A 59644-nucleotide genomic window follows, 5' to 3' on the forward strand; every position below is an offset into this window, starting at 1 on the left:
GTTGTTGAACACCTTGAAATATGGGAGCAGATTGGCCATATGGTGGGTGGATTCCCGGAGGACCAAAAGGATTGAAGTTTTGTAGAAAGTTGGATGTTCCAAAGGGAAAATGAGATTAGGGTGTAGGAGGTGAGATCTGACCACTACCCTCTGATAAGTACTAGGATGGAGAGTCCTGATTCAAGAGGTTTGAAAAAAATCTAGGGGGGGTTCCATTGGAAAGTTGTGTTCTAGAGTGGATCTCAGGTGTTGAGAATTAAGCAACAAGCTTCAAGTTTGAGTTCGTAGAGGCAGCAAGCAGGCAAGTGAAGATGAGGCCAACGCCCTTCAGTTTTGTAGAGGAGCAAGCAGGCACGTGAAGAGGAGGCCAACGGCTAGCTTCCTGAGCCAACGGCTCCTTGTATGTTTAATGTGTTGTGTCAGATGAACAGTTAAAATAACATTTTTTATTCTCTGGTGGGCTGGGCATATCGCAATGGGTAACTTTTGTTATTTCTTTGCTATAGACTGCTGCTATAATGTATCAGCTACCTGGTACCTATTTTTTTATTCTTTATGGACTACTTTCTCTGAACATCGTGGTTGCTCTTACCACGGCGTTGTGGATAGGTATGGATTTTATAAAAAGAATGCTAAACTAATATGGTGAGGAGAAGCAATTGACTTTTGGGTAAGGTATGATATTTCTTTTTGAGTAGGATGTTCAGGAATAAGCGGCCGGACCAAATGGAGAATAACCGACATATTCCAAACTCTTATTTTAGCGCAAAGCAGTCTGAACATGCGAAAGAATTAACGGTAGTCAGTGCTTAACGTCCCCATCAAAGATCGTGATGCCGTTCCCGTGCTAACGTCCCCATGAAAAATCGAGAATCGACATATGCCGAACCAACTCGTCCTTTCAAATTTCAGCTACCCCCTAACTACATTTCGTTGACTTCAATTCATAGCTACTCCTACTACGTATCACACTATCACTACACCTATAAACTCGTACGTACGTATTCGATTTGATTGCACGTTATCAAACACGGGGAGCTCAAGTTAAATAATAAGTAGTACTTCACAATCACCGATCAAGTCTCGTAGGAGTAGATGAGAAGAGACGCAGACAACTAGAGCCGCCTTGACAGGTTGACTAGGGCCGCCAATTTCGTCTGTATCATCATACATATTTTATTAGGACGTATAATATATTTTATTTGCAATAAAAAAAGCATATAAGCAATCAATAGCAGCTCGGAAACGCACCAAAGTCTCAGTTTTCACAATATAATACCTCTTGAAACATACTAGGAGTATTGAATATAACAAAAATGGTAATTTTTTTTATAAAAAACAATTGGAATATAAATGGTTTTATTTAATCAAAGGAGGGGGAGATTTTTTTTTCTAATAAAAGGAAGAAAAAAGTCTACGTTACCTCACTCAATTTTCGCGAAAGTCCGTTTTTTCTCCCTGAACTCCAAAATCGGGCAAAACACATTTGTCAACTTTTAAAACCGTTCATCTTACCTCCCTGACCCTGTTATAAGCAGTTTTGAAGGCGATTTTGTCTTTTTCTTTTTTATTTATTTCGGCCGAATCTTTGAAAAATCATAGTAAATCACAGAAAAATCATAAAATATAAAATCTAATTTTATTGGACTCCACGTGAGTAGATCTACACAGTGAACATATAATATGATATGCTTTAGTATAAAGTTTTTGCTGTCGCTTTAGATCTATGCTTTTCTATAATTAATTGGAATAATTCTTAGCTGCAGTTTCTATGGTACAATTGTGATGAAAATTTTATGGTGGACTACTTATTGTATGATTGAACTATAGTAAAAAATCATACTCATTGAATCACGTATAGGTTAGTTATAGATTTATTTATATTTAATAAGCATAAACCTAAATGAAATCTATAACTAAGTTATACATGATCCAATGAGTATAAAAATTTTACTATAGTTTAAGCATACAATAATTAGCCCACCATAAAAGTTTCACCATAATTGGACCATAGAAACTGTAGCTATGAATTATTCATTTTAATTACGGAAAAGCATAGATCTAAAGCTACAACATAAGCTTTGTATTAAAGCATACTATATTATATGTTCAATGTGTATATCTACTCATGTAGAGTCCAACAAAATTGGATTTTCCATTTTATGATTTTTTATGATTTACTATGATTTTTTAAAGATTCAACCAAAATAAATAAAAAGAAAAAGACAAAACTGCCTTCAAAACCGCTTATAACTAGGCCAGGGAGTTAAGATGAACGGTTTTAAAAGTTGAGGGAGGTGTTTTGCCTAATTTTAGAGTTCAGGAGGAAAAGCGGACTTTCGCGAAAATTGAGTAGGTAATGTGGATTTTTTCCAAAGGAACGAAAACCAACTTCTTCACAGGCTATTAGAAGGTCCACGGTCCAGCCCAACTTATAGCAGGCCACGAAATACTCTCTCCGGCCTTAAGATTACTCGGCCCAGCCCAGACAGCCCCCGCTCCGCTCCGAACATTGGATCCCTCTGTCTGCTCGCAACGCAGGCGGAACCAGGGACTCCACAAGCGTCCAGGCTCGAGACGCCAGCACGCCCTCGCAGTAGCAGCGAGCGTGCCGTGGGAGTGAGAGGCGCGGGGCAGTCGCCGGCGTCGACCAGCGGTGTCGGAGATGAAGGAGAGAAGCGGCTCCAGGGCGGCGGTGGACGAGCGCTACGCGCAGTGGAAGTCGGTCATCCCCGTTCTCTACGACTGGTTTGCCAACCACAACCTCGTCTGGCCATCCCTCTCCTGCCGGTAACTTCCTCTGCCCACCGCACCTCCTCTTCCTTCCGGCTCGCCCTTTCGGTTGTTTCGTGCCCGTAGCCACCGTTTCCCTGAAGATTCCTGCAGGATTAGGGTTTTGATGCTGGTGAAATGGAGTAGGGCGTGGTTCGTGTCTAGGGTTTTGATCCGGGGTTGTACTTGCGGTGACTCTAGATCTGTCCCATGGATCGTGCGTTGGTGGGAATAGCGTGGGAAGGGGCGGGAATGATGGGTCTGGATGGTGGATTAGCGTTTTGTGATGCTAGGGTTTATGGGTGGGTGGGTTTTGGCGGGTGTCACTGTTTGACAGTTTGAGGGGGTAGAAGCTTTGTCTACATGTTATTAACTTATTACTAAGCAAAAAAATGTTATTAACTTATTATTGCTGCGGCTACTTGTTCAATTTGAACAAATCTCTGAAAATTCCTAATGCACCAGTTGATTAGAGTGGGAACATGATTTTGGTCATGCACCTTATGTGCATGAGTGCATCAGAGTTGTGCTTGTGCATCATCCTGTTATCTCACCAGATAATTTGAAACTAATGATAAATATTTGCACATTAACTGCTTTCTGTAAGATGCTTGTCCCCTCCTCCATGTGACTCTGCAACTTACGATACTCATATCTGGTTGTTCGGTAACAGGTGGGGGCCACAGTTTGAGAAAGCTACCTACAAGAATCGTCAACGCCTTTACTTATCTGAGCAGGCAAGTGCATCTGCAAGCATATACGTATTATTTTATATCAGTTTGAAGAAGCAAATGCTGTCAATGCTTAGGTTTTTGTTGGCTGATGAGTATGCATGCTATCGTTATTGGAGCTAGCTAACTGTGGGGTTGCTTTTGTGCTATGGTTTCAGACGGATGGGAGTGTGCCTAATACTCTGGTTATCGCAAACTGTGAAGTTGTGAAACCAAGGGTTGCAGCAGCTGAACATATCTCGCAGGTTAGTTATTGATTGTTGCATTGATTACAGTTGTGTTTGGAGAAAGCAGAAATGCGTTAGTTTTAGCTGTGTCTCTTGTGGTGTTTCTTTGATCTTTGATTCCAGTTCTCATCTCAACATAATCAGAAACTTAAGACTTTTTCCAGTCAGAGTTATGTCTAAACTGCATTAGAATGGTTCCAGACAATAGTGCTCACCAGATATCTACATTCCTTTTGCAGTTTAACGAGGAAGCACGATCACCTTTTGTTAAGAAGTACAAGACCATAGTTCATCCTGGTGAAGTAAGGGTTATTTTATATCGAAGTTGGCCTTTTTGTATTTTATTAGTCTACTTTTTACATGTTGCTCATGCAGATCCTAAAATGTGGCCACTATGTATTGGCTTTTCAACCTTGTTCCTCAGCTTGCTTTCGTATTTGAATTGTAGTTATACGATGCTTTGTCTGATTTATGAAACCAGATGGTTGATGCATTGTTTGTGTCTTTACCTTGCAAACAGGTTAACAGAATCAGGGAGCTTCCACAGAACAGTAAGATCATAGCCACTCACACTGACAGTCCAGATGTATGTACAGACCTTTATACTGCTGTTTAATTCTTGTGAGGCATAATGGGTTGCGGTTTTATGGGTGTCAACCTTTTTTCCATTGTCATTCAGGTACTTATTTGGGATGTTGAAGCACAGCCAAATAGACATGCCGTCCTGGGAGCTTCCGAATCTCGCCCTGATCTGGTATGATTCATTGTTTAGTTCAGTGTGTCAGATGTACTCTTTTTTGGCACAGGCTTACTAGCATCTACTGTTTGTTAGATATTAACGGGACATAAGGAAAATGCGGAATTTGCGCTTGCCATGTGTCCAGCCGAACCATATGTCCTATCAGGAGGTTAGCCTATTTTCATCTTGTACGTTTGTGTTTTCCTACTCCCTTAGGGGTCAACTATTTATCTAGTTTGTTTGGATGTCTCATGCGCAAGCTTTAGCTCCAAGTAAGTCTCGTGGAATGACGATATGTTCCCTTATTGCATTGGCAAGTGTCCTTCCCCTTAGGATGTGTATCTTTCTTCACAAAAAATGTATATGTTCTACTACCTGTTGCATTTAATTACTTAGTCATTAGTCAATCTTGTGCCCTAGGATTTATGTCTCAACCCATTTGACGCCTAAATCTGTGCAGCAGCGTCTTTTTAACTCCAATTGACTATGTTCTCTTTTGGAAAATTTACTATCGAGAGTTGGATACTGTCCATGCCCATTATGGCACTTTGTTGGGACTGAAGGTAGCTGTTATTTAAAATTAAAATCTTGTGCCATGAGCTCGCTCTCTGTGATGCTTACAAGTGTTAGTTATCTTATTATACTAGACTAGATTTGTCATAACAGTTAATGATTGAATTATTTGTCTTCTAACAAGTAATAAATGTTCCTGGCTCACGTTCGATTTATTTATTGAGAATATGCAATTGTCGCTTGGGCCCCTCCCAGACTTGTGAACTCAACTTTTGATTTCATGGAAACCAGTGCATGCAAGTGTGAGCAGGTTCAATCCTGATTTAGCTGTCTGATAGAATGAGAGATACCATGTCAACTTTAAGATACATGGAAATAAATTAGAATGGAACCTTAGTCGTCACCACACCATATCAGCCTATGTAATAACCACATGGTTAAGTTCAGTTTGGACCTAAGATGATTTACATGAAAATTTTTTGGGACTGCAAAGTTCTGTTTTCCAGCTATACAGACCCTATGAAAAGGGCAGTCCTTTTTCAAAGTCTATTGCTTATTGCGCTTTGATAAATGATAACCTGTGTTTTGTTCAAATACATAACTTAAATAGGAAAGGACAAATCTGTTGTCTTGTGGAGCATCCAAGACCACATATCTGCCCTTGGGGATTCCTCGTCTTCTCCTGGAGCATCTGGCAGCAAGCAGTCTGGTAAAACTGCAACTGAAAAAGAGAGTCCTAAAGTTGATCCTAGAGGTATATTCCACGGACATGACAGCACTGTTGAAGATGTTCAGTTCTGCCCTTCCAGGTAAATAGTGTTATCTATTTTCTGGTTGCCTTCGAAACAATGGATGGACTCCAAACATTAGCATATATATCAACATCATCATCATCCAATTTTTCAAATGTTCATTGTTAAAACAATTCTTTTTGTTTAATGCTGTTAGGATCAGTGGTCTTGTTTGTGAATATGCCTTATTTTCATTTATATTAATACCCTTTTCTTTTCTTTTCTTTTTGGGGATGTAGTGCGCAGGAGTTTTGTAGTGTGGGTGATGATGCTTGTCTTATTCTGTGGGATGCTCGAACTGGCACTGGCCCAGCTGTTAAGGTGACGTTCTTCTGTTCCGCATCTAATAGGATCAAGTATGTTTTTGGCCGAAGTTGAGTACATGAATGCAATATGCCTTCTTTTGTAATAACATAGCTTCAAGCAAAGAGGTGATAGGCTTTTAGCTTTTAACGAGACCATTGTGACTCACATGGAATTATTTACCTGTTGCATGATTCTTCTGCTTCTAATTCTGTTTTCTCGAATAGTTATTCATTTCATTAACCCAATTGATATAATGTGTTGAAAAATTCAGAGATTTATTGGTTCTGGTGAACAATATTTTGTTCAGTTTTTTTCTTTAAAAAACTTCTTCCAAACAGGGTGTGTTTTTTTGGTAATATGGTGTACCTGTCGATCTTCTTTCTCAGGAAATGGAAATTTTACATTCAGTATGAACTATGACGTTAAAAGTTATTTATTCTTTATTTCCAGGTTGAGAAAGCTCACAGTGGAGATGTTCACTGTGTTGATTGGAATCCCCTTGACGTTAACTATATCTTAACTGGGTATGATGGCATTAAGGCTTAATTCAGCATAATTTGTGATTTTTTTCCATTTCCATGAGTTCCTTACATATTTAAGTAATGAATGTTTCAATTGATATTTCAGTTCTGCCGATAACTCTGTCCGAATGTGGGATCGTCGCAATCTGGGTTCGGGAGGAGCTGGTGCTCCAATTCACAAATTTGAGGGCCATAAAGCTGCTGTTCTTTGTGTTCAGGCATGTCAAGATAATAATTTTTCTATTATGTTCTCTTTATACAGATATGGTTGCCACCTATGATGTTTTTGGATACCTTTTTGCCATAATTCTAGTCTTTTGGATTGCAGTGGTCACCTGACAGAGCATCTGTTTTTGGAAGTTCTGCGGAAGATGGTTTCTTAAACGTGTGGGACCATGAGAAGGTAACCACTCATATAAACTGAACTATTCTTTTCTGAAGGAAACATGCACAACTATTGGTGAAGGTGATTGGATTCAGTTGCCTGTGATTTCTCTTGTACTTCTCTGGCCTGACTAATATAAGTTTTTGTACTGGCAGGTTGGGAAGAAGAAAAATTCTAATGTCCCATCCGGGCTTTTCTTTCAGCATGCTGGTCATAGGTTTGTTGTGTTTGTCTCAGATGCAAAACTAACCCTTTGCATACATGCTTCTATTTTTTCCATGCATTTCATAATTCATGCTGTACATCTTGGCAGGGATAAGATCGTAGACTTCCACTGGAATTCGTCAGATCCTTGGACAATTGTCAGTGTCTCTGATGATGGTGAGAGCACTGGTGGAGGTGGAACACTGCAGGTACATCTCTTTCTTGCAATATTGCAAACAAGTGATTTTATAAGAGAAATATCAATCTGCATTTTCATAGTTAATTGGAGTTACTAAATCTACTAATGATTGCCTTCTATTCTTACTGTTTTGTTTGTGCAGATATGGCGCATGAGTGATTTGATCTACCGCCCTGAGGATGAAGTTCTTACAGAACTGGAGAATTTCAAGGCTCACTTGGCCAGCTGTGCTCCTAGAAATTGAGTCATGTGGTTATCGTGGAATTCAATCCTGTGAAAACTGAGTAGGTGATGTAGTTTCTTGGCCATAAGTATGGCCCCAATTGACATTGGATCTGTCCTCCGATGCTCCTAGAGCTGTACCCTTGAGGGGCTTGTGCCTTTGTGAGCTTGTGTTAAACCTGTTGTATGACTAAATTAGTATGTCCGCAAACGCGTGAGAGCTGGATGTCTAGTCTGTAGGCCAACTATTGGGATATTTGCCGGATATTGTCAACAATTGTTCCAGATTTGTGTATTGGATCTAATGTGATTGTCTGCAATTGCTTATTTTTATGGCTCGTGTGAGGGTGGGTCTGAGCGTGTTTGGTTCGGGCGTTTTACCCTGTTGCATATTAACAGCGGCACCTGATCACTTTATTTATTGTTTGTTTCGGCTTCTGCCTAATCGATCGACGCGGTATCAGATACCTGGCCTTCGTAACGACGATGCTGCCCACTTTCTGGCGTTGTCCATTGCGTGCTTCAGCCTCGAAACCAAACAGAAGACGTACTTCCTCCCTCCCTTATTATTTGTCGTTTTAGGTTTTCGTGTCATATGACTAAATTTATAGAAAATACGTGCAACATTTGTATTTCTAAATAAATTTATTAAAAAACTAGATTCAAAAATCTATCTAATGATATCAATTATGCATTGTAAATATTAATATTATTTTTATATAAAATTAATTAAAGTTATTTATGAGGAAGCGAGAAATACATATATTTAGGGACCGAGGGAGTAAAGTATTGCATTGTAACATATTGCGGTAAATGATTACATTAACATTACTGTCCCAAAATTTGAACCAAACAGCACACGAAGGTTTCAGTCTGGATATATTCGTACTCCCTCCGTCCAGAAAAACATGCAATTCTAGCACAGTATTACGTTTTAGTATCTTAAGTTTGACCAATTATAGATAAAAAAGTATCAATATTTGTGATATCAAGTAAATATTATTAGATTAATTAAGAAATATATTTTCATAATAAATTGATTTGGAGGCATAAATATGAATACTATTCACAGAAATTTGGTTAAACGTGAGCTGCCTTTTCTAGCACGCAACCCATAGTTGCATGTTTTCATCAGCATGTTCGCTGGTTGGTTTCAGTCAGGACTTATCAGCCAGCCAACAGTATTTTTCTCTCACGACAAACCAGCATCAGTCAATTTATCATCCCAGAAACCAATCAGCACATAGACTCAATGGACAGAGCGAGTAGAGTACATCGGAACAAGATAAACCGACATGCATGTGCCATTGTGCCAAAAAAGCGTATGTTGATAGGAGTTCATGTGTTGCCGGGATTTTATCCTTAGACCAGAAAGCGTTATTCCCGTTAACGAAGTACTCTACTGACCTGCCCTGGTTCCGATCTCAGCACGACGGCAGCGGAACAGAGGACAGCAAGAACAGGTGAAAGAACCGTGCTAGCACGTGACGTGAATCTAGACCACACGCGAAACGCCAACTGGACGAACTGTGGAGCAAATATGTCCAAGTGTCCACCTTCAGAAGATGGTAAGATGGACGTGCATATGCTGATGGGAGCGCACGTATCTTGCCGGTGCTGAGGGCGTCCCCAACAATGTACAAATTGCTAGTCAAGCTGAAACCTCGGCCTTGTTTAGATTACCCCAAAATTCCAAGTTTTTTCACTCTCTCTCCATCACATCAATTTTTAGCCACTTGCATGGAGCATTAAATGTAGGTAAAAAAAAAAACTAATTGCACAGTTTAGTTGGAAATCACGAGATGAATCTTTTGAACTTAGTTGGTCCACGATTGGACAATATTTACCAAATAAGACGAAAGTGCTACTATTCATCGGGTTGAAATTTTTCTCAATCTAAACAAGGCCCTCATTGGTCAGAGCAAAGACATGGCAGCGCGCTAGCGAGTCACTCCTAGGCTCGCACGTTCTTCGAGAAGACCTCTCACAGTTTACGTGCTCTCTCCGTCCCAAAAACATGTAATTCAGCAGAGTATCAGGGTTTAGTATCCCAAATTCAATTAATTATAGATAAAAAATATTAATATTTATAACATCAAATAAATATCATTAGATTCATTACAAAATGTATTTTCTTAATAAATTAATTTGAAATTATAAATGTAAATAGTATTCACTGTAAATTTGGTCCAACTTTGCTGGCACATGACCCGTAATTACGTGTTTTGTTGACAGAGGGAGTAGTTGTGTAGTCTGACATCTGTTTTTTATTTTTTTATTGTTTATTGGCTAGCGAAGCGGTGGCCGGTGGTGCGGTGTTCTCTCAGAAATCAGAATTGATGCGAGACACAGCCGCGGCCAACGTTCTCCTCGTCTCATGTCTGTTCCTGCGTCTAACATCTGATCAGGCTGTGCAGTTAACTTTTTTTTTTTTTGGCTAACACACGCATATGTTTTCTAAAGAAAGAATAATATCGTACTAAGTCAACGACTTGAAAAAGCGTTGATAAATTCTAAACTAAATTCGTAGGCTCCACCACAAAAAAAAAACCACTAAGATACGTGCAATTAACTACTTGGTCGTATGTACCTCTCCAATTCAACGTCGCAGAAGGTGGGGAGAAAAATATCCAAGAGCGCATGGAGAAAAGAAATATTTTTACATCGCACGGTTTAAAACTGTCATGCTGAATGAATGATGATCGAGGAGAAATTAAAGCGCAGATTGTTTGCTTCTTGAAGACCTCTGATGATGGATTTCTTTGATACTTCTGCCAGCGAAAACGATGCGAAAGCTCGGTTCTTCTCTTTGCTGCAAGAAAGGAGATTCATATACGAGTATACGACCATGCTTTGCAACCGCAAATGGAAGCAACCGCAGATGCTTGTTTGCAGCCAAAAGATTTCGATGAACTGGACACCTTTTCACATTTTGAAAAATTAAATTAAGCAGGTTTTACAAAAGTGGCCCTGACGACTGAGACCAAGGTCGCAATTAGGCCGAGAAAGGGAAAATGGCCCACTAAGGTTGGGACTGGACGCTGGTATATGCTTTGTTTCAGGGGATGTTATGTTCACAACGCCGAAAAGAAGTCATGTTATCGCTCATCCCGGATATTTCCCATATAAAAATATTTTTTTCTTCACTACTGGAAGTGCCTTTTTCTTCATTCTTCGTGGAAAATTAATTTTCTTTTTGGTGGGACATTAGAAGGAAAATTCTCTCAGTTGTTTTGCAAAAAGAAAGGAGAATAGTCTCGGTTGGGAAAAAAAGGGTCGTTCCCTCGAAGAGAAATTGTTCGAAGATACATAAACAAATGACTTCTACTAATCACGTACTCCTATGCAGGAACAGTATGTTGCTACTGCTACAGCAGCGCTCAACAAGCCAACAACGCAAGGAGTACTTCTTGACTTGTTGCTATCACCCGTTTGGATCATGGGAATTAAATTTATTTGAATAATCATAATTTAGATATATATTAATTAAGTTAATATAATTGTATATAAATTATATTTGTATATTATTGTTTACTATACGAGAGAAATAATTATGTGTTGCATTTCTACCAGAAGAGGGCGAGTTGAAGAGCGTGTTATAAGTTGCAAAGTAGAAACACACTACTACAGGAATGTTTTCTAGGGGCGGTTGATGAGGCTTTGTAGAGGCGGCTCGGCTAGCCGTCCCTACCATACCGTTTCTACAAATCATGTATTTGTAGGGGCGGTTCCCAAACCGCCCTTACAAATCGATTTGTAGAGGCGGCTGGTGTTATCAGCCGCTCCTACAAAATCATGTATTTGTAGGGGCGGCTGTAGTACCAGCCGCCCCTATAATACCTGTTTGTAGGGGCGGTTCAGTCTAGAACCGTCCCTACAGTACATTTTTTCACAAAAATTCAAATTTACAATTCAAATTCGACCAGAAAAACACACACACACACACACACACACACACACACACATATATATATATATATATATATATATATATATATATATATATATATATATAATTCAAATCTGACCAGAACATATATAATTCAAATCTGACCACAAGCACAAGAGCATTATATAAACTACCATTACACGTCCAATTCACAAGAATATATACAATCCATCATTAAATAGACATAATTCACAGGTCTAATTCGTTCCATAAGTCCAAACCGTCCCACAAGGTAAGACCAATATCAAATTCCATACACATTGTTATCAACGGCCTAGAGCTAGCCTTTCAGTCTCACGAAGGTGATGGTACTGAGGATTTCTACCTAAGTCAGAATCTTAGTCATGGTAGGTGCCTCTGACGTGTACAATCTAGTCCAATATGAAGTTGTAAAGGTTGCCGACGAGCTTTAAGAGTTGGTCATCCTTGTATGGGTCTCTTTTCATTTCTTTCTCTTTTTTTCACTACAAGAGAACAAGTTTCGATTTAGTATTTCATATCATGTGCGAAGTTTTTATACTACGGGTGAAGAGGTTCAAACCTACCATTAAGGGGTGTCTCTTGTAGGCACTGGTGTTACTCATCATAGAACATTTATAGTATCCATAATGTACACTCTCAGGCTTCTGCTTAGAGCACTGTGTGTTTTGTATATAGAAATGTTAAGTAATGCTTTTGACAGCCATGTAATGGAGTACTAAAGTAAGTTACACTTACCACATATAGTATTTTTATAGCCAGTCTTTTCTTCCTTACTGGATCATGCCTTCCGTGATGTTCATTGACATAGAACATGAATGCCCTGTTTAAATTATTTTAGCAAATGCAACTTGTTAGTATTCAAAAGTGAATGTTACAAGTATGTATACAAATATATAAGCTAATGAGGATTATCGATATGTATACGTCTTGAGAATTGATATGAAGTCTTTGTATGTTACTGGGTGTCGGGTTCATAAACCCGAGGTCCCTCATGGACCGGCTTCCCAACAAAGGCTCGGCTCAACAGACAACATTGTGAACGACGCATAACTCCTGGGCCGGCCCAAATACCTAAATGACAGTCCAGAAGGGCGATCTAATCTCCGACCGAAAAGCCTGGCCGAGGAGGAACGACGCCGCTTCCGACTCCGACCAGCCTCTCCGATCGGAAGGCCTCACCAAGGAAGAACAACGCTCGCTTCTGACTCCGGCCCACCTCCGGACGACCTCTCCGACTCGAAGGCCTAGCCAAACACCACTTTCCGACTTCGACCCGCGTCTTCGACCGGGGATACGCCGAACCCCTGCTTACAGCTCTTCTCCGACTGCGCAATCAGAGTCGACTGGGACCAACCGACCGGGGACGCCCGCTCGGTAAGGATCAGGAAACAGACAGAGAAAGTAAGGTAGGGCACTCAAGTCAAACTGTAATACCGAGGACCGTACCTATACACCTGCAGGACAATACCAACAAGGCATGTCAGAAGGGTACCCTGCAACCTTCCTGGCATGTCAGAACCCAAGCAGTGTTGTGGACACCGATATTTGCCCTACAGTGTTGTAGGCGCCATCAACTCCCCATACCAGACAAACACGGTAAGGCTCCCCCACATGCCTCTGGGCATCAACAGTGTCGTGGGCGCCGGCATTTACCATACCAGGCAAACATGGTAAAACCCCCTACATGCCTCTATGCATCAACAGTATGACAGTCACCGACATCTGCTATACCAGAAGAAGACGATGCAACCTCCCACATGCATCTAACATTAACAGTGTTATGGGCGCCTATAATCATCTTGTACCCGACGACGTGGGCAACAAGACTTAGCATACATGCACTCTCCCTCTCTCACTTGTAAGGCCATTCCCTTCATCTATAAAAGGGGATGCGCTCTCTCCCAACAAAAAGAGGATCAGTTCACTCACACACTACAATAGAACTACTAGGTTCAAACCTTGAGCACACGCTCAAACACTTAGCACATAGTGGAGCTCCCATCGCTCTCGGCCCTTCAGACCAGAGTCCGACCAGGCCTCTTGCAACCTCCATCTTTCTCCCTTCCGTTTGTAACCCCACAGCAAACTTTGAGCATCTAGGCTCAGGAATAAAGTCACCGACCAACTCAAACTAGACGTAGGCCACGTTGCCTAAACCAGTATAAACCCTGTGTCATTGAGTGCTGGGCCACATCCGATCACAACGTACGACAAAACTATAAATATTTACGTATTGGTCACTTTCTGCACCGACACCGGGTCCCTATCTATTGAATCAAAGACCCATGTCATGCTCCTCCCGACATCGACGCCTATACAAATCCAGTGGTTGCTGCATGAATTTAATCATAGAACTAGATAAGCTCTTTTGCATCGAATAAAATATATCAAACAAAGCTTTAAGTATAGAGTTGAACTTACTCAAAGTTGTATGGTAGCCATATAGTAGAGTACTGTTGGAGATTTTTAAAAGCCAGGGCAATATATGCCGAAACCTTAAGGGACTCTTGCCTTAGTTTCTTTGCACGGATGTCCTCTTTCTCCCGGAAGGTCTTTCCAGCAACTAGCTCTTTGGCATCCAGTTTCCACTGTCTAGGGTAATTAAAATTTGTTTATGCTATAACTTGAGGGTCTATATACCCGACTTTCACACTTGGCATTTGTTTTACAGTGTGCACTTGCATTCTATAAATCACGGCATGGGTTAGTTACAACAAAATCCAAAGATTACATTCATATCATATCGGGAGGGCAAGGACTTACAGGCACCACGTGCGAATTAGATATATTTCCATTGCTCCGAGGTGAAAGCATGTCTGCATGTCATTGAAGTCAAAGATATTTTTTTCGACTGGGCTTCCAAATGTGCCGACGAAGAAGCATGCTTGTATGAGGTCTATGCTCGTTAGGAAAACACGCAAGTACCAATCATGAAACCTTCTCATTCCAAGTGGTAGGCGCTGGATGTCCTAGTTTGGTAGGAAGGGCTTGCCTCTTTCATATGTTTTCAGGCAATCCTTTGACCATTTGATGGCATCAACATTTGGATACTTCTTTGCTGTTTGGTGGACTTTGCTAGTGACGGCCTCCTCAGAAGCCCGTGTTGGGACTTTTTTAACTTGGTTCTCAGGCTTTAACTGGTCATGGGCATACCACTTATGCACCGATGAGACGTGTTTCATCGGAACATAAATTAGCCTTATGGTGATTGGATGCTTCTTTTAAAGTTTCCATTCAGGCACATCCTCATCTTCTTGTGCATCACCTTCTTTAGGAGGCACTCGTTGTTCATGTATCGGTTGTGCTTGTTGAGAAGACTGTGGCATCTCATCATGCACTTGCTCAGTACGAGCTGGAGAAGGTTGTGGCTTATCAGGCACGTGCTCGCTAGGAGGTGGGAAAGAATGTGGTATCTCAGGAATGTGGTGGTCATGAGACGGTGAAAATATCTCTCCATCCTCAACAACTCGCTCCAAATTTGAGAGAGGGGGAGGCGGCGAAGAAGCAGTCAATATAATGTCCCGTTTGTGCCAGAGGATGAACTACCCCATTATGTCTCTGAGTAACACCAGCCCCTCGGGAGTTGCGTAGTCTATCCTCCACTGCATGAACTCGGGCTTCACGGTATGCACCTCGACTCTAGTGTAGTCCGACGGTATCTTATTATTGTGGTGTAAGCCACCGGGAGGATGTGCCACACCCGTTGCCACCTCCATCACAATGTTCTGTCGGCCGCTGAGAAACACCAAGGTGCAACTAGTTGGTTCCCGTATGCGATCGACGGGGGTTATGGTTGTAGTGGAACCTTGGCTGCTAGGAACTTTCTGATGGCTGCCAACTAATGCTAGTTCTCCCGACAGCGCCATTAATGTTCATAGCTCCATAGACATTCCTTGCTCCTCCAACGCCTTCGCAACTAGAGCCTTCACTTGGAGCTCAAGATTAGCCTCCTGGTCTCTGCCATATTTCTTGTATATGTGTATGTCCTCTTCAAATCCGTGCTTCCATTGAAGGGATTCATTCCATCGATGCTCAAGCCAAATCGTACATTCCTTGGGTCATCGCTGAATTCATTGTGTTTCTCATCGATCCTTTGCCACTGAGTACAATCAGCCGGGTGTGCAATCTTATCATCATCCACCTTGCGCTCATCACCCACTATGTCATGAGTGTGGCTTCTTTAGGGTTTAGGAAGATACGTCTCAAACGGTCGGTCACTGGCAGGTACCACATTACCAAGGCAGGAATTCTTCTCTGCTTTGTATTGTTGCCTAGTGGAGTGTTCTCTTAGGACTGAGATTCTTGTACCACCTTTTTCGTACCCTTCTTGTTCCTTTTTTTTCCCGTGGAGGCTTCATCCCCATCGTAAAGGTCATTGTTCTTGTATCGACTGGCCCCACATCGAGGACATCTATACAGTGACTTGAATATTTCGCCATGAAAAAGAATACAGTGGTTGGGGCATGCATGGATTTTTTCAACCCCTATTGTCAATGGACTTATGACCTTCTTCGCTTGGTATGTGTTGGCAGGAACTGAGTTTGGTTGTGGCAGCACCAATGACAGGAGATGCAATAGATCATTAAAACTACAGTCTGACCAGCCGTACTTAGCCTTCAGGATGAATAGCTCAAGCACAAAACGTAGCAATGTCTAGTGTGTCGGACAACCCTTTTTAACACCATACACAGCATCCTTCGATGTTTTTTCACCCTTTCAAAATTTTCTAGACCTTTCGGGCTCTTTAGTAAAATCTCTGGTCCAAGGACTCGAATCATGTCCTTCAAATCATCTTCATCCCCGATACGGGCTCCGCCATCATTATTGGCACCACCTTCGTCGTTACCATCCAAACCACCAGCATCACCACCTTGTTCATTGCCAAACTTGGGATCCATTCGTGCATCAAGCTCTGCTGAATATTGGGACAGAGATTCTAGGGTTTCATCGTCGTATTCCTCCTCATCCTCGTCGTTAACAATAACCGTTTTACCATAATAAATCCACACTGTGTAGTCCTCAACCAATCCTCGTATAATCAAATGTGATCCAATGATAGTCACATCTGTACATGTCATACGGTTCTTGCAATCTTTACATGGATAAATAATTGTATCCTTATTCTTTGTCAACGTCGTTGCATGCTTCTCTGCGGCTTCAATAAATTTATCCACCTCTTCACGGAAACCTGCCTTGAACCTTAACGAACCATACATCCAAGAGTTCATGTACTCCATCTTTTACAACAACAACAAAACAAACATTAAAGGACAATTTATTCAGATATATATAAAAAGAATCAAATTAATAATTACTTGAGAATAATTGTATATACTTCAGATATATATATATGAATATAAATCAAATATAATTACATAAAGCATACGAACACACCATGGTAGAGGAAAATTAATTAATGACCTATTTATCCATAAATAATTAAAATACATATTTGTTGATTACAATAAATAATTTCAAAGACAATAATTAGCAATAATTATATTTTACCCAATATCTTTCATGCAAACCCTAGTCGAATTTCATCAAACATAAATTTACAAAAATAAAATTAATAAAAAAAGCAAACCCTAGATCTAGATCTAGATCTATATGCACATGAAACATCCATAAAACTAACTAATTGTTCACTAAAATCAAGAAACATGGACCAAATAAGGGTATGATCTTATTCCCCTAGCTAATTTACCCTAGTACATTCAAAACTTAGATCTAATTTATTTCATAAGTAGCTCAAGCACCATAGAAGAGAGAGAATAGCAAAACTCTAATTACCCACTAACCAACCATTAAAACTTTAAAAAAATACGGAATAATATTTTCTTACCTTCTACAACCTCTTCATCAAAGGATTTGAGACCAAAACTTTCTCCCTTAGTAGAGTAATTTTTGGGAGGTGCCCAAGGCCTCCCAAGCCTTTTTTCTCGAATAAGAGTGAGTGACCCGAGACGGAAGAAGGGGCTGCAGCCTTTTGTACGTGCATCATTTGTTGGGGCAGCTGGTGATTAAGCCGCCCCTACAAATCGCAACACCGGGGGCAGCTGGTGAGTGAGCCGTCTCTACAAATCGACCCATTTGTAGGGGCGGCTTGTATCACCAGCCGCCCCTATCGTGCCATTTGTAGAGGCGGCTAGTCTCGTGGGTCCCGAGCACGTCCACTATAGTGGTGCCTCTATCCCCAACCGCCCCTACAAAAAAAATTGAGCCGTTGCTATAAACATTTTCTGTAGTAGTGACATAAAATGATGATTTATAGAATTAATTTTTATCTTCTGCCATATAAATTTGAGATATACTTATATGTAAATTTTGGAGGACAATACTGTGTAATTTTTTAAAAAAAGATTTGGGTTGGATATCCAAACACTCAACGCAAGGCACACACGTCTTCGTACTGTCCGATCTCATCGTATCTTCTTTCTTTCTCTTCCATCTGACGAGACCAATAGCTGACTCACCGTGTTGGAGGACCCGAATCAACGACTGTTTCATGCACGCGTTGCTCTGATTGATGGGGTCACAACTCACAACAGTCATACAGGCTCTCATGTGCACTGACTGTTGTCGGCGCCAACATGCCGTGCCATTTTTGGACATAACAGTTGGAATGATTAGACACCATGTAGGGCGACAAGTACAGTACAGAGGCACTGCTCTTTGCTCGCCTGTTCAAAGGGATGATTCCTAGCCATGCATGCTAGCGCCATTCAGCCTTATCGGCTGGAGCTGAAACGATCGTATATGATCGTGGATTATTACTGTTGATTAGTTTAGTGTGAGAGAAAAATATTGTTCTAGCTGAAAATTTACGATCGTTTACGACCAAGCGAACAGGCTGAATATCCAGGCAATCTGCTCCGTCGGTGCATGCCATTACTTTCCTGAGAGAAAAAAAAACATCTTGCTAGCTCGTGCATGTGTTTTCGGCTCCAAAAGAGAGTGAAGTGCTCCTTGCACATGCATATATATATTTTGGTTATATATGGTACGACTTCGTTGTTTGTTCACGAATGAGTCTAGTCCACTTCAGTTGGTCGGCTCGATTTGTTCCCGCGGTCTGTCTATCTAATTAACGATTGAGATTATAAGGAATTGCTCAAGAGAGAAGAGAAACTCCGTGCTCAATTGTTGGCTGGAGCTATTCTGGTGGTACTCTGTCTGTTCCAGATTATGATTTATTTTAGCGTCGTTCTAAGTTAAATTTATTTAACTTTAACAAGGTTTATATATAGAATATAATTTTTTCTGGGAAACATGTTTTGATATAGTATATATTTAAACTTGTAGATGTTATATAATTTTCTAAAACCATGATTAAAGCTAGAAAATATAACTTAGCACAAAGCAAACTAGATTATAAGTTGAAACGGAGAGAGTAGACGATATCTATATCCTGCATTCACTGTTTCCAAAAGGTTGGTGTTTTTGTCCATTGCCCATATCTTTTCAGTTATCTGTGGAGTGAGAGTCAAGCAAAGTACTAAAGTCCTGGCTTCAAAGCATTTTTTTTGAAAGTCACCGGGGTGAGAGGATCCCCACCTGAATTTTATTGATCATGACTCACCGATTGGCGTTTTAGTACAAGTTACCCCATTGGATTTTAAAAGAAGGAGAAGGAGAGATTGAATGAATGAATGAAACGACTATTACATTGCCATACTGAAAACACCAAGCCTAACTTTGTGCAATTGCAGCATCTTTCTTTGGCAGCCTCGCCTTCCATAGGTCGACATCCCTTGAACAAGCAGCTAATCTTTTAATAGACCAATGACTCCAGCCTATTATTTTGCCACGTGTCTCTCCGCCGTTAGATTTTGATCCATCGAGCCAATTAAAAGCTGAACACGGCAAGCAGCCGAGCTCGAAGATTGGAGAGTCCCAGGCGGAGTTCAACCCAACCATGACCGCGCAGCCGAGCTCGAAGAGTGCGGGCAAGCTCCTCGCGAAGGTCGCGCCTGCGCCGATGCGGACAGAGCCGACGGGGGCCTAGAAGCCGAGGCGAGAGCATCTGCAGCCTCCATGCCCCTCTTGTTCCCGTGTCCTCGATGTTGCCACTGTTAGACTATTCGGACCGTCTAGGAGTAGATCTAGCCGGGGTGCTTGATGAATCAAAGACCTAGGATACCTTCTAGTGCAGCAATAGAGAGACAGAGAGGGAACGGGAAAGGTACCGAACCTGACACGGCAGAGGGGGAGGGTTCGGAGGCCGCCATCGGGTTCGTTGATGCAGTCTGCTCACGGGCAGCGACGGTTGGGGAAGACGTGTCGGAGATGCGGTGCCGGCGGTGAAGATGACGACAGCGCAGTGCTGTGGCGGAGGTACTTCCCGTCACTGGCTGCGCCCCTCGCTTAGATCGGGTTTAGGGTTTGTCGGTGGGGAGGTCGGCTCAGGTCAACCTCGTGATTAGAGCCGCCGGCCCCCACCTCTTTTTATAGCGCAGGGTGACAGGGGCCCTCCAGCCATGGTGGGCTGGGCGCCCCCGATCAGGGCACAAATCAAAGGCCCAACTGGGCCGTTGGGTCCAGTTAGGTTAGAGATTAATCTAACAATCTCCCCCTTGATCTCTTTCCATCTTTTACTTTCAAATTCTTTACTTTTGTTCATTCCATTACAGATTAGCGCATAGAGCATGTCTCATCGTCACGGTCTATTGCCAATAGATTTAACAGCTACAACACACTACTCTGTTCTAAAATAGATACTTATCTTTAGGCCTTCTTTTGTCCAGGAATTATAGGCTTTCCCTTAAACCCATGCCGGCTACATGTTCTCTGAACACATTGGGTGGTAAGCCTTTTGTAAACGGATCCGCGAGCATCTTTACTGTACTTATATGCTCAAGACTTATGACTTGATCTTGGACTTTATCTTTCACAACATAATACTTTATGTCAATGTGTTTGGCAGCACCACTTGACTTATTGTTGTGAGCATACTGTACTGCCGGATTATTATCGCAGTACAACTTTAGTGGTCTATAGATGTCGTCAACCACCTTCAAACTGGGTTTGAACTTCTTTAGCCAATTCACCTGCCCCGTTGCCTCATAACACGCTATAAACTCGGCATATATTGTGGATGATGTAGTGATGGTTTGTTTTGAGATTTTTCATGAAATAGCTCCCCCTGCGAGAGTGAATACATATCCAGACGTGGATTTTCTATCATCTCCCGCATAATCAGAATCTGAATACCCCACTATATGGAGTGAATCAGATCTTCTATACGTCATCACGAGGCCTTTTGTTCCTTGTAAATAATGCAAGACTTTCTTTACCAATTTCCAGTGTTCTATTCCAGGATTGATCTAGAATCTACCAAGTAACTCGGTAACAAATGCCAAGTCAGGGCGTGTACATACTTGAGCATATTGCAAGCTTCCGACAGCTGAAGCATATGGAACCACTTTCATTTGATCGATCTCATGTTGGTTCCTAGGGCATTGAAAATCCCTATATCTGTCGCCCTTGACTATAGGAGCAGCTGAGGGACTACATTTGTGCATACTGAATTTCTTTAAGATCTTTTCTATGTATGCCTTTTGTGATAGTCCTAATACCCCTTTACTTCTATCTCGGTGAATCTCGATCCCTAGAATGAACGAAGCTTCACCAAGATCTTTCATATCAAATTTTGAGGACAAAAACTTCTTTGTCTCCAGTAGTAGACTGACATCACTACTAGCAAGTAAGATATCATCCACATACAGGACAAGAAAGATGAACTTCTCATTCTTAAACTTTGTATAGACACAATTGTCATCAACATTCTCTTTAAACCCAAAATTCTTTATTGTTTGATCAAATTTCAAGTACCACTGTCTTGAAGCTTGTTCTAATCCATAAATGAATTTGTTTAGGCGGCATCCCATTCATTCTTTTCCTTCCATGACAAAACCTTTCGGTTGTGCCATGTAAACATTTTCCTCCAAGTCTCTGTTGAGAAATGCCGTCTTTATATCCATCTGATGTAATTCTAGATCATAATGTGCCACTAATGCCATTATGATTCTGAAGGAATTCTTACATGAGACTGGAGAAAAGGTCTCATTGTAATCAATCCCTTCTCTTTGCGTAAAGCCTTTTGCCACAAGTCAGGCTTTATATGTCTTTATATTCCCTTGAGAGTCAAGCTTTGTCTTATAGACCCATTTACAACCTACTGTTTTAGCTCCTTCAGGAATTATCTCTAAATTCCAAACTTTATTGGCATTCATTGATTTTATTTCATCTTCCATGGCCTCAAGCCACTTTGATGAATGATCACTTCTCATGGCTTCTTCAAATAAGGTGGGATCATTCTCCATTTGAAATTCATCAGTGTTGTACACTTCATAATCAACAGGAATAGCTAATTTTCTAACTCTTTGAGACCTTCTAGGGGCCTCCACATTTGGCACATCTTCTGGTTGAGGCTGTTGTTGCTTCCCCTCATTTGTGGCAATAGGTTCTATAGGATCCTGAAGAACAGGTTCCTCATCATTATTCATTGTTGCCACAGGCGGGATAACAACAGGTGCTGGCACCATAGTGTCTTGCACTGTCGGTGCAGCGACAACAGGTAGTGAGAAAAATAGCTCATGAATCATCAGAGTGGGTGCATACACCCACTTCTCTTTAAGGTCAATTTCTCGAGCTACCATGCCCCCCCCTCATTATTTCATCCTCTAGGAAGACAGCATGTCTCATTTCTATAAACTTTGTATGTCTATCTGGACAGTAGAAACGAAAACCTTCTGACTTTTCTGGGTAGCCAATGAAATGGCAACTCACTGTTTTAGGATCTAGCTTCCCAATGTTCAGGTTAAATACTTTAGCCTCAGCAGGGCTCCCCCACACACGCAAGTGGTTTAGTGAGGGTACTCTTCCTGTCCATAACTCATATGGTGTTTTGGGCACCGACTTACTTGATACTCTATTGAAAATATGAATGGCGATTTTTAACGCCTCCATCCACAGGCTCAATGGTAAGGTGGAGTAACTTATCATACTACGCACCATATCTATCAGTGTACGATTGCGTCTTTCAGCTACTCTATTCTGCTGAGGTTCACCCGGTGTAGAATACTAGGCTACTATGCCATTCTCCTGTAAGAACCTTGCAAAAGGTCCAGGAACTTGGCCATATGGGGTATGCCGACCGTAGTACTTCCCCCCACGGTCGGACCTAACTATCTTAATCTTTAAATTGTGTTGGTTTTCAACTTCTGCCTTAAATATCTCAAATTTATCCAATGCTTCTGTTCTTTCTTTGATTGGATAAATATAGCCATAACGGAAGTAATCATCTGTGAATATTATGAATGAATCAAAACCATCCACACTCTTTACAGGAAAGGGACCACAGATGTCTGTGTGAATAATTTGTAGAATTCCTGCGCTTCGTTTGGTATCTTTCTTAATTTTCTTTACATACTTTCCTTTTATGCAATCTCTACATTGTTCTAAGTCTATGAGCTCTAATGGAGGAAGAATATCATTCTTAACTAGTCTTTCTATTCTCCCCCTCGAAATATGGCCTAAACGACAGTGCCATAATTTCGACAACGCATCGTGAGCTCTCTTTCGTTTTCTGTTTACATCCGCAGACGAGGATACATTCACATTGTCACACACAACGTTCCCATCATCGCATACAACATTCACATCATCACGTAGTGATAACAAATAAAGCTCATTTTGTAAGATAGCAAGACCAACACATGCATCATTAAATGTTATCTTACATTTGCCATTTCCAAAATGGCAATCATAACCATCATTGTCCAAACATGACACACTAATCAAGTTCCTCTGTAACGAGGGAACATAAAGAACATCTCTAAGTATGAGTTTGAAACCATCAGCTAGCTCTAGAGAAAGATCGCCAATGGCTTTAACTTCTGCTTGGACTCCATTTGTGACTTTAACGTGTCTTTCGCTTCTTTACGTAGTCCTCATCGAACGGAATCCCTGTAAAGAATTAGCAACATGAACATTTGCACCTGAGTCAATCCACCAAGTAGATTTCGAATAATGTACATACATGGATTCATTTATGAATGTAATAATGTTCTCACCTTTCTTTGCTATGATCATCTTTAGATAATCGGGACAATCTTTCTTATAATGTCCCATCTTCTTGCAGTGGAGACATTGATCTTTCTCTACTGTGAACTTGTTTTGCTGATGCTGATGCAGCATGGGACCCTTTCCCTTTGACTTTGAGGAGAAGTTAGCATTAGTATTCTTTTTCTTGTTATCTTTCAGATAATTGATAGTGCCACCATTGGTAGCTTTCATTCTCTCCTCCTCTTGCACACACATAGCCATGAGCCTCTCCATGTCCCATTTTTCGGGCTGTATGTTATAGTTGACAACAAAAGTGTCAAACTCTTTTGGCAAGGAAGCAAAAACCAGATAGATAAGGAACTCATCCTTGAGAGCCAGATCCATTGGTTTTAGCTTGGATGCCAAATGGCTCATCCTTAGTATGTGCTCTCTTATGCCATCATTGCCTGAGTATCTCTCTATCACCAGCTGCTTTATCAGCTGGGTAGCATATGTCTTTGAAGAGCCAGTGAACTGACTCTTTATTCTTTCGAGATACTCAATGACGGTGTCACACTCTAGGATTGAGCCCACAATTGCAGGCTCAATCGTGTTCTTTATCATAGCCAAACACTTCTTGTTGGCAGTGACCCATTTCCTATGCTCAAGGTCATAGGATATTCTTTGGGATGCAAAATCTTTCTCTCTGGTTGCCCAGGTTGCATCAGCCTCGTTTGTCTCCTGCACCGATGCCACAGGCTCTGTGGGACACGGTGTGGTGACTACCCAGTCCACCTCAGCGAGGATGAAAGCCAGGTCGATCTTTTTCTTCCACTTAATGTAGTTATCACCTTTTAGAGTGGGATTTCTTTGATACAACTCATCAAGTTGTATCCTCCTAAAAACACAATTCATATATATATAGTGAGAACATAAATAATAACAATAACAATTGCATGCCTTAGTTCAACATTGGTCAAAATTAAAACATACAATTGTTCTCTACATTAATTCTATATCACCGTTGGGCAGAAAATAGAATTGATGCAAGACAAAACATCATAATATTGCCATTAATCAACGTTGGTCAGAATAATAACAATATTATGAATGAATCAAAACATATCCATTTTTCAAAATTAAATTCTCCCGTTGGTTCGAATTTAATAATGAAAATAACATCTTTACATACGCAGCGGAAAATAATTCAATTTGATGAATTTTACCCACAGGAAAATCCTCTTTTCTATTTTCTTTTGAGCCAATTTCCATTTTTCAATTTTCTGGAAAAAAAACAAAAAACGGGCTCATTCTTTACTGTTTCGGCCCAAAACCGGCAAAAGCCGGCTCGGCCCACCGCTCCGCGCGCGCATAGGCCGCAGCCAGGCCGTAACGTGGGCCTAGGCCAGCAAAGCTCCGCGCACCCGCGCGCCCGCCTAGGCTGGGACGCTGGCCCGTTCAATCTCGATCGTCCGTCCAGACCCGACGGTGACCCACGTGTTTCGCTCGGAATAAAACCTCGATGCCGTGCGCTCCCGAGGAAACCCTAACCTCATTCTTGACTGCCCTCTTTCTCTCTTCGCCTCACTCCGCTCTCTCTTCTCTCCTCAATACCACAGCACCGAGCGACGAGCAGGTGTGAAGCAGTGGAGCAACGGCGCCGTCGCTGGCCCCCTCGTCGGCGTGCGCGCTCCCTAGTGGGTGAGCGTGCCGCCGTCGAGTGGCCTGGTCGCGAAGCCTCTTTGGCCAGAGCCCGGCGAGCAGTGCCCCCCCGGCTCAGCCCTCTTTTCCCCGCGCGCCGTTCTGCACGACGGCAAGGTAGTCCCTCTAGGTTTCCCTCTTCCCCTTTTCCCCTTCTTTGGTTCTTGTTGCTCTTCTCGGTTTTGACCGATTTGGATGAGATTTAGGGTTAACTGTGTTAGGGTTAGGGTTTCGGGATGGCACTGTTTATCTTCCCTAGAGGGACTCTACGGTTTTAGGGTTCGGCATCTTACATTCTTGAAACCGAGCCCTCATTATTTCTTTAACCCAGTTAGGGTTAGGGTTCATCTGAACCCTCTTCTTTTCTCAGATCCAAAGGGATCGAAGTTAGGGTTCAACCGAACCCTTTGTCGGCCGAAACCCTCTTCTTCTTCTTAGACCCGCACTGGATCTAATCTTCTTTTTCCTTTTGTAATCGGTTTACCCGTTCTAGATCTAAAAACCTAGAAACTGATGGCTCTGGTACCATTGTTAGACTATTCGGATCGTCTAGGAGTTGATCTAGCCGGGGTGCTTGATGAATCAAAGACCTAGGATACCTTCTAGTGCAGCAATAGAGAGACAGAGAGGGAAGGGGAAAGGTACCGAACCTAACACGGTAGAGGGGGAGGGTTCGGAGGCCGCCATCGGGTTCGTTGATGCAGTCTGCTCACGGGCAGCGACGGTTGGGGAAGACGTGTCAGAGATGCAGTGCCGATGGTGAAGATGACGACGGCGCAGTGCTGTGGTGGAGGTACTTCCCATCACTGGCTGCACCCTCGCTTAGATCGGGTTTAGGGTTTGTCGGTGGGGAGGTCGGCTCAGGTCAACGTCGTGATTAGAGCCACCGGCCCCCACCTCATTTTATAGCGCAGGGTGATAGGGGCCCTCCAGCCATGGTGGGCTGGGCGCCCCCGATCAGGGTGCAAATCAAAGGCCCAACTGGGTCGTTGGGTCCAGTTAGGTTAGAGATCAATCTAACAGCCACTTGCCAGCGGCTATCAAGATTCGAGCTCAGTACCAGCGTCGACGCTTCCATTGATAATGCAGCTAATTTGTTCGATAAAATGGCCAAGTTTTTTTCCTTTTTCCTTTCAAATTTTGCTTGCTGATTTGTATAGAGTACAAACCCCGTCTCTACGGTAGAGAGACGTACGTCATCACTACCGCGTGGATCCGCGCACTACTCGCCGCACTCCAGGCATAGCTCAACCAGCGGGTGGCGGCCACTACCACGCGTGAGCTGCTGCTCGACAGCTGCTTGCACGTCTTCTCCATGGTACGCGCTCTAGGTCTCCTTATTCTTTCTGCTTATATTCTTACCTAATAATGCATATCATCCTGGTAATACTTACTTGCATGGTCGACATTAGGAGACTAAGTAGATACAAAGTCTCATTTAAGTTCATTTTCTAAGTTTTAGCAATACTCCAAACTATGTTTGGGATTAAAGGTGCTGCATTTACTGCTACTAATTCATTATCCGTATTAGAAACCACATGAATATTCTGGCTGCTTAATTGCTAGGATGGAAGCTCTAAGGCTAGTCTCAATGGGGATGTCATGGGAGTGTCATGCACATTAATTAGGGTGACACATCAGCATGGGAACACTTTTTGCATGAAATGGTGAGGAGAGAGAACAAGTTCGTTTCATGGCCACGACACTCGCCAGCTCTGTTTCCAAGCTCTCGGTAACCCCACGACACCCGCATAGAGAGGGGAGAGTTTCATCCCACCGATCACGTGCTCCAGGCACGAAGATCCAATCCTTCCTGCCCCATTCCCTGCCGCGCGCACGATTTCTTCTTCCTCCTTCCCCGCGCGCGCCTTCTTCTCCTTCCCCATCCCGCCCTGGCCGCTAGATTCAGCGCCATGGATGTTGGCCGTAGCTCCGGGTGGCGAGACAAAGGAGGGAAAGGGTGCGGAGGCAGCCGCCTTAGAATGAAGACGGCGTTCTCTCCTACGCCGCCAGCCCCTTCGGCTTCTTCTCTGTCGGCCCTTGCTTTGTTGTCTTCATCCCCACTGCAAGTAGCAGGAGTGCCGCCGGCCGCTGCGCCACCACCGTCCGCCCCAGCGCCACCATCGGGTCCACCAGCACTGTCCGCCCTAGAGCCGCCACTGGGTCGAGCACCGACATCTGCCCCTGTTGCGCCTTCTTCCTTCCCTGGTGTGCCTTCTTCCAAGCCGTGGCCACCGCAAGGAGCAGGATGGGGAGCCATGCCCCCAAATTTTCCATCTCAACATGGAAACCAGCAAGCCCTAGATCCACGGTAATCAGTTGATTTCGATGTGTAGAGATGTATAGATTTATGCCTGCAATTAGTATTTTTTGTTTTGATGAATATGCTTGCAATTAGTTGATTTCAGTGTGTAGAGATGTATAGATTGATGCCTGCAATTAGTATTTTTTGTTTTGATGAATATGCCTGCAATTAGTTGATTTCAGTGTGTAGAGATGTATAGATTGATGTCTGCAATTAGTATTTCTGGTTTTTTAATTGTGTGAAAACTTCAGGGTCTATCCACCTGGTGGTTTTGTAAATTTCCTTCAACAACCACACTATCCGCCGCACCCACACATGCCAGGAGAAAATTTTCATTTTGTTCGTCAGACTATGAACGTGAACCCAATATCTCCACCACGACCACCAAGTGCCTATGGAACAGTACCACCCAAGCTGTGAAACAAGGCACTTCAACAAACGAGACGGTGAATATTGACATTGAGGAAGGAGAGAATAGTGAGGCAAATAGGGCAGTAAAGAAAAGATATTGGACTCATGACGAAGAAACGAGGTTGGTAACTGATCAGTTTTTTATTTTTCTTTTTGTAGGCCAGTGTTTGGTACAATACTTGATTTGTTCATATTTTTTTATTTTGTATTTTGTAGGCCAATGCTTGGTTGAATGTTTCAAAAGACCCAGTTAGGGGTAATGCCAAGAAATTTGATACATTTTGGAAGGAAATCACTGAGGAGTTTAACAGAAAAGGAAATGGGAAGCGTAGAAGGGAAATAAACCAATTGAAGGTTCACTGGTCATGCCTGAAGTCATCGATCACTGATTTCAATGACGCTTGGACTAAGGTAACTCAAATGCATACAAGCGGATACTCCGACGACATGCTAGAGGAAGAGGCATAGAAGATATATGAAAGCAGGTTTGGAAAGCGTTTTTCGTTGGTGCATTGGTGAAAGATATTAAAAGAGGAGCCCAAATGGTGTGCACAGTTTGAGGAAAAAGAGAAAGACAAGACTAAGATAGTTGATGTTCTAGAAGAACAGTCACGTCCCATTGGTAGAGAAGCAGCAAAGGCTGAGCGTAGTGGAAAGCGCAAGAAGGATAATGTTATGGAAGGAATTATCATCCTTGGGAACAATATTGAGAAAATTATCAAGGTGCAGCAAGATCGGAAGGTGGAGTGCGAAAAGGTTACAGAAGCATAAATTCAGATATCAAACGCAAATTTGAAGGCAGCAAAGGAGCAAAAGGAAGCAAGGATGTTTGAGATCTACAATTCCTTGCTCAATCAAGATACAAGTCACATGTCTGAAGATCAAAAGGCTAACCGAGAGAAGGCATTACGTAAGCTTGAGGAAAAGTTATTTGCTGACTAAGGTTAGTTCTTAGTCTTAATGCCGCACTATATATTTGTGTGAATGTAGCACTATATATGTGTGAATACAGCACTTTATTTTAAGACTTAATGCTGCACTATATAGCCAGTGAATGTAGCACTATATATGTGTGAATGCAGCACTTTATTTTATGACTTAATGTTGCACTATATATTTTATGACTTAATGTTGCACTATATATGTGTGAATGTAGCCCTTTATATGTGTACTCCCGTAGCCCTATATATGTGTGAATGCTGCACTTGATTGGCAGTTTCACATCTAGTGCACGCATGGCAGTGTTCACATGTACATTAGGTGTGAAAACTGCTGCATATGAACCTATATACACACACCTCAGCCTTCTCTCTTTTGCTCACACGAAGGCCTTCTCTCTTTCACATTCTTTTGCCATCGAGTTGTACTCATTCTAGTGCATAGCTTTGAGGATGTCTGAGGAAAATGACAACCCTGATGGAAGTCAACATCCTCTGTACTCGTTGGATGAGTTCCTTGCTGAGGGTCAGATCATAGATGATGTTCTCGATGAAGCCACGGTGGTCGTACAGTACACCATCGAATGTCTACAACAAGAGACTTCTGACCATCGATTCCGTCCGAGGAAGCACATCAAGAGGCCACGAGAGGAAGCACATCAAAAACTAGTTAATGATTATTTCTCAGAAAATCCTCTTTATCCTTCAAATATTTTTTGCCGAAGATTTCGTATGTCTAGGCCACTTTTTCTACGCATCGTTGAGGCCTTAGGCCAATGGTCCGATTATTTTACTCAAAGGGTTGATGCGGTTAATCGGCAAGGGCTCAGTCCACTACAGAAGTGTACTGCAGCTATTCGCCAATTGGCTACTGGCAGTTCTGCAGATGAACTAGATGAATACTTGAAGATAGGAGAGACTACCGCAATGGAGGCGATGAAGAATTTTGTCAAAGGGGTTAGAGATGTATTTGGTGAGAGATATCTGAGGCGCCCCACTATGGAAGATACTGAACATCTACTCAAACTTGGTGAAAGACGAGGTTTTCCTGGTATGTTCGGCAGCATTGACTGCATGCATTGGCAATGGGAAAGATGCCCAAATGCATGGAAGGGTCAGTTCACTCGTGGTGATCAGAAAGTGCCGACGTTGATTCTTGAGGCTGTGGCATCACGTGATCTTTGGATTTGGCATGCATTCTTTGGAGTAGCGGGTTCTAACAATGATATTAATGTTTTGAACCAATCTACTGTATTTATCAATGAGCTAAAAGGACAAGCTCCTAGAGTCCAGTACATGGTAAATAGGAATCAATACAACACTGGCTATTTTCTTGCTGATGGAATATACCCTTAATGGGCAGTATTCGTTAAGTCAATACGACTACCTATCACTGAGAAGGAGAAGTTGTATGCACAGGAACAAGAAGGGGCAAGAAAGGATATCGAGAGAGCCTTTGGTGTATTGCAGCGTCGATTTTGCATCTTAAAATGACCAGCTCGTCTATATGACCGAGGTGTACTCCGTGATGTTGTGCTAGCTTGCATCGTACTTCACAATATGATAGTTGAAGATGAGAAGGAAAATGACATTATTGAAGAAAATCTAGATCTAAATGTGCCTCCTAGTTCATCAACCGTTCAAGAACCGGAATTCTCTCCCGATTAGAATGTTCCGTTAGAGAGAGTTTTAGAAAAAGATACTTCTATTCGAGATCAATCGGCTCATCGCCGACTTAAGAATGATTTGGTGGAACATATTTGGAATAAGTTTGGTGGTCGTGCACATATATCTGGTACTTGTGACTATCTTTTGCATTATTGGTTATCTATTGTAGTTAGTTACCTACCTTAAGAATTAACTACACTGATCTGTATTAACTGAACTGTTTTTTGTTTCTGCAGGATGAAAGCAAGGCTGAAGGTTATCTGAAAGCAAGGCTGAAGGCTATCTGATACTGCACTACTGAAGGCTATCTGATCCTGCACTACTGAAGATTATCTGTCTTGTGAGAAGAACCAGTGAGAGGCCGTGTGCAAGGCTCTAGGCTATCTGAACTATTTTTTTATCTATCTTAGTTTACTATCTTAGTTCCCGTGAATGCTGAACTGCTCTATGCGAATGCTGAAGGCTACCTGAACTCTGAACAATCGTATGCAGTTCCATTTTATCGTACTTCTGTGTGTGGATGGCTACATAATCAATCGATGCATATGATCCCATCATTGTACAACAATTAAATGCTTTACTTAGTTTTGGAATCGGTGAAATGAAACGCTGCACTGTGAAGGCTAGTTTCATTCATTGTTTCATCCCGCTCAAGCTGATGTGGCGTTTTGGAAATCGTGTAGTGAAACTAAGCATTGAGACTGGCCTAAGAAATTCATATGTTAATATTCGATTCATATTCCAAGAAAAAAAAGACAGATTTCGAAGAGTTGTTATGCAGCCAATGCATGGTGTTTGTCCTTATAACAAGATTTGCAGCCCCTTTTTGTATCTCCACGCACTGCCCATGGTGTTGTCCATGCAGTGCACATAGATTGAATTTTCTATTTATATATAGTAAGTGGGTACATAGCAGTGACCTCAGATATTAGATCATGCCATTATATTATAATACTTAGAGAAATCAAATTTAAACTGTAATTAAATTTGAATCTAATACTTACATAGATCAATTTTTTGGTACAAATTCTTATTGCTTTACTGTGTGGTAGTCAGGAGGCAAAGAACATCTTTATATATTTAATGTCATTTTATACTAAAATTTCCAAGATGGAATTGGCGAATACAACAATGAAACAACAGAGCCGAGGACAGGGCTATCTATATACTAGCCCCCTGTCAAGCAAGCAAACTACTACTTGTCCTCTTCATGGCCTATTGAAATTTTGAGGCTATAAATAAAGTTATCATTCGACAGCAAAACTGCACAAGTTTCAACATCCGAAGATGATGTTCTTTGGTATGCTAGCCACCCAAAACCATAGTCACTCTCAAGTCTCAACTGGGTCTCTAGCGGAGATTTTGTGCTGCAAGGTGTCACAACGTGCAGTAGAAATTTGTATAAGCGCCGATTCTTTCTCCCTGGTGTACTCCAAGTAATATGGGAGTATGCGTCTATTTTGAACATCCTTTTAGTACAATTGATTGTTTCCATCTTAGAGGATCTCAATGTTTCAATACTTCATTCTTAGTTTCATGTTTTATATGCAAAGCCAATGCAGGTTTCATAACAAGCTTGTTAATAGAAGCAGAGATTTTAAATGACAACATGATTTCTACGCATTATCCATTCCAGGCTTCATAAATCCTTCTTATCTCTCGATTAACAGATGCTTATAGCCATAGTGTATATCTGATTGGTACACATGTTGTACTCTCTAATAATCCGTCGTCTAAAATTCTTCGTCTCTATCTTTTTTTTTTCTTATTCTCATATCCTATCCATGTACTGCTGAAAAGAGAATGGTTTCCGATCCATCTTTCTGGCCTCTTCCCTATAGTTTGGGACTCTGATTTCTTTTTTCTTTAGTGCTGTCCAGATAAATACACGGCCAGCTACTCTATCAGATACAACGAAATAAAAAATTAAATATGGGCCCAAACAAATGTCAATACCCATATGCCCATTTGCAGAATATAAAGGATACATTATCAATGGCTCCACTCCAACGATGGCGTGGCAAAGCCGTGCCTGTGTTTCAGTGTATTCTGGATTGTTGTGTTTTCTGATCTGAAGACCACCCCATTCCTACGTTTCCAAAGCTGTCAGCAGCAAAGAGCAATGAAAGTGCTGAAGTGCTTGCCTGGGATATGAGAAGGACGCTGAAAAGAGCTGAGATCATCAAACAGAGCACTGCAGTCCACGGGCAGGCTGAAGCCGAGCTTTTCCCAGAATTCTTTGGCGAAATGGCAGCCGAAAACCACGTGCTCGGACGTCTTGACGTCGCTGGAGCAGACTTCACAAACTGCAGAATCTAGCACTTTTTTCCGAAGAAGATTTACACGGCACTGGATCCTCCTCTGCGAGAGTAGCCACATGAAAAATTGAACTCTCCTGGGTGCTCGACTTTCCCAAATGAAGGAGGCTGCCGGCTGCGGTTGTCCATCCTTGGACTTGAGCAATCTGTACAGGCTTCCAGAATCGAATTTTCCACACGGAAGGCAGAAAGGGCCTTGCCTGGAGTCAGGTTCAGCGGTTGTAGAGGACTGCTCAAGAATTGATCTAACCTCATCTAGCTCAGACATTGCCTGTTGAGACAATCTAGGCACCCAAAGTTGAGAGCAGTCAATACCGCATGAGTGAAGCTGGGCGACAGAGAGACCTTTGCGCGCACAGTGGCTGTGAAGCGCACGGAAGCGGTCAGCGAGGGCCTCATCATCCACCCAAGCGTCATACCAGGAGGTTCTTCTTAGGATGCGTTGATAGTTGGTACTAATATGGACGACCCTGACCCCCCCCCCCCCCCCGACCCGTCCCTCTCCTCCGTCCTCCTCGAGCCGCCACAACCCAATCCGCCCAGATCCGCTCCTTCCCCAGCCGCTACTCCCCATCAGCACCCAGATTCGTCACCACCATCGCCCGATCTATCCTTTGGTAGGTCACTCTCCACCCCTCTCCCAGGTTTCGGCGAGTTCGGAGCCTCCGATGCTCCTACCCGTTCTCCGCTCGGGTCACCAGCGCCTCCGTCCGAGCATGGCTCGCACGCGGGCGGCAGCTGCGCCGGCGCCTGCTCTGGGTTTGGCGTCCACCGCCCTGCGCCGGCGCCCGCTCCGGGTCTGGCGCCCACCCTCTCCCAGCCTGCCCCAGGTCAGAAGGACGTCCAACTTTGCCGGCCGGTGCCCTCCTCATCGTCCCCACGCGCGGCTAGCGGCCTTTCCCCCTCGGCCCTTCCTTTCCACCCGGAACGCGGCTCGATGGGGAGGTCAAAGCTCCATCGGTGGGCCGACGAGGATGAAGATCTACTCTCCGACGTCTCGATCGGCGATTGCTCTCCTTCGTCGTACCTGGAGGCCGCTCGCCGGGCGCTAACTGCTACCCCAACTGCTCCGGCCTGTCCGCTGGATGTTGCGGCACCAGGCGCGATCGACGCTGCCGCTGCTGCTGTGGCCCCAACGGACGGCGACGGTGGAGCGACGAGGGTACGCCGCCCGTGGCGTCATCGCCGACGCCGTCAGCGCCAGCGCCGCCGTCGGATGCGGCGCAAGGCCCATAATCGATCGGGTGGCCGGGGAGCCCAGGCGACATCGGATCAGTCGGACCCAGCGACCCTGCGCGTGCCTGCGCACCAACGGCTGGGGACGCGTCGCCGCGTCTCAGCTCCAGACGCTGAGGGGTGGCAGCTGCAGTGCCGGGGTGTCGTACGTGAGGGGTGGCAGCGGCAGCTCCGGGGCCGGTGTCTCAATTGCCTGTCCTGGAAACACCGCGTGGCGACATGCCGCCTCCCATGCCGGTGCCTACACTGCAATGGTTTGGGCCACCTGGCCCATGCCTGTAAGCGTCCGCGAACAGTTCCTGCTCCGGAGGTCGCCGGTGGGAGCCGACAGTGTCGTCGCTTGGGCCCGCAGGCTGGTCGTCGACTGCAGCCACCTGCTCTCGTCGGTCCGGTGGAGTCGGGTGGGGCTGTGCTTGTGCCGTCTGCCGGTACGCCTGTTGGCCGAGGCCGTCGGCACCGATGCGAGAGGCGCCGAAGACGGCCACAGGAAGGCACCAACGCCCCCTCCACCGACGCTACGGCCGACCTCGTCGTGCCGGCCAGCGGGACGTGCCTTCCTTGGGTTGACCCGTTGACACTGTTGGTTTGGCATCACGACGTGCTCCCAGTTCGCGACGCCACGGATGACCCGATGCTCGAGGAGTTTGTAGCCTCCATCGCCCCCAGCAGGTTCGACCCGCAGTTGGCCGTCTTGGAGGAGCCCTCGGGGGTGGGGGTCCCAGCTGGAGGGTCGCTCCTTCTGGCGCAGCTTTGTGCTGGCCCATCTCGCTCGGCCGCTTCTTCAGACGAGGAGCACTCGGACCATGCGAGGACGCCGTCCAGAGTTACTTCCCCGCCTATGGTCTTGTCGCCCATGGGCGCGGCGGCGGCTGTGGCGCCAGCTCCGGTGTCACCGAGTGACATCTCGCAGTATCTACGGTCGCAGCTTTCCTCTACCATCATGGAGCCGATCTTGGTCGAACCTCCACGTCTCCGTGTTCCTAGGAGACGTCGTGCGGTTGAATGCACATCCTCACCGCCACGTCGTAGCGGGAGGCTTGCGGCCAAGAGCAGATGCAGAGCCTCCAACCCGACCGTGCAAGCCCAGAACGTGCTGATGGCAAAATGGGGACTCCACCAGCAGGATCAGGCGTCGCAGGCCGATGCGGAGGGCGATTTCGATAAGTACATGGCCGTTTTCGACGAGCCTCTCTCGGAGTCCAAGCGCGAGGCAATTAGGATGCTCTTCCCGGCTGGCTGCGCGATTGACGGCATCCAGCTGGTGGAGGGGGTTGAACTCGAGGTTTAGCCTACCTCTGGGTACTCGCTCTAGGTCGTCCAATCGTTGCCCATGGCCTAGTTTACTAGCTCGCTGTAGCTTAGCCCGTTGTTGCTTTTAGTCCCTCTTGTGGTACTAGCCGGGCTTCGTCGTAGTTTTCTTTAGTTTTTTCGCTTCTGTTTTTCTTCTTTCTCCTCGCCTGGGAAACCTTTGGTTACCTAGTGTTGAGCCGTTTGTTGTTTGGTTCGGTGTTGTCTACTTCCTCTTAATGAAATACGTGCTACACGGCACGTTCGAGAAAAAAGAAGGAGGTTCTTGTGCCATCGCCGATGGAGACAGTGGTTACCGCTTGATAGAGCGGCAGGAGAGACCGCAAAGCCTCCCAGTGAGAGCCAGAGAGATCACCATTCAAGGTTGCCAGAGAGATGTGCTGTCTTGCCCATTGAGCCCAAGCTGAGTCCGCCGCAACATGCAAGCGGTGAAGAAGTTTCAGAAGCAGGCAAACATTAAGCATGCCAAGGTCTTTGATTCCACCATTTTCTCTGGTCCAACAGACACGCGGCCAGGCGACCAGACTTTGAGCACCGGAGATAGAGCGATCACCGCTCTAGAGAAAAGCCCGGCGTCCCTGATCTACTTGTGCAAGGACACCCGGAGGAATTGGTAGAGCGCACATGGCATAAATAAGTTGGGAGTCCAGAACTGAGTTGATTAGCACCGTTCGACCCATGTTGTTTAGCAGTCCGGCCTGCCAGCCAGCAAGATATCGGTCCGCTTTTGCAATGCTTGGCGCGAATGCACTGGCTGGAAGTTTTTTGGCCGAGAGAGGAAGGCCCAGGTAACACTGGAGGAAGGAATCACGTCTGCAACCCAAGGCACCAATGCACTGACTGACAGTCGACTCATCCATGTGAATTGGAACCGCAGTGCTTTTCGCGAAGTTGATCCGCAGGCATGTTGCAGCAGCAAAGCCCTCCAAAACGATCTTGAGGTTCTGGACATCCCGGAGCTCACCACGAATGACGATCAGGGTGTCGTCCGCGTACTGAAGAACTGGGCAGGGGCAGTCATCAACCAGCGGATGTCTGACCAAATTAAGATTACTCTTGATCATCTGCTGAAGTACATCCGCCACAAGCAAGAACAGAAAAGGCGACAGCGGATCACCCTGCCGCAAACCGCGCTTTACTGCAATCCATGGTCTTGGGCAGCCATTGACAAGAACGGCTGAGCGCGACGACCGAAGGAGCGTCGTCATCCAATATGTCCAAGAATGATGAAAACCCCGAGCCTCAAGAATCCGCAAGCGTCCGTCCCAATTGACCGTATCGAGAGCCTTTGCCAAATCCAGCTTTAGAGCGATTGAAGGTCTCTTCCTTTTCCAACAGTGCTGAATTAACTCCGCTGCATGAACGAAGCTTTCGGCAATAGATCGTCCCTGAAGGAACCCTGTTTGGTGGCTGTCAACCAATCCTGATATCTCTTTCTGAAGCCTGATAGTGAGTACTTTTGCAATCAATTTGACAGAGCAATTTTGCAGGCAAATTGGTCTGAAAGGATCCACTGTCACAGCTCCAGCCTTCTTAGGGATAAGCACCATGTAAGACATGTTGATCCTTTCTAGGTCGATATCACCTTGTTGGAAATTAACAAGGAGATCCCACACCTGAGGCCTGACAACGGACCAGGCGGCCTTGTAGAAGCTCGGCCCAAAACCATCTGGTCCCGGAGCGCTGTTACGATTCATCTCTGAAATTGCTTGTTTCGCCTCATCTTCAGTGAAAGGAAGCACCAATGAAGCGCTCGCCTGTTGGGAGCCTTGGTACAGAGCAGCCACATCAAAATTCCAAACGGACTGGCCGGAAACTCCGAGGAGATCTCTGAAGTGAGTCGTCAGCGCCTCCACCTTGGCACCATGATTTGCCACCAGAGTTCCCTGTATTTCAATATGCCTGATATGATTGTGGTGCATGCGCGTCGTGGCGTGGGCATGGTGGAAGGCCGTGTTCGCATCCCCTTCGCGGATGGCCCGGTGCTTACTGCGTTGTTTCCAATAAGCGGCACGATCCTTGAGAACCTCCGCAAGCTTCGACCGACACAGCTCCCTGACTTGGAGTTCATGAACAGAGAGACCACGATGCTCCTCGAAGTAGTCAAATAGCAGTATTAGAAACTTGCAGTTGGGAATGATAGAAGGTGGCGCCCTGAAATGCCTAGCCCAAACCTTAGCCGTCGAGCGAGTCAACTTGAGGCAAGCAGCAAGATGTCCAGCCGCGTCATCAGAGTGTGCACCACAAGGCCAGGAATCCAGGACGAAGGGGAGAAAAGCACGGTGTTTTAGCCAACAATTTTCAAACCGAAAAATGGATGATTTGGGGATGGATGTGGAGAGGGACGCAAGAATTGGCGTATGGTCAGAGGTAGGTCTGGGGAGAGCAGATAGCAAGGAGGAAGGGAAGACAGTGTTCAGGCTATTGTCGACAAAGACGCGATCGAGCCGGGACATGATGGGTTGAGGCTACCCGTTAGTCCAGGTGAAACGACGACCAAGAAGGGGGAGCTCATCGACACCAAGGGCAAGGTGTCGTTGAAGGCAGACACGAGGGGTGGGTGCACCACACCATTGTTTTTCTCGCTGGCCGAGCGAACCAGATTAAAATCCCCCGCTAGAAGCCAAGGGTGATTTATTTGGAGTATGTCTACCAAACAACTATGTGTTTTAGTAAAAAATAGCACATAATTATTTGCTGGCTGCAAAACACATGATTTATAACGGAGGAAAAAACATATGTTTTAACATAAGCTAGCACATGGTAGCACATGGTTGTTGATTGCCTGTATAACACATGATTTTCAACAGAGAAGAAATTGTGTGTTTTAAAACAAACTAGCATATGTTTGTTGGCTGCCTCTAAAACAATGGATTTTTAAAGAAGGCCCACGTAGAGAAAAATATGTTGTAACTTCTGTGCAACTGAAGAGCTCATTAACTAAAATGACAAAATAGTCCATTAAACAGTAGCAGCCCATAAGTGAAACCCAAAACCATAAATACATAGGAATATAGCAGATAGACTTTGGAGAGAAGCAAAACAAAAACAAATCTGCTGCATGGGGAAAGCCTCTGCTCTGCTCACGGGGAAAGGGGTAGACAACAAATTACAAAGAAGAACAAGAAATTTTAAGAAGAAGCACTACAAAACTGATCCATACCTCAGCAAATGTTAGTATCACAATTTTTTGAATCTACTTTCTAAAAAAACAACAAAAAAAAAACAATAGCAACTTAGATCAAAGACTAGGAGAATGTAGATCCATGAAAAATACATTCAAGATGACAAAGATGGCCTCCTACTTGTGTTTGCTACAACAGCGGGGCGTGGCCCTGGCTGCTCACTGTGCATAAAGAGCAGATCCAGCACTTGGGGTTGTGATGTGGTCTAAAAGGCTAGAAACACATAGAGCATAGTGTAAAAAACATAGAGCATGAGATCACACACACATGTAGCTAGCAGAAATCACACATACACACACAAATCGAATTTTCTAGGCTAATTTTCTAAAAGTAATTCTGCAGTCATACCACTCAGCAATCCTCAACTAATCATCAACTAAAATTATAAATATATCTGTTATGCATTTGCTATATTCCTATTGTAAATAAATTATAGAACAAAAATAAGGAAATTGTATATTTGATATAGTGCAGCTTGTACTTGCTGCTAATGCAATTATATTGTACATGTATACAATTTAAAGATCCAGCTCATGCAACTTGTAAACAGGTGAAGCACAAAATGACCAGCAAGGAGAAACTATAGCAGCACAAGCTAGAGATCCATAGACTGAAATAGATGATTCAGAAAGAATTCAAAGAAAAGAAAGGCCACCTAAACCTATTAGAATGAAGACACATATAGAAGAAATAAAGAAGAAACTGGTTACAGCAGAAAAGAAGAAAAAGAAGAAAACAAATGACACAGACAATGCAGACAAAAAAAATTCAGGATATACAAATAGAATTTTAGTACATACAAATAGAATTTGAATCCAAATACAAAAATTTTTATTTATGTGAACTAATAATGTTTTGTAGGCTCCCCGGTGAATCTAAAAAGAAAGAAGTGGAAGGAAACATCAAATGGTAGCATTGATCCCCAAGCAACAGAACACTGAGGATATGGTAATCAAAGATGATCAATAGAAGGAAAACAAAATTTATCAATCAAAAGGAGAGATGTAGTCAAATTCAATGGCCAATTAATTTATGTAATTTGTTTAATGAACAGGATGTTACATTCTTAAATTAAATTATGCCCAGAACTACAATTACAAATGCTGAGAACTAAAATTGCAGTGCCCAGTAGCTATAAATTACATTATTGGTGATTGCAATTGTGTAACCGAATATTTTATTTGTCTCAGAGGATAAAAATTGATGTGTGCTGACACAAATAACAAAAAACACACTTCAATATGTGTTAGCACATATCACAAGAGCAAATCAAACCCACATTAGAAAAGGAGATCCGATACAGATGAAGAAGACATATGTTCAAAGAGAGAGCAACCACACACCAGACGGCGTCCTTAGAGCTACTCTGCGAGAGCTCCAACAGCCTGTATGAAATCGGCCTGGTATCCTGTCCTTGCTACAGAGCCATAGAGGAACTCTGTTTGACAAGGATGTATGGTTCGAGAAGGTGAGCAGGTGTCTTTGTTGTCTGTGCTGGCACAAAAACACAATAAATAGATTACAATTTAGCTATAGTATGACAAAGACAAAAAAAACTAAAATATGTTGACACAAATCATAAATAACATTTTTTTCTATAGAAAACAAGGACAAAAATATTTTATGTGTTGGCATAAACCACAATAAACATATTATAATTTTTATCTATAGAAGGACAAAGACAAATAACTGAAATGTGTTGGCATAGATCACAAAAAACAATTCTTTTCTATGGAAGGACAAGGACAAAAGTGTTCTCCGTGCTGGCACAAATGACAATCAACAATTAACAAAACTCTGAATTGTGTTGCAACAAAAACAAATCACAAATAACAATTTTTTTCTATAGCAAGACAAGGACAAATCTATTTTATCTGTGTCACCACAAATCATAAATAACATTTTTTCTATAGAAGGATAAGGACAAAATTGTTGTCTGATAGATGGAAGCATCAATCAACCGAAGAAATGCTATGTTCAAACTACATTCAACCAATGGATATAACAGAGTCAAACATCTATTTTTCTATGGTGGGTGAATCTTCATACTTGAAACATTCACGGCAAAATTTGTTCACAACAAATGTCTCTTGTAACTCACTGCGTATACATATCCCACATCGCAAACATCTCGAGATGCAAAAAAACACGCCCTCTACAAGTACCAGGTCTGCTGGTCTTGCATTCCTTTGATGTGCAATCATAAACTAGTTTGCATCCGAGTTTGTGATATGGCAAATATTATGTAGACAAACCAATAAGATTTGCTATATGTATTGAACAATTGGGATAATAACAAGTCAGCTAGAGATTGAGAACAATCTCTCCCGCTCCCTAGTTCTCACTCTCATGGTAACCTCCTGAAACCGAGCACGACGTCACGTCCTCGCTACCAGGCGCCTCAGCCACACCCTCCCACATCCCACTCATACTACCTACACCACAACAACGATTCCAACACAGAACTATTCAGAACTTGAAAGGCAGTGTTGTTATCAGGCAGGAGAACCTGGATGATGATGTACACCAGCAGCACGATGAGGCAGGTGATTAGGTGAACAGGAAGGAGAATGTGAAGGTTAAGTCATAGCCCGTTTTGACACCCCAGAAGGTGAACCCCACAACAAAGCAGTTGTGAGCATGGTACCTTGCAGAACCACTGTGCCAGTTGACATAACACAACCATTGTAGTGTTTCATTAGCTACAAGGATTAATAATACACAGGTTCAAACATTTATACATGAAAAGAATATAAATTTAAAGTTAAATAGGCAAATAGTGTATACTTGCATAATATATAGCTCAACTAGTATAAAAATGAGAAAATAGGAGGCAAATGGTTCAACACCAACATATTGCATGTGCTTAGAACTACAATTGCAGTGTTCGATACTTGCAAATTTCATTATTGCTAATTGCAATTATGTAACTGAACTTTTTAATTTATTTGGTTTTCCTCAACAACAGATATTAATAGGAATAGAGCACTTCAAAATTCAGTAGTATACTATGGATGCATCTTATTTTTATAGTATTGCACCAACACAACCTGAAAGTAGCTAGAGCATATTTTCCAAGCTGTGAGGTTTTGTGAACTCAAAACTGAGTATTATGTCTGTGAGAAAATTCTCTATCACACGGAAACTATCCATCACCTGAACTGTTCCAGCTGTTGTCAGGACCCCGCCTACACTCCCACCAATAACCCTATGGTCAGGACCACACAAAGCGATGCAAAACCCTCCGCTTCGGGTCCGTGTGCCACCATCATCTAGCACCAAGTACGATCCGGGAAGACACAAGATCTCAAATCGACCCTGCCAACTCAACAATAAAGAGTAAGGGTACAAAACTAAATGAGAGCAAAATAATCAAAGTATACATGAACGATTCCATGAAAAAAAGAAAGAAAGTATATTGTATAGTATAGCCTACACTACAGCCTCAAACAAGGATATAACCCCAACCTTGGACTGAAAGCAGATGTTCTCATCATATTTAACTAACTAGGAGAAAGTGTGGAAACAAATGCCCTCCTTTTATGATTTATTTTTCCCGCCTTTGATAGCAATACTTCAGCTGTAACATGCAAGCAATCCAACTATCCAGGCAAATGCTACCAGCAAACCTTTTGTTTAATTTGGACAGTGGGCAAACATTTATATTCAAATATGCAACAAGAGAAGAACAGAACACAAACATGTAGTAGTTTTTAGGCAAATGATAACCAGCAGCAACATACATCATATGTAACCACACCACCAGACTAAATCTAGAGAAGGGTTGCTATAGAAATGACTCCAATTGCTGAAATGATGCACACTGCCCTTGGGCCTTGTTGTGAGAAGTCCATTATTTTGGCAGCAACGTCCTGCGCGCACAAAGATTCAGTGACATCAAAGCAACGTCCTGCAAACATCAAAGCATGCAGAATTATACAGAGTAAAAACAAAAGCAAGCAACTGATCAAGTAGGAGACAAAGAGTATAAGTATAGCAAACCAAAATTGTTAAGCCCCTACATCTACAGCAGGTGTGATTTTGTGAAGTGATAACCGGTAACAAAGGTGAGGAGATAGACAGATCATAAGATAAAAAATACAGGACTATAGGTGTTTTGTAAACAACTAACATATGTCATTGATTTGTTCTATGCGGTCAGAGAAAACATTCCCAGCACAGGACAAAAAGATTGGAAAATACTTAGCTTCTGTAGGAAAAAAATCAAAAAAATTATACAGCTCACATGCGCATCATCCTAACCAATCATCATTTTCTAATGTCATTGAGAAACCACAATCCATTATCAAACCTTCCTCGACTGGAAGTTGCAATTCTTTACTGACGCACAAGGGTTTCATTTTGAGATCTGTGCATTGTCAAATTGCCTATACTTCCTTTCATTTTGATATATGATTATTTGTTGACAAAAAATATATGAATTTTTTTACTAAGTACTCATTGGTAACTTGGAGGAGCACAAACAAGAAGTCATTACCTTGATTTGCAGAGATAATGTGCTCAGCCCAGAGTCTGGTACCTTCAGGTTTCCATATTAACCAAGTAGTAAATTTTCAGGCTGCAAGTACCATAATTTAGATTCATAGAGTTCCTAGTTATAGAAAAACTACATAAACTGGAATAGTAGTATGATTCACTTTTAGATTAATCACAGTGCTAAAATAGTAGTATGATGATTCACTTAAAATTAGAAAAATTGACAATACTAAAAGGAAAAAATATTGACATCTCATCGCAGCATTTATGCAAATGCAGTGAAGCACACCAAGCAATCTCCTCTATATATCAAACTCGCCATGATGCTTCATAAAACATATATAGATAAAAGCTGAGTGGATCTCCATGTACACGGCAAATCAGATGCATTAACATAGCTCAATATTGCTAACATAATTGACCACAACCAAAAAAATAAGGAACAAATCGAAAATCTATGCAAACTACAAGATGCATATCATCATTCACTAAACAAAGGCTCACAAACATAATGCAAATGATACAAAAAAGTTGGGGATCTAAGACTTCAGAAAGCTAGAAGAGCGTAATTTCGCATAAACTTGATCGGACAAAACAAACATCCTCGATAATTCAATACCTCAATTCAATTCTAGGTGAGCAATCTGGCGCTCTTTGGATAGTAGATCCTCTTGGCACATGACAAGTTTTTCTTCCAGATAAATATTTTTTGTCATCCTTCACATATTCGTTCAACAGGTCAACAAATATCTATAGATGGCAAACAAAAACATATCAGAGAACCCAAAATATGGGGGCAAATAATTGATTCAACCACAGAGGCAAGCTTTCTGAACATATGTTTTTCCTGTTTAATCAAATGTAAAAAGGAAAACAAAATAGTGCCAAAGTTATATATAAAGACTGGATATTGCACATGTTAAACACCATAATTACAGTATTTTAAGTATGCAATTTATTACTTATAAATGTGCAATCAAGAAATGGATACTAAACACAGCTTTCTTGTATAGTGTATGCATATATGCAACACACAATTGAAAGATGTGAGCTTCTACTATTCCACTACAACAGCCACAAGATAGCCCAGCTATCCAAAACTATAGGAGGATGAGGCTATACACAAGCAGTACAGGGTAAAATAAAAATGCTTCATCAATGTCATTGTTAGTGGAGGGACCGAGCTCAATTTGGCATGATGGCTACTGCAGCTTAAGCAAAGAATGTGCATCAATTGGGATTTAGAGGCAAGCAAACCATGGTAACACTGACACACCTATGCCACCTCCACACACATACAAACAAACACACAAGCAAATAAACAAACAAAGTACAACGTAAAAGCACTCAACTGGTCTACGTTTACCGGCTCCATAACTGGCATTCCACAAAGAAAGCTTCACAAAGTACAAAGTACAATCCGGAGCCACCTCTGATGAAACTAAAAAAAGGATGTACCCAGTGCAGAGAGCTCCCGCTCTGTCCGATGAAACTAACTATAGCTAAATTATATGTTCTGCGGTCCAGATATGCATTACTTATTGAATATATGCATGTCTGCCTCTTTTCCTTTTATCAAAGGCTAACATGCATCACATTTAAAATTCACATCATAATTTAGAGTGGCTAAATTAGCAGCCTTAGCCATGAGACGTGGAACCTACATACACCATAAGAGCTGCAGGCTCCAGCTTCAAAGTCATAAAAGAACAAGAACACTATATTGTTCCATGCTTCTGTGATGTCAACATAGACTGACAGTATCCTATCCTAACCTTTTTTCTGAAATGTGTGTCAGACGATGCAGCGTTTTAATCTTAGATGTGCTTGAGCTATGAGTCTATGACCATATCATAAGATGGTTTCAATCTCAGCTAATCAGTAACAAATTTAGAAACTAGGAAGATTATACTGTAACTCCAATCTTATTCAGACTATGGTTCACAGTAACATGCAGAACACGGTAACATAGGGTACACATTCACACTTAACTGAAAATTCAGAAATTAACAGATAGGATACCAGATGCCCTACAGACTACCTGGCTGAGGAGATATAGAGATTCAGTTGTAAACATACCAAAGTTTTATAGACACACATGAGTTTTAGTTTGGGCTAATTTCTGAAATTGAAAACAATATTCGCAATAGCTGAATCTCTAAAATTGAAAACACTAAAAATAAATGAAACTCAACACTCATACACATAGCCAAAGCTTTCTGAACTAAACTGAACTAAATTAAACCTCAGACTATAATACAAGAACAAGCACCATTCTAAGGTCACAGTAGCAGCATAGAAAGGCCCTCTACTATTAGTTGAGGAGCAATAATCAACTCAACATAGAGAGGAAAAAGATTGAAAGAGATATTACTAAGCAGCAACTGGACCAGCCATTGAAATAACAAAGAGTAAGAAACGCAAATTATATGATAACTATGCTAGCAAAGGTCAGTGACACTACAACTACGTCTTGCTATCTGCACAGCCCCATATTCTAGGATACATTACACACATACTGTAATATACTATCTAGATCCAGCTGCATTTATAAATATGCATCTTCAGATTTCAGGGGCCATCCCGTTAATTAGGTTGCAGCTTCATTCAAAACATGATTGGCAGCACAACACTACAGATAGTGTTGACACTGTACTAAACCTACTCCATCACTCTAGTCTCCACTCTCCGGTAGACGAACGAACAGCGGCATGCAGGTACCAATAATGGTGGCCTGACCTCTCCTAGTCCTGTTTTGAGGAAAAAATGATACAATGATCACTAAAAATTGGGAAACCACACATGCCATAGCTGATTCTCATTCTCTGATGGCTCCGCTACACCATGCATCTAATAAGTGGCATCACTCTCACGCTGCCAGTTCATGTGCTTTAATTTATTATTAGGGAAGGAGAAGTAGATACATCGACAATGACATGCTATCAACCTCTGACGCTTTATTTGTCATGCAATCACGACAACGTCGTCGTACGAGGATCACCCATGACCCATCAAACCATGCTTCTTAGAGAACTGAGAGGCAAAGCTGCATGTCACAAAGAACTGTAGGATCAAGTTTGTTCTTGCCAACCTTCAATGCAAAGACACCACTCTTTCTAGCCCCTTTGCTCTGTCGTCTATTAGTACTCAATTATTTACATCCAAAATTCATTGGAAACACGCATTGAAATGTACAAATCCAAAACCAAATTACCAAGAAATCCAAATATGCACAAATCTTGCCATCGGATTGTTAGCCGAAGACCAACAGCAACGTACCTCCCCCACGTGTGGGATCTCCCTTGGTGGAGGAACCAGGACCAGTCGCCGCTAGGGCCAGAGGCCTCTGCCGGTCGCAATTAGCAGCGAAGGTCTCAGGCGTTCTGTCGATGGATGGGGGATGGGGGATGCCAATGCAACAGCAACACAAACTACGACGCCCCGACTGCCATGACGACCTAGAATCACCGAACAACCTCACCCGAGCACAACACAAGTCGCCCTAAAAATCACCGACGCACAGAGACGGGCAGGGGCAGAGCGGCAAGGTTGCCTCTCCTACCAGGAGCACGTCAGAGGGGAGGGGCGGAGCGGCAAGGTCGCCTCTCCTACCAGGAGAGCGCGTCGGAGGGAAGGGGCAGAGCGGCGAGGTCGCCTCTCCTACCAAGAGAGATAAGAGGGGACAAGACAATGGGGAAATGGGGGAAATCAGATCAACAGAGAAGGAGAACAGGGTCAGTTATCGGCACATCCAGCCGCTGAGCTCGGCCGCCGTCGTCTCCGCTGGCGAGAAAGCCAATCTCCGCCGGAGCACACAAACCTAGGGTTTCGTCGAGCAGAGGAGCACAAGCTCCCTAGTGGGAGGAGGCATTGAGGAGCCCACATGGAGGATGGGGGAGAGAGAGGAGGCCACCGAGCCCCTCCCGTGCCGGCAAGGCGCCCGCAAGGGCGTCGTCGCCTGGCAGCAGCCACCGCCACACGCCCACCACCACCTCGGGAGGAAAGGGGAGAGAGAGGGATGAAGGGGAGGGAGAAATAGAGGTGAGACGTAGGTGAGGGAGGACGAAGGAGGAGGACGAGGAGGGTGGCCGTAGCCGCCGCGCTGATCGTCGCCGCCCTGTCCACGTCGGGATGGAGAGGGAGAGAGAGACCAATAGAGAGAGAGGGGAGATGCATAGAGACAGGGAGCCTCTCCTATCCGGAGAGCATCGGAGGGAAGGGGCAGAACGGCGAGGTCACCTCTCCTACCAGAAGAGCGTCAGAGGGAAGGGACTGGGCAGCAAGGTCACCTCTCCAAGCAGGAGAGCGTCGGAGGGGAGGGGCGAAGCGGTGAGGTCGGGAGAGCGTCGACAATGGGGAAATGGGGGAAATTAGACAAGCGCGACTCCCAAAAATTAAATAGTAGCGCCGACATCCAGACCCCACGTGACAGAGGCACAAAGCAACCAACATAGATCGGGCGTTCCATTCTTCATCCTGCGGCTAGAAAATTCATGTGCCAACATACCAAGAAACACACATGTGTCTTGTAGCATTTATGTTTATTTGAGGGAGAAGCTCAAGAAGGTCTTCGAGAAAAGTGCGAGAATCTCTGTGATCGGCCGGAGCGTATACATTGGTGACTGCAAGCGAGTGGACGAATGTTGTTGAGCTGAAGAAAGTGGTGAGTGTGTGTCGCCGGCTAATCTAGGAATCCATGGAGAAGGAGGAGGGATCCCAAGCAGTCACAATGCCACCCCGAGAGCCGTTGGCCGAATTATAGTGAAAAAGTTTCAGAGATAGTTCTTGGAAGGAAAGTTTTGGCTTTGAAATTGGAGATTTGCTGAAGTTTGGTCACCTCGAGGCAAACTATCGTGGGGGAGGCTGACCAGATCGCGCCACGAACCACAGTACACTTGTACGGGTCGCCCAACCCTCTAACATTCAAGAGAGAATTAAGATTGAGCGTGCATCATTCGACGTTGAGGACACAAACAGCACCTAAACAAATGACCACAGGCGGCCAACGGGATGCAGAAATGGACAGGACGCAGCCCGCAAACGACAACACACGATAAAAACTTAATTAAGGAGAAACAAGTAAAGGTGGGGCAGCTTCCATGAAAAGGAGAGCGAGAGTCGCTGCGAAAACCCTAGGCGAGGGGTGTTTGGATCCAGTGACTAAAATTTAGAAGGTGTTACATGAGGGTGTGTTCGGATACTACTAAAAAACAAATTACATAATATGTCAGTATTCCACGAGACGAATTTTTTAAGCCTAATTAATCCGTCATTAGCACATATATTACTGTAGCACCACATTATCAAATCATGAACTAATTAGGCTTAAAAGATTCGTCTCGCAAATTAGTCGCAAACTATGCAATTAGTTTTGTAATTAGTCTATATTTAATACTCCATGCATATGTTAAACATCCGATGGGACAACGACAAAAATTTAGAAGGATGAACCAAACACCCACTGAGTGAAGATGCACGAATCATAGAGGCTCCGGGATCACCACATCGACAGCAACTCCGCTGCCATAGCCCAAACCCGCAACTGACACTAGTTTGTGCAGATCCTTGACAGCCACTGGGAGCTTATTTGCATGACAGAATGTTACGCTTATTCACCTGTTTCTTCATAGCAGTGGAACACACAGAGAGGGAGTTGAGGAGTGCCTTGCGATGGGAGGCCTTTTCAGTCATATCCTCGAAGAGCTCAGGGGCTTTTGCAGCAAGGCGTGCGCTCTGGCGCTTAGGACGTGCTCCCAGAATTTTGCGGGCGTAGGTTTTGCAGGCGGAGGGGGGTGGGGGTGGGCGAGGAGATTGGGGATGGGGAGGCGTGGGGTAGCAGTTCCTCATAGCAGGAGACAATGGATGGCGAGTGGGGGGTTGCAAGGTGGAAAAAGCTGGCTGCATCAGCTTGGCGAAGACAAGCGCGAGGCTCAGAACGTGTGCGACGCTGAGAGAAGGAGCAGGCCCCCCAGGAGGGGGATCATATTGCAGGAAGTGCGTGTTGCTGTGTGGCGCGAGGAGGCGAGGGAGATGGTGGTGGAGAGCGACTATCCCGAAGTGGTAGAGCTAGAGAAGAGGGGGCTCCCACAGCCCAGGCCTTCTCTCGTGCATCAGCAAGAAACTTGTCCTCAGGAGCCGGTGGAGCGAAGGCAGCAACGTCAATCTTGAGTACCCGGCATGTAGGCAGCTGTGGTTCAGGGTTGAGCTCGAGGTCTGGAGGGGAGGAGCTCGAGGAAGGGATAATGAAGGCGAGGTGGTGTTTAGGCGGAGGTGATGGCGGTGGCGGGGGACGAGGGGAGGTGGTGGTGTTGCGGGGGTCGTAAGGGACAGCATGGACAGAGCGCCACGACGCTGGCATGCGGTGGGGCAGCGGCGACAAGGCACGGTTGAGCATGGTGCAGGCGTGGGCGCGGTGACCAGACCCTCGGCAGCGATGGCAGCGAACCGGATCGCGACTGTCACGGACGAAGTGGTCAGAGGCCAAGCAGCGGAAGCAGGCTCTGGGGGTGTTCAGAGGTTTTGGAGGTGGGCGAGACACAGGCTTTGGGGCCTATTTGGTTAAGTTAAAAAGTGAAATAAGTGACTGATTTGGCTAAACACTACCAACTTATAAGTTATCCCTGTTTATAAGAAATAAGCCGGTTCACCCCTGCTTAAAACTTATAAGGCACCCTTTTCCGTGTGGGGCCCACACCTTTCACTTAACAGGCATAAGCTTATAAGTTATCTACAACCAAACAGGCATGACTTATAAGTCACTGGTTTTCAGTCACCTGACTTAATAAGCCACTTGCTTCTGCATGTGTATCTCTTGCTTGGAATGGCAGGGGAGAGCGAGGCTTGGAGGTAGGAGGGTGGTTTAGGTGGAGGGCTGAGGATGCCAGGGAGTGATGTCGGGCCGTTGGCGACAAGACTGCTAATTGGAGGCTCCAGAGGAGGCAAGACAGACGTGCAGGCGGTGTCAGGCGCATTCAAGTGCGGCATGGTTTCACTCGTCTGCCGAAGATGCAAGGACGGGTGCAAAGGAAACGCAGTTACTGCAGCTGCCCGAAGTTCTGTGGTAGTTGAGTCCACATGGGCAGACAAAACTCCGAGCCTGTTCGGCAGGACTGAAAAATAAGCCAAAATACTGTTTCGGTTGATTATTGTGAGAGAAAAATAATGTTCTGTCTGAAACACTGTTCACGTGAACAGTGCTTTGGTGAGTGGTCTGGCCAGCCAGCCAGCCTAACAGCCTCTCCATCTTCAACCTCAGATTCAAGTTCTGGAAACATGGCGAATGCTCGCTTTGCAAGATCCAAGGACGAGTGCAGAAAGATGGACGAGGAACCAAGCCGAAGAACACCAATGACCACAAGAGCATTGGCCACATTCTGAGAGGCAACAAGGGCCTTGAACACACCATTCGAGACATGCACTACCTTAAGGCGACCCGGACGTGTGACTAAGAGGCACCGAAGCGAATTGAGCATGAAGAAGGTGTTAAAACGTACCGAAATTGCGGTGTCAGCCAAATTGGGCAGGGGGAGGGGGAGGGCGTGAGGCCTGGGGGGCGCCGTCGTCGCCTGTGGGCTCTGAGAGCGACATCGCATGCCTGTTTCCCCTCTCTAATATACTGTCTGGTCGTTTAGTCATAAATGATCGTAAATTTCCAGCTAGAACAATATTTTTCTCTCACATCAAACCAGCCAGCAGTAATAATCCACGATCGTATCAGCACCGACCGAACATGCTGATAATTTCCGCTTCAAAGCATTTTACACTCCCAACAACTCAATTTCAATAATTTGCACCGGTGCAACGTCAAGCAACAATCTGGTACGTATACTCTGTAACATCATGCGGTTGTCTTCTCTTCATCACTCTATCCTCGTAAATATAACAAATCTCCCTCGCTAGACATATCAAGAACTGAATTATCACGCGAAGTGACGAGAAAGCGGATTAGGCCAAGATCTCATGCACTCATCAATGATTCGGAGCAGCCAAGCAGGCTAAAGTTGCGTCTGTAATCGATTTCGAAATCAAGAAAAGCATGCATCTGGCTGTCGTGAAACCTACTTGTTCGCTTGATGGTATCAGTCATACTTATCAGCTATAATATAGTATTTTTCTCTCACAATAAAATAGCATCAGCCGTCTTATAAACCACAGAAACGATCAAAAGAACAGGACGACCGAATCGTTCCAATCGATAGAATATATTTTTAGAATTAGCGTGCTCGACCCGGCTCCGACGGTGTGATCCGCGTGCCTTTGCGGCTTGGCAAGCTTCCAGTGCAGCTACGAGCTACCCTTGCCATGGAAGCTTCAACCTTGGCTGGCTGGGCAGTCGATTCATGGTAGCTTGATCCTGTCAGGATTCGGACAAGGAACGGGCGCGCTGCCTGATTGGAACGGCACCCCGCTCACTCTCAGTTTCAAATCACCTCACGTCCTCACCGCATCCAATCGCCTGCTCCTGCCAGCCGTTCGTGTCGGCTTGTCGCTGAGGGGAGGCCGGCAGTCTGTACAGAGCTGATGAAGAATTCTTCAAAAAAACAGAGCGGATGAAGATGGGTCCGGCCACGACTCGGTTCCCGATCATCTCTACTGCCTCGGGCCTAAAAAAAAAAAAAAAAGTAAAGTACACTTTCTAACCCTCAACTCGTGCCGAAGTTCGATTTTCAACCTTCAACTATGAAACCGGTTAAGAAACACCATCCAACTATCAAAACCGGATAAATTTGGTCCTCATCTGATTTCAAAAGCGGTTTTCTATTTTCAGGAGGCGCCAAAATTTTATATTATTTTTTTGAGTATCTTAACGTCCTCAAATGAAAAAACTCAAAACTACCAAGTTATAGATCTCATTGAGAGCTACAACTTTGGTATAAAAAGTATTTTTATTTAACTCCATACAAATAATATATTAGTGCTCGTATGTCTGGTTTTGATAGTTGGAAGGTGTTTCTTAACCGGTTTCATAGTTGGAGGTTGAAAATCGAACTTCGGCGCGAGTTGAGGGTTGAAAAGTGTACTTTACCCAAAAAATGCTATTCTTTCTTGAAATCAATGAATCTCATGCATGATCAAATATATATAATATTTATAGTAGGAATAAGTATCATTGGATAAATTATGAAATATATTTTTATAATAAACCTATATATATATGTGATAATATTTTTATAAAATTTTGACTTAGTTAAAATCTAATGATATTTTTTTTGAGGTAGTGCAAATTACAGTTTGGTGAAATTAGACTTCTCTACCCTCTGGTGTGTCAATGCGGGATAGTCATTACAAGCTTGCACATTGTACATGCGTGCCAATACGACGCCATTTCGTTATCAGAAAGGAGGTGTGTAATGAGACGGGTCAGTAACGTCACACTTCTTTTTTAAATAAAAGAATCAAGTTGGGTAAAGTCACCGGTCGACAGCGATGTGGGTAGGTTTGGGCCTTTGGCCAGACGCAGCTCGCTACGTCATCACTCATCTGGTGACATGCCGATCGAGCCGCCGAGGGGACAAGCTAGCACGGCGGAAGATACGTGACGTCGTCGTGATTATGCTAGCACACAAAGAAGGTTAGCTAAACACAGTTCACTATTAATGTGAAAACGCCAACAATTTGGGGATCGGCGGGACCGCATAGAGAAGAAGAAGGACCTGACGATTGTGGAAGCCTTCTTCTCTCTCGTTCTTCTATTTTTTTCTCTACTGTAACCCCGTTTTTCCTTAGCCTATAAAAGAGAAAGCATGGCGTCCCACGAAGAGAATCCGATTCAAGCCGGATGGACCCATCGACCGATCGATCGAGATCCGCACGAAGCCGGACCGCGAGATAAACATACACGAGCACACAGCTGAGCAGCAGTCGAGCTCTCAGCACACATTCATTCTTTCCACTAGAGACTTAGGATTATTTCCCTCTCTCACCCGTTTGTAACCTCTACTACAAACTTTCAGTGCTAGTAACACGAGCAGCAGTGATGAACTGAATGTAGGGACTTTCTGTCCGAACCAGTATAAACCTCGTGTCCTCTAAGCACATCATCCAAGTCAGACGCGCAATACTAGAAATTTACTTATCGGCGGTAACTCGAAACACCGACACATGTTTGGTTGGTTCAAAGAATAGCTCAAAACCCAATTCCATATACCATAGTAGTGTACTCCATCTGTCCCAAAATAAAAGTCATTCTCGCTTCACGAGAAGTCATTTTTTAAATTTTGACCAATTATATATAAAAAAATATTAATTTTGATAATACATAATTAGTATCATTAGATAGATCGTTGAATTTACTTTCATAATAAACTTATTTAGAGATAAAAAAATATTATACATTTTTTTATAAATCTAGTTAAAATTGAGAAAAATTTGATCACCACGCATCCCATACAGTCCTCTTTTTGGGACGGAGGGAGTAGGACATAGCGAGAGCATACTTCTGTACTACATGCCACGTGAATCACGCGAAACAGCGTAGGGAGGGTGGAGAGACGCCATTAGAGTTAAAGCAAAGCAACGGCAGAAAACATAGCAAAAAACCCTAGGAAAGCTAGGATATGATGCGTCTCCTCGACTCGTCGGTGCAATGCGAATGCACCTCCAAGTCTGCAGCCTAACAGTAACCGTAGTGCTGCAGCAGCCGCTCGGCCTCCCTCACACCGCTCAGGTACGCGGCGTGCGTCGTCGAGTAGAGCGTCCGGTGCGTCGCCTCGCCGGCGAACAGAACGCGAAGCGGCGGCGCACCACCAACGTCCGACCCGCGAGGCAGCGGCTCGGCCATCCGGTCGAGGTCCTCGCCGCTCGACCCGACGGCCACGTAGCTATAGGACCCCAGGAAGAGCGGGTCCGTGGCCCACCCGCTCCTCTTGATCCGCTTCACCCTCCATTGTGACGGGGCCGGGAGGAAGGAGTCTAGCGTGGCGTGAACCCCGCCTATGACCTCGTCGTCGGGGAGCGACTCGAGGTGCTGGGCCTCCCGCCCGGCGAACCACGCCAGCGCGACGCTGGAGCCCGCGTGGATGGGGCAGATGGACTCAGTGCCGCGCATCCACCACGGGGTCTTCGACACGTACCCCCGGAACGCCATGTGTAGGAACGGGAACTCCGGTGGCGCAGACGCGGCTAGCGGCTGCGCCGCCGCCGCCGCCACCACCTTCCGGTTTCGCCGCTGGCACGGCCTCCAGCTCCATGAACAGCTTGTCCACGACGCCGAAGCCGAGCCTCGCGGCGGCGTCGCTCTTGAACTGCGGGAGCGGTGGGTCGAAGGCGACCCCGCCCGCGGCGTGGGCAGTCCTTGCCGAGGCACGCCTTGAGGACGCCCAGCGACACCGTGAGGATGACGTGGTCGGCGGCGATCGCCGTCGCGCCATCAGCGAAGTGAAGGCGCACCGGGGGTCTCGCTCCAGTCGAGGCGGCGGAGGCGGAGGCCGAGGCGGACGGTGCCCGGCGGGAGCGCCGCGACGAGGTGGTCGACGACGCGGGAGTACCCGCCGGTGATCGTGACGTGGTCGCCGGGGAAGTCGCGGTACTCGCCCTCGGCGGCGAGGTCGAGGTCGCCGAGGATCGTCGGCCGAGGTGTCCGTCCGCTCCCGGTTGATGTGCATGGCGAGCAGCGCGTCCTCGACCTCCTCCAGCTCCTTGCCGCCGCCGCCCGGGCGCGCCGCCTGGTACGCTCGGAGGCCGCGCCTCAGGTACTCCTCTACTCCCCCTCCGCCGCTGGACTCGCCGGCCCGCGCGGCCTCCATCATGCCCCTGTACAGCTCCTCGATCGGCCTGGCCACCCGGTCCGCTGTCGACCACCTCTCCGCCCTCGGCGACCGTGAGCACGCGCTCGGGGAACCCGTCCATGCGCTCGTAAGGGGGGTGGTCGTTCCCGCAGGCGAGCGCGCCGGCGTCGCGCGCGAGCGCGTACACGGGGCTCCCGTCGATCCCCTGAACCCACGTGGCGCCCATCTCGACGCGGTGGCCAGCGAACTCGGACGTGAGCACCCGCCCGCCCGCGCGGGCGCCGGCCTCCACGACCGTCACCTCGAACCTGTCCCCGCCTGCGGCGCACAGCCGGTGCGCCGCCGTGAGGCCGGCCACGCCCGCGCCGACTACAACGACCCGCGGCTTCTTGGCCACCATCCTCGCTCGCTCGCTACACAGTGGCTAGCAGCTGTTGGGTGCCTGACGGGCGCGTATCGGTGTCGCACACCCCACACGATGCAAGTGTCTGACGACTCGCGCGTTTGCTCCCGAAACCGGCAGAGCTATACGAATACGAGCCGTTTATAACGAGGCGATGAGTAGGGCGAGCACCCCGTGTAACTACACAAGACTCGGGTCTCGGACTCTCGGGGAATGATGGGCCTGTCCGGGCGGCGCACACGAACAACAGAGCGAGCGTCTGTCGTGTTGGCTGTGAGTGCCCATACGTGCTGTGTTACATTGCTCTCTAGTCTCTAGCCTCTCGGACTCTCGGTCATCATCTGCGAACCGTTGTTTTCTTCCAAAGCACCAGTAGTGCCAAGTGGATTCGCTGCCTAGGCAGGACCGGCCCGGGAGACTGCAGCTGGCTGACACTTTTCGCTGCGCTACGGGGCCAGCGCCGGGCAACAATGTTGCACGTTGCACGTGCGTACATGTACCGGCCCTAGTGCGCGACGGGTGGCTTCTCAGTCGTGTGGCTCTCGGTCTTGGTTGTGTGATCCTGCGCGCTCCCCGTGCTTCACGGCTTCTTGGTCGCGTGGAACTGTGGATCATGGTCTGCTGCATGCGCACGGTAACGAGTGGTGTGTGCAGATATCTGAATGAGCCATGGCACTACACTGTCGAGAGAATTTTTTTAATTTTAACACTTTTTGATAACTAATTTTAAATCTAACACTGTAAGTTTTTTTTTAAAACTAACACTTTTGGCCGCGCCTATTGCCCTGGCACGGCCAAATGCCTGTGCCGCGCCATGCATGGTGGCGCGGCAGAGGTCTGATGTGACGACGACCGGTTTCGGTGACCGTTGACGTGGCAGCTCTTGCCGCGCCACCTACCTTGGCGCGGCAGTGCCGCGCCCTGATCCGTGGCACGGCAGAGCCGAATAAATATCACGCCTAGTCCCGCCTGGCCACCGCGTCCGCCGCCCGGCCAGCGGTACCTGAACGGTTTAATCCGAACGCGTCGTGCCGATAGTGGGAGTTATTCTAAGTATTGCTTGACGTAAAATTAATAGTAGATTTGTTTCTGTCTTTTGTTGATTTTTTTCACGGCTGAATAGAGAATTTGATAAGTCAATGATTTGTTTTCCGTCTTTCATAATATGATTAACCACCAATTTAACTAATCGATTATGAAAAATTGCTACCGGCGTCGAGATACGCTGGGATTGCCGGTTCCCGAACTAGTTGGTACTTAATCTCGCCGGCAGTGCTGTCGCGGCGTAAAGAAACGAATATAAAACAGATAAATAAAGTCCGTGCGCAAGTTGACAAGCTGTACATAATATTTTCATTGTTTTGACATAAGTTTGACATAACATAACCAAATAACCCTGCAAGTTTCGGACGCCAATATTCGTTTGACCTAACAAACTAAGACCCAATAGTGTAAGGATCTCTCGGACGCCTCTGTCTCTTCGGATTTGTTGGCAACACATTGGGAGTGTAGCCAACGGTCGGTATGGTCGTGTCGACGGTGCGTACGGCTCGTACCCTGCAAGTATATGATACGCACGATTACTTATAATTTTTATGATCGTTAGTTCATAGAGCCTACGTATTCAAATAAACTATCTTTGATAGTACCTGTGAGGCTCCTTGGGTACCAAGCGGGGCACCACCTAGCTTGAGACATGCCGATCTCGTCCTGCGGCCTAATCGTCCCACTGGTCGTGCTATCTGCGGAAACCCGGGGGGTCGTCGTCATCGTCGTCCTCGTCGTCCTCGGTTGCAGGGTCCTTTCCAGCGCTATGATGTGGTGGTGTACGCACCGCGGAAGTGGACACCTGTCATCTGCTGAGAAGAGCTAGCTGGTGTCCTCAAAGAGGCTGAAGACGTGACACCCGACCGCGCCGGGAGTGGTGGTTCCTCATAAGGAGTGTCCATGTAGCTCAGCTTCTGAGCTAGCTTCCTGCAGGTCTTCTTCACCTTCTACATAAATAGACGTTAAAGTTAGTGCATTTCCCAAACGCATATACACTGAACAAACATTTTTGGAACGGACAGGTTTATGTTTACCTCCATAAAAGCCGTGAGAACGCCTAGCCCCAGCCCTCTAGACTCGTGAAGCCGGTACGCTGCTTCGTTGGACAGCCTCGACAATTGTGTCGCCTGGGTACAGAAACGCGGTTGAACAGTTTTAGTATACATACTTAATACCAAATAGATAACAAATTGTACCATTCAAGTATCTTACCACGTATCTTTGTAGTGGGGCTCTCTGTAGCTGTGTGTCCTCCCTAGTGGTAACGGCGTACACATCTTTGATGATATCTTCCTCTGAGTCCTCGTCAATCGCCACGTCAGTGTATGGGGGCTTGATATGTGTCCTCGTAGACCTGTGAAGCCAGCGCAGGTACTCGTTGAAGGTGTGCTGGTCGTGTGAAGGACCCGCATGGACCGGATGTCGTACCCTGTTCTGCCACAAATGGATGCGTGAGCTGTGTGTCACGCGTCAATCCTTGGTCTTGTACCTCTTCCTACGGTCATACCTGCAACAAAATGATGTTAGTTGTACCACACACCTCTGGATTGTAGCATTGCTATTAATCGATAACGCACCCGTGTAATTCTTGGTTGGTGGAGTAAAGCAGTGGTGGGCAGCCTGTCATTCTCCCAAACTATCTGCAGACCCGGATGGGCAAGTGAATCTCGACCACATAGAAGAAAATAAGAGGGACGTCGCAGCGATACTCGTCTGACTCGTCCCTAGTGACAGGACTGAGATAGTCCTGGAGCTCCGGAGCATCCCAAGGACACCAATGTACCTGAAATTTCGTAATTGAGTTAGGTTGTGATATAGTGTAGATCGAATAAGACACATGTATGATAGTAAAGAGAGCATAACCTGGTGCTGTGTCAGGACGTCGAGACCGTTCGTGTACTCCGTGTACTTGCGCCACGCATTCCCTCTAACTAACGCTGATTCTGTCTAGATATACAGAGCTGTAGGGAGTGTATCATGCCCGTTCCATCGCTGCATTGAACACGATAATGAATTAGCCATTAATAATGAATTCATATGTAACTGCCTCCAAGAATATAGTGAACCAAAGTACTTACCGGTAAACCATTATTAAAGGGCCTCCCAACCGGCCATCGTTCCCAACACCACACCTGAAGTAGGTACGAGCAACCTCCAAGGTTCGCATATCCTGAGGTGCGACGGCAGGCAACGCATAGCTGTCAATACGTCCATGCCAGGACTGCGCTGCCCCAGCTGTACGCCGCTATGTTCTCCCACGGCTGTCGTAGTATGTCAAGGAACATCCAGCAGATCATGTTGCCCGAGGTGTCTGGGAAGAGGAAAACACCAAGAAAGTGCCAGAGCCACACACGAGCGAACCTATTGATCAGAGCCTCCTCAGCCTGTGGGTCTAAGTAATCAAAGCGCTCTGTGATCCAGGATGATGAAACCCTAGAACTTTTCCTAAAATTGACCAAAGAAAATGAGACCACATGACTGTAGGAAAGCAATGCAAGTATTAAATAGGCTTGAATTACTCACTTATTTTTCTTGGAAGCATCATCGTCCGATGGAAGAAAGCCAGTAAACTGAGCCACCAGCTCCCTCCAGTGATCGTTGTCAACTATCCCTGTCACTGAAAGTCCCCCCAACCGAAGGCCTAAAATAGCCTTCACGTCCTGCAACGTCAAGGTCATCTTGCCACAAGGTAGGTGGAACGTGTGGGTTTCAGGCCTCCACCTGTTATAAGAATAGAACGACTGTTAGTTGCCTCAAATTTGTTAGAAGAAAGTTTACGTACAAAGAATGCACTCGTACCTGTTTACAGCTACAGTAAGTAGTGCTGGATCAAGGGGCGGAAGACCGTGGTTGACAACACGGACAAGCTCGAGGAAGCCGGCACGTCGTATGTATGGCGCATAATGCTCGTCCCATTGGTGCGCCCTGGTGTGCGTGCGGGGCCTCAAAGGAGGCAAGACCACCTCTGCGTCATTGTCACTCAAGATGTGTGCTCGGTGCTGGTCGTCGTACTCCATCTCAAGAATGGGGTACAACGGGTGCTGCGTGGGAGGAGCCATCCTGTTACGAATTGATAAACAAAGTGTTAGAGTATTCAAATTAACAAAATTTAAATTAACATTAGTAAGTTTACAAACAAATCACTATCCTAACTATCCTAAATCCCTAAACCCAAAATCCTAACTATACTAGATAATAAATACATAATCAATCCCTAAAATACCTAAACCCTTTTGGGTTTAGAGTAAACTAGTATCTATACCCAAAATCCTTAACTAAATAACTAACTATAAACTAAATAATAAATACATA

At 44.7% G+C, this 59644-nt stretch overlaps 1 protein-coding gene and 3 pseudogenes across 1 annotated transcript; 3 read left to right on the forward strand and 1 right to left on the reverse strand.

Annotated features, from left to right (window-relative positions):
* The first annotated feature begins 2528 nt into the window (after positions 1-2528).
* On the forward strand, positions 2529-7937 carry LOC136450336 (WD-40 repeat-containing protein MSI4-like). The gene is made up of 15 exons (XM_066450729.1): positions 2529-2790; positions 3446-3509; positions 3662-3748; positions 3970-4032; positions 4251-4316; positions 4410-4484; positions 4563-4638; positions 5593-5791; positions 6013-6094; positions 6530-6603; positions 6707-6818; positions 6929-7003; positions 7141-7202; positions 7299-7398; positions 7531-7937. The coding sequence occupies exons 1-15, from the start codon at positions 2666-2668 to the stop codon at positions 7630-7632; spliced, it is 1362 nt and encodes a 453-aa protein (XP_066306826.1). The 5' UTR covers positions 2529-2665; the 3' UTR covers positions 7633-7937.
* Positions 7938-27203: 19266 nt separating this feature from the next.
* On the forward strand, positions 27204-28948 carry LOC136455014 (glutathione S-transferase T3-like; annotated as a pseudogene).
* A 449-nt stretch (positions 28949-29397) lies between these two features.
* LOC136450335 (uncharacterized) lies at positions 29398-30798 on the forward strand (annotated as a pseudogene).
* Positions 30799-53476: 22678 nt separating this feature from the next.
* Positions 53477-55685, reverse strand: LOC136450333 (polyamine oxidase 1-like; annotated as a pseudogene).
* Positions 55686-59644: the final 3959 nt, after the last annotated feature.

Source organism: Miscanthus floridulus, chromosome 5, assembly GCF_019320115.1.
Source record: "Miscanthus floridulus cultivar M001 chromosome 5, ASM1932011v1, whole genome shotgun sequence".
Lineage (NCBI taxonomy): Eukaryota > Viridiplantae > Streptophyta > Magnoliopsida > Poales > Poaceae > Miscanthus > Miscanthus floridulus.

What these genes read in the sequence shown, in the direction of transcription:
- LOC136450336 (XM_066450729.1), top strand. Translation starts at nt 2,666, where the DNA reads ATGAAGGAGAGAAGCGGCTCCAGGGCGGCGGTGGACGAGCGCTACGCG. An exon ending in TGGCCATCCCTCTCCTGCCG is followed by an intron (nt 2,791 to 3,445) that starts GTAACTTCCTCT and finishes GTTCGGTAACAG; the next exon opens with GTGGGGGCCACAGTTTGAGA. An exon ending in GCCTTTACTTATCTGAGCAG is followed by an intron (nt 3,510 to 3,661) that starts GCAAGTGCATCT and finishes CTATGGTTTCAG; the next exon opens with ACGGATGGGAGTGTGCCTAA.